At 39.1% G+C, this 72,089-nt stretch overlaps 1 protein-coding gene across 1 annotated transcript; it reads right to left on the minus strand.

Annotated features, from left to right (window-relative positions):
* Nucleotides 1–29,699: 29,699 nt before the first annotated feature.
* LOC149158014 (uncharacterized) lies at nucleotides 29,700–54,866 on the minus strand. Its single transcript, XM_089436089.1, has 5 exons — nucleotides 54,306–54,866; nucleotides 48,215–49,148; nucleotides 30,530–30,625; nucleotides 30,249–30,385; nucleotides 29,700–30,059 (listed from the first exon to the last, which is right to left on the minus strand). Exons 1-5 carry the CDS (start codon nucleotides 54,515–54,517, stop codon nucleotides 29,879–29,881), a joined length of 1,560 nt encoding a protein of 519 aa, XP_089292215.1. The 5' UTR covers nucleotides 54,518–54,866; the 3' UTR covers nucleotides 29,700–29,878.
* Nucleotides 54,867–72,089: the final 17,223 nt, after the last annotated feature.

Below are 72,089 nucleotides of genomic sequence, written 5' to 3' on the forward strand. Positions count from 1 at the left end.
TTTCATTCAGAAGCTTTCAATGGTGTAGTGATTAATTATCCTACATATGACAAGGAATTGTGCGCATTGGTGCAAAGTGTGAAAAAGTGGAAACACTACTTGATGGGTAAGGAAACAATCATTTGCATTGATCATCATCCATTTCAATACTTGCAATCTCAATCTAAGTTGCAACAATCAAGGCACTTCTGATGGATGGGTTTTATTCAACAACTACACTTGGTTATAAGGTATAAGAAATGTATCTGTAATAAGGTTGTTGATATTCTTTCTAGGCCTATTATTAGTGCAGCTACTTTACCCAAACATAATTCTATTTTGCATGAAAGTTATATTGATCAGTATGCATTAGAAAATGACTTTCAAGATGTTTATGAAAACTTGAGTCAAGGTAACCAAGTAGAGGAATTGGATTATCATTTGCATGATAATTGGTTGCACCATCTTGGTAAGCTTTGTATTCCACAAGGAGAAAGAGTGAATATCATAAGGGAAGCACACACTTCTCTTATTGTTGGAAATTTTGGTGTAAGAAAAGCGATGTCATATCTTCAGAGGTATTGTTATTGCCCTCGTATGCTTGAAAGTGTGTCACATTTTATTAAAGGATGTGCATTGTGTGCAGTCAGTAAGCCTAGAAATAGGAAGTTAGGATTCTACACACCACTTCCGATACCTTCACGAACATGGGAGAGTGTTTCTATGGATTTTGTTGGAGGTCTTCCTATGTCAAAAAGGAATCATGATTATCTTTATGTAGTTGTGGATAGGTTTAGCAAAATGTGTATTTTGATGCCATGTAAAAAGCAGTTTATAGCTGAACAAACTGCTCAGTTATTCTTTCAAAATGAATGGGTGCATTTTGGATTGCCCACATCCATTGTTAGTGATAGAAATTCTCACTTTGTTGGGAAATTTTGGTCAAGCTTGTGGGGATTCATGGACACCAAATTGAAAAAGAGTACAATATTTCATCCGCAAGCAAATGGTCAAACAGAGGTGGTGAACAGGACCGTGATACATCTTCTTCATGGGTATTGCAGCAAGCATCCTAAGTTGTGGGATGAACATGTGCACTACATTCAGCATGCTTACAACCAAGCCAAGCACTCTTCAACTCAAACATCACCATTTGAAGCATGCTTGGGATACTTGCCTAAGTCCCCTTTGGATTTCATTTTTGGAAAGGATGTTGTTATTGATGGTCATAGTGACATAGACAAAGAAAAAAGGTTCATTGAACAAATCCAATTGGTACACCAAACAGTTCAAGAATAGCTGAAAAAAAAGCCAAGGAAAGTACAAGTCAAAGCACGACAAGCATAAGGTAGATCACAAGTTCCAAGTCAATGATGAAGTTTGGCTTCACATTAGCAAAGAGAGGCTCCAAGGAGAAGGTAAAATACTGAAACTAATATGATATGGTCCATTCAGAATTCTAGAAAAGATTGGTGACAATGCCTTCAGGTTGGATTTGCCTTCATATATGCAAATTTATGTTGTTGTTAATGTGGAAAATTTAAGGTTGTATGAGCCTCCTTTTATTGAAGATCAAGGAGAGAATGTTCAAATTCCTTCCATTGAATATTTCTCTCATGAATACCTTGATGAACTACAGCAAGACACCATTCTTGACAGAAGAACAAGGTCTTCAAAACGACGGGGTGTGGACTACCTTCAAGTGGGGCTCAAAGGAACAAATCCTTCCAAGGCCAAATGGATCAAGATTACAAAGGTGAGGGAACTGTACCCTCATCTGCTTAACAATTGAAAGTGATATTTTGGGGTCCAAAAGCTTCCAGTGGGGAGGAGTAGCTTCCAGCGTGGAGGAGTGATCAGGTGCTCAAAAATTTGCTCAAAATTCAAAGTTGTCGAAACAATGTGGAACTTGAATGACCACATAGTGCTCGTCATTCTGAATCCGACGCAACTCGTTTCGCATGAAACAGACTTTGTATGCTCTTAGAAAAGTGTTCTATTTGTTTTCTCAAATAGGGGAATTTGGCAAAAAAAAATGCAACACTGCACAGTCAACAGTCTATACTACTGACGTGGCAGGCTAACTAGGATGCCTACATGGCATGTTGATTGTGCAATGTTGAATGGGCTTCAATGGGCCAATCACATCTCGCCACTTGTCAGCATGTTATTGGTGTTGAGTTGGCAATTCTTAATTGGTCGTTGGGTTGTTTTAGTGGCCAACCATGGGCTGCCATGTGGCCCAACTAGAGGTCGCCATGTGGCAACATGGGGCCACCAAAAATTTGTTAAGAGTTTGAGTTGACTCCACAGGATTCAAACTACGGACCTTCATTTTACAAGTTGAACCAATTACCAACTCACCAACCATATTGCTTGTTATATGGCGGCGGAAAAGTTTTAATAAAGTGGTGCAATTGTGTTTGGGGGTGTCGGGCTAAGGCCTAGCCCCTGGCCACCCCCATGCCACGGGACCACGAGCAGGGGGGTCAGGGGCTAGGCCCTAGCCTCCCCCTTAACAGTTACCATAACCCTTTGTAACACTGCATGTTACGACATTTTCGAAACCGCCACAGGGACTTAACCATAACCGTCGGCGGTTAATACTCCCGTCGTTAACATGTGAACGCTCCACCGCGAGGTCCGCCAAGCTGTCCACTAACCACCGCCTTCGAAATTGCCAGCTCTGATCGCTGGATAAACCGCCTCATGTGTCCGGGTTAGACTGTCAGCCTAAACAGTTAGTTTGACAGCCAGCACTGGGGGCCAGCCCCAAGCCGTATGGAGGCCCATGTGCCCAGGGGCATGAATTTCGGGGGCTTATTGGAAAAATTAACATTCCTACAATTTCGCCCGTCGAGCGGGAATTGAGCCAGGTTTGGAGGAGAAGTTTCGCGTTCAGGGCTCCTGCGCTGGGTTTGGGCTGAATTGTAGGGAGGTTAACTGCAAAATTGGGTAAAAGAGAGAAAAGTTCATAACTTTCTCAGTTTTTGTCCAATTTGGGAGAAGAAAGAGGCTAGATAATAATTTTTGGTTCTTCTGAAGCCATTGGAGCACTGTAAATGTATGTAATCACTAATTTGAGCATAATGATATAGGTCCAAGCCATTGGAAGCTGGACCAAGGAGATGTGGCCTAGGAGGTGCGAACTCCTTCATCAATTGCTGAGTGCATTAATATTATGGTGATGTTGTGTCTATTTTTATGTTGTTGTTCAGTGTTTTTAATTCATGTTTTAAGCTCATGAAATACATATAAAGACATAAAAACCCATGATAAACTTGCAAATGACCTCATAATGCTCAAGAAATTTGTTTATATTCTGAATTGGATTTAAGCACAACAAACTTAACTTTCCCATTCAGATCACTAGACAATCTCCCATGAAGAATGCATTTTCGCTAATACTTTTTCGATTTTCTATGCTTCCAGCCCAGTCAACATCGGTGTAAGCAGTCACAGTAAGAGTTGTTCTTTTGGGATACTATAAGCCAAAATTAGGAGTACCTTTCAAATATCTGAGAATTATTTTCACATCCAACAAATGGGATTCCTTAGGAGCTGATTGAAACCTTGCCACCATTCCTACTGCTTGCATAATATCGGGTCATGAAGCAGTTAAGTATAGAAGAGCTCCAATTATTGACCTGTAAAGAGTTGCATCCACTGAAGGGGATTCATCATCTTTGCTTAATTTGCAATTTGTAGTCATCGGTGTGCTCATAGGAGCACATTCTTCCATCCCATATCTCTTAAGCATGTCTTTAAGATATTTTTCTTGGGATATGAACATACCTGCTTTAGTTTGACTTACTTGTAATCCAAGGAAGTAGGATAATTCACCAATCATAGACATTTCGAATTCCTTTAACATGTTTTGAGCAAATTCATGACTAACTTCATCATTATTGCTAGCAAAAATCATATCATCAACATATACAAGGGTGACTAGTAATTTATCCTTGTCTATTTTCATGTAGAGATTACTTCCTACCACTCCCTTTTTGAAGCCTTGTTGTTGTAGATAATGATCCAATCTTGCGTACCAAGCTCTAGGAGCTTGTTTCAATCCATATAACGCCTTTTTTAACTTACATACGAAGTCTTTTCCTTCTGCTAGATCAAACCCTTCTAGTTGCTCCATGTAGACTTCTTCCTTTAGGTCACCATTCAGAAATGCTGATTTCACATCCATTTGATAGACTTTGAATCCGTTTGAATAAACAAATGCCAAAAACATCTTTATAACTTCCAATCGAGCTACAGAGGCAAAAGTTTCTTCAATGTCAATTCCTTCAATTTGTGAGTATCCTTTACAAACAAGCCTTGCCTTATTTCTGATAATCTGTCCATCTTCATTCATTTTGTTTTTGAACACCCACTTGGTTCCAATAATATTTTTATCTTTTGGACAAGGTACAAGTTCCCATGTTTCATTTTTTTTATTTGAAACATTTCTTCTTCCATAGAATTTACCCAATGAGGATCCTTACTAGCTTGAGAAAATTTTTTTGGTTCTATCATGGATATTAAGGCAACATTACCTTTTCTTGGTGTATTTTTCATCCTTATTCAGGTTTGTATTCCATCATATGTATTACCAGTAATATGTTCTTCCGGATGGTATTTTTGAACAAATTTTACTTCTTATGGAGTCTGAGATGGTTCCTTTTGATTGTCTTGATCTTTTTCTTCCTTTGTTTTATCTTCTTCAAATTCTTCAAGAATAGAATCTTCTTCACAGACTTCAATTTCCTTTTCTGGGAGTGCCTCGTCAATATTCACATCAGTTCTTTCTACTATCTTTCGTAGTCAATTATTGTAGCATTTGTATGCTTTTCTCCTTGTAGAATATCCAAGAAATATTCCTTCATCAACACAAGAATCAAACTTGCCTAGTGAGTCATCATTTATCTTCATAAAGCATTTACTTCCAAAAATTCTGAAGTATTTTACTGAAGCGGGTCTTCATTTCCATAATTCGTACGGAGTTTTGTCGTTATTTGGTCTTATTTGGGTTCTATTCAAGGTATACATTGTCGCCCCAACTACTTCTCTCCAAAACTTGGCTTTCAAGTTAGCTGCTAATAACATTGTTCTTTTCATTTCTTGCATGGTTATGTTTCTTCTTTCCACTACTCCATTTTGTTTAGGAGTTCTAGCTAAGGAAAGTTCTCTTTTGATTCCATGTAGATTACAGAAATCAGTGAATTCCTTTGAAATAAATTATCCTCCTCTATCTGTTCTAAGACACTTGATTTTTTATTCTTTTTCATTTTCCACAAGAGCTTTGGAATTCTTAAAACATTCAGATGCTTCAGATTTAAAATTTATAAAGAATACCCACATCATTCTAGTATAGTCATCTACAAATAGAGCAAAGTACCTTTCGCCTTGTAGAGTTGGAATCTGGTTGGTCCACATAAATCTGCATGTATGATCTCCAGAGGTTTTGAGGTTGAGAGTTCCTTAGTCTTGAAGCAAATTCTAGTATGCTTTCCGTGTTGACATGGGACACACACAACCTGTCCCAGCGTTACAATCTTTGGAATGTCCCTCGCTACACTTGTTTTGCTAATATTAATCAAGTTGTCAAAGTTTAGATGTCCCAATTGTTTGTGCCATAACCAGCTTTCATCTGGTTGACTCATATAGCATTTTTCTTCTTGAATCTTACTCAAAATGTATACGTTATCTGGTGTTCTTACTCCTTTTCCCACAAGTTCTCCTAACGAGGATTTTCTTATCTCACAATCTTTAGTACTAAAAATAACATTATGTCCTTGGTCACAAATCTGGCTAGCGCTTAGAATATTGCGTTTGAGCCCTTCCACCAATAATGCATTTTTTGCTTTTCCCTTTCCATTAACAAGAGAAATTGTCCCTTTCCGACAATTTTAGCAAATCCGCTTCCAAAGGATACATTTCCAATCTTTTTATTTAATGAGATAAACTTATTTTGGTCACCTATCATGTGTCTTGAACATCCACTATCCACAAACCATTGATTTTCATTACTTTGTGCACATAAAGCTAGACCACATTTATCTGTAGTGGGTTCTTCATTTTTCAACTCTTCCCTTTTTGACTTAAGTGGACAATTTTGTGCACCATGACGAAAATCATTTCACTTTGAACATTTGAGATCATACTTAGCCAAAGGATCAAATGAATTTTAGGTTTTGATTTGACCTTGTTCTTTGAACTACATGGCTGGCTTAGACAATTGGTCCTATATCTTGAGCTATTATCCTTATAAACCTTGCAATGCTTAACTTGATGACCAAAGTTTTTACAATGGAAACAACAACCAAGAAAAATAGTTTGATACATGTTAGGATAGCCTTGACTTGATGTAATATTCTTCCCTGGAGATAGCTTTCCTTCATTCCTTGGTTTGTTGTAGGTGGTCCTTTGTTCTTGGTGGAATGGCTTCTCTTCTTTTGGATCACTGCAAAGGATGTCAGCGTAACTTCTTTGGATTATTTCATTGGCGTTCCTCTTTGAACTTGATGATTCTCCTTTGAAACCAATTCTAGTCTTATCATGTTGAGGTATTTGAGTATTAAATATGTTATCATGAGTTTGAGATATTTGCCAGCTCTTATTAACCTAATTCAACTCTTTCTGTAGAGAGACAATTCCAGCTTCACGTTTTTTGCATATTTCTTCTCTTTCTTTTAGTTTGTTGTTTAAAAAATCTTCCTTCTTTTTTGCTTCTTCCTTTTCTACTTTGAGAGAAATGATTTTCTTCCTTAATTTCTCATCTTCTTCAATAGCACTCATTAGTAATTCATCCACATTTCCTTCATCTTCTTTTTCAGAATCATCATCATTTGTAAATGCCATGAACCTTCACTACTTCCAGCATAATCAGCTTCATCATCGGACTCATCATTCTCCCTTTCGAGTAGAAAGGTATTTTTAGCTGATTTTTTCTTTGTAATCAAGAATTATTCTTCATCGAAGTCATCCTGTTTGGAGAATAAATTCTTCTTATTTGACCCTTTCTTCTTGAACATCCTCTTTTTACATTCATCTTCATCATCATTGTCATGTTTATGAGGAAATTTTGCAGCATAGTGTCCTATTCCTCCACACTTCAAACAAATGAGAGGATACTTGCCTTTGAGCTTGGACCCTTTCCTTAGTTTCTTCACAAATTGTACTAGTTTTGTTTCAGTATCGGAATCATCGTTGCTATAATTATAATTTTTCCCTTTCTTTGATGATTTTGAAGCCTAGAAAGCAGCATCCTTGGAGTTTGGGATTCATTTTCTCATTTCATATGCAATGAGAATCCCATGAATTTTGTCCATCTTTAGAGTATCCAAATCCTTTATTTCTTCAATGGCACGCACTTTGGAATCAAAACGTCCTAGAAGTGATCTCAAAACTTTTTCGACAACTGTGCTTTCTTCAATGTTTTCACCTAGACTCTTGAGTGAGTTGACAAAATTATCCACTCGGAGGAAAAAAGTTGCAATATCTTCTTTGTCATCCATCTTAAGACTCCAAAATTGTCTTCTATGTGTTTGAAGTTTTGCCTTTTTGACCTTGGAGTCTCCATCATAAATAGCAATAAGCTTGTCCCACATTTCCTTGGCAGAATCACAGCTCATAACTTTTGTAAAGTTTGAATCAGAAATTCCACTTGTTATGGAATTTAGTGCTTTGGAATTTTCTATATAAACTTTCTGATCGTCCTAGTCTGTTGGTGGAGTAGGTGGAACTTTATACCCATTCAAAATTGATTGCGATAATTCAGGTCTATGAGACATTAAATAGAATGTCATCCTACACTTCCAAAAGCCAAATTTTTTTCCATTAAATTGGGGGATTTTTCCTAAATCTTGATTCTTCATTGTGACTTGAGAATCTTTTCAATTGTTATGTTTACCAGTTAAGATTCTTCACAATTATAATCAGAAAAATAAATAATGAGAATTTTAGTATGAACAAGTGAGGACACTAATCCTCTTTTACAAAATTTTGAGTACAATGATATTTAAGGGCACCAACCCTTCAATCTACCAGGCTCCAACCTGTTGCCAAGCTCCAACTTGGACTTTTGTGAGGCTCCAACCTCTAGGGCTCCAACCCCTAGGGCGCCAACCCTTCAGACTTTTTAACAAAATGAATAGGTGACTTACTTAAATTGTTCCACACGTTTCTTTATTGTTCAAAACTTCACTTGTCCAAAAGCTCCAAAATAGCTAATGCTCCACTGCTCCAATATTTTTCACTTCACTATTCAAAATAAATTATTTATGCCTTCAAATTCATCATTGTCCAATTCTTCATGAGCACATCATTGTCCATATGTTTTAAATCGGGATGATATGATGATGTGTAGACCCTGCTCAATTGTCACTGGTCAACTTCTTACCACAGGTCTGAAGGTATAGAGGCTTCAGCAGTCCAAACTTTTAATAATACCAAATCACAGAAGATATGCTCCTTCCTTTCCGAACCTTTAGCACATATGTACCCTTCAACTATAATGAGCTCACATTTCTGGTCCGAAGCTTCTGTAACACTAATCGGAGGGTGCTCAACGTCAAAACAAAAATGTTGTAGGTGATCTGAAGTGTTTTGTCATGGATTGTGATTTGTTGTAGGTGGACACGAGTTCTGGTCTGCAATAGAAGTTCGAGATTCCTTCAAATAGCTCTGTCGAAAGTTGTAATACCTTGTCACATATCAAGGGTATTGTCCCTTGTCACTAGTCTGAGAATGTTTCACAGGTCTGAGAGACTTGTTTCATCAAAAAATTTAACCCAATCAAATTTTCAGAATTATCCGTAAGCTTTCTCTCCTCGGTCTTAAGCTTCCTCTCCTCGGTGCTTCTAAGTTCACGAATTGTGAACTGTGTATTTATCTCTGTGATTTGTTGACCGAATGATGAGTGACTAAAAGTGACAATCTGAGCTTCTATTTATATGAATTCGACTTTGAAATGAAGGGACACGTCCTTTTCGAGTGAAATCGACTTAGTATCACTGAGCATAGGTATGCTAGGATAAAAAATAGCATATATGACCTTAAAAAAATGATTTCTCTTAGACTACTGAGAGTTAGGAGGCGAGTGAGGTCTCATTAGAAAGTGGAAAGAATTTTCTATAATCTAGTGAAGGAATCATTGTAGTAGGATGTCTCCAAGGTGTAAAAAAAAAAAAACCCCCTTTTTTATTATTCTGGAATAAGGTTATTTGGACTAGGATTATGTCATCTTTGTTAGAGTTCCAAGTGTGGCCTCCAACAATTATCCATGATCATCCATGTCATCAAGTGTAAACATCCATCTCATCAAGTCCTTCAATAGTGCTCATCAAATGTCATCATCCATGGCATCAAGTATAGTCATTTATGTCATCAAGTCCTCCAAGTGTATTATCATATGGTCTCCAACAATCATTCATGTCATCAAGTGTGTCACCATGACCTTCAAGAGTGCTCATATTTACATCAGTGACAATTATTGACCAACATGTCTATGTGACGAATTTTCCTTCAAGGGCCCAATCTCCATATAATATGCCAAAATCTTCGTGCATATGCCTCTAATGTCTAGCTCAATTTGTTCAAAAGTCAATGTGTTCCTGGACCTCCATATTCCCCATAGGATATAGAATGGGAAAGCATGGAAAACCTTGTTTTCCCCAAACCATAGTGATAGACAATCACGTCTGTGAGCAAAAAAAAAAGGATATTTTGATACTTAAAAGGGCACACTCACTCAATTTTGGGTTTTGGTATCCCAAGAGTACATATTTCACATTAACAACATACATAGATATTTCTTGGGCATGTAGCATTAATGACAGAAAAAACACTATTGAGAGTGCATTTTTCATGCAAGATTGCCTTATATCTTGGTCAAGTAGAAAGCAATCATCAATTTCTCATTCTAAAATTGAATTCAAATACATAGCAAGAGCTGATTGTTGTACTCATGTTATTTGGATGAAATAAACTTTACAAAACATCAAAGTGGAATATGATCAACCCATTGTTGTTTTTTTCAATAACACTAGCGCAATCAATATCTCAAAAAATCTTGTCATGCACTCAAAAAAAAACATGTTCCAATCAAGTATTGTTTCCTCAAAGAACAAGTCACCAAGCAGAATGTCAAGATGGAATATATTGGCACCAAAGAACAAATTTCCGACATCATTACCAAATCTCTACCCAACAAAACTTTTGAATATCTCAAGCAGATGGTGCAAGTGATCTCTCCTTTATCTCAGTAAAGGAAGCACAAACTTAGGGGGAGAAAGCTTTGCTATTGATATCAAAGGGGGAGAAAATGCAACTAGGGGGAATATAGTTGACAAAAGTATGAAGAGAATGCAAATAAGGGGAGCAGTCGTCAGAAAAATCAAATATCAAAGTATTTTCATTAATAACAAAGGGGGAGATTGTTGAAAATCGTTAGTATTGATGTCAAATGCTATCCAAATGAAAGAGAAAATTACATAGTCAAATAGCATATTTTGAGGTATTTCTAATGGTATATAGCACTCCCTCAAATTCTATAAGAATGAATAGATGTGAAATATTTTGTCAAAATTACCCAATCAAAGTACAAGTAGACCCCATTTAGATACCATATACCTTTGAAAAAAAAATTACTCTAATTACCTTAGATCAAATGGGAACATAGGATATATGGTTGGGAAAGATTATTTCGAAACCTTTCCAATGATATATGGTTCCTTCTAACTCCTCATGTTTGAGGAGAAATGAATTATTGAGTATTCACTATCAATGTTTTACGACTCCGACTCCGACTCCGACTCGGCCGAGGATCGACTCCGACTCCGACTCCGACTCGGTAATGACTCGGCCGGCTCGATTTCAATGACTCGGTCGTTGTAAAAAATACATTAAATATTTATTTTTTTTATAAAAAAACATAATTTTAAATATTTTAAACATAATTTTAAATATTTTCATTCATGTTTCCAAACACACAGCATTATAATATAGATGGAAGACAACATATGATCAAAGTAGGCTCATGAACCAATCCATTATATCAAAATGGTACCCAATGGCAATACATAGTCAACTCTCATACATGATCAAAGACTCAAAACAAAATACAAATAACCAAGGAGGCTAGAAATGGCCTCTACAACAAAAGTAAATTGTGATGGTGACCAGACTCCAATACTAGTACTACTGGCTAGTAGCTACTGCCAGAGGAGCCAAGATCATCTCGACCAATCTCTGGATCATCATCATCAGAGTCAGACAAGGGGCCCCATGGCTCCTCCTCTTCATCATCGTCTCCAATTGCAACTGTAGAAGTGGTGCCAGTACCACTAGCAGGCTGTGCAGCAGATGCACGCTGAGATAGAGTAGATATGCGGCTACGCTTCTGTCGTGGTTGAGCAGAGGAAGCACCTACAACTAGAGTCCTACTCCTTGCTGGCTGTGAGACTGAGGCTGGTGGATTGGGATCTGCATTCAACTGAACAGGCTGAAGTGGATGTTCCAGTTCAAGTTCATCAAGATCCTCATCAAGATCAAACTCTGGTTGACGACTCTCCACTACCCAATCTGATGTTGGATCAATGTCTTCCAACACAATGGGATCTGAATCAGGTCTTTTGTTCAGCAATTGGTTCCGTCTGAGCCGAAGGTTGTATTGGACAAAAACTAGATCATTCAACCGTTTTTGCTCCAAACGGTTTCTCTTCTTTGTGTGAATCCTCTCAAAGACAGACCAATTGCGCTCACACCCAGATGCACTGCAAGTTTGACTCAAGAGTCAAAATACGAATTGCAAACCTTTGCAATTGAGGGCACTGGCCACCAAAGGCCTCCCACCATTGTGCTGCAAAAAAAATAGGAGTGTAATGAATTATGAGTTAGATGAAGGCTGAAGCTCAACAAAATTACAAATTATATCTAACTTTCAAATTATAAATGATTTAACAAACTTTAATAAAAAAAAGTAAAATTGTAAAACCATTAAGAAATTGAAAATTGAAATTTTTGTTTACCTGGCTCATCTGCTTCTCTTGCAATCTTTGCTAGGTTCTTCCCAAAGGTACCTGTTGCATTGCTGAAGGATGTGACCTGTTGATGTATCTCCCGCTGATCAGACTCCGATGGGATCATGCGTTCAATGCAATCAACCAGTCCATCTCTGACCTCCCCCCTCAAAGCTCCTGACTCCTTAGCTTTATAATGATATCGTGGGTTCAAAAAATACCCAGCTGCATGTATAGGGCGATGGAGTTGATTGTTCCATCTTTCATCAATGATTGCCCAAATGGGCCCATACTTTTCCACTCTATCCTTGTATGCTATCTTTATTTGCTCCTTTGCTTGATCCATAGCCTCATAAATGAAGCCCATAGCCAACCTTTCCCCATCCACCAACCGCAACACCTTAACTAGTGGCTCAGCAAGCTTCACAATCTCTGCTGCCTTTCTCCAAAAAGTTTCATCATGGACTTTCCTTTTCAATTCTTTTCCTTCTGGTTTGTTAGACCAATTGCTTTGATTCCATTCATCACTGGAAAACATCTTTTGCAAGTTTCTATGTTGGGAAAGCATAGATTGCAATGTCAAAAAATGTGTAGCAAATCTAGTGATGGCAGGCCTAATAATATCCTTGCCTCCAGTGTGTTTCCTCATGAGACTCAAAACCAGTGTATGATTGTAGATAAATTTTGTTATGCTTTTGGCATTATCTACAGTGTTTCTGACCCAATCTAATTTTCCAATATCCTCAAGCATGAGGTCTATGCAATGTGCAGCGCATGGGGTCCAAAAGATGGTCTTGTGTTTTTCCTCTAACATTTTACCAGCAAGAACATAGTTAGAGGCATTGTCTGTGATGATTTGAACAACATTAGCCACCCCCGCCTCCTCAATAACCTCATCCAATAGCTGAAACAACAAGTGGCCATCTTTTACCTTATCAGATGCATCAACTGATTTTAAAAACATGGTTCCCTGTGGGCAGAAGACAAGAAAGTTTATGATGGTACGGTTTCTTTGATCAGTCCATCCATCTGACATGATGGTACACCCTGTTCTTGCCCATGAGTCCCTGAACTCTTGCAAATACTCATTAATGGATTGAATTTCTTTCTACAAACGAAACCCCCTTAGCTCTTTCATAGTAGGGCCTTTGAAGCCTTTTCCAGCAGCATGTATGGCATCAAACATAGGCTCATAATATGGTGAACGAGCAGCATTAAAGGGGATATCAGCATCATACCACCATCTAGCTATGTAGTCACAAGCGGTCTCCCTCAATTCTTTCTTCCAATGGTCATCTAAAGTGAGCTGAATTTGACCTTTACTAACTTCAGGACCATGTGCATCTGATGGAGAGGAGGGAGTGAAATAACTTTTGATAGTCACATCACCCTTCATTCTACCCTTTCCCTTATCTTGAACAGAACCAAAAGAGGGAGGAACATAACGGAAAGGGTTGGATGCCTCAGTTTGAGGGATAGAGGAAGAACCCTCAAAATCATAGTGGGGGTTGGTAGCCATCATTCTTTGTATCTCCCTCTTCCTCCCAGTTTCAGCCTGTATCTCTTTTTGCCTAGCCTTATCTTCTTTAAATTTCTCAAAGCTGGCCAACAAATTCTTTCTAATCTCATCAATTTCATCAGAGGTACATGCGGTAATTTGGCCTCTAACCCCTGCCAAGTGTTGTTTCAGCCTATTAATCCCCCCAGGACCTTCCTTAATTTTCCTATGGCAAAACTTTCAATGCATCTGATTATCAACCATTTCAACATATGCCCAAGCAGGATCTTTTGCTCTAGGTGCCATTTTTTGACTAGGAAAACAATCTGAAAATGAAAAAAAAAATTGATTCAATGTTCATTTATTTGACAAAAAACACTCTATAAGCTTTCTTGATATGCACCTAAAATTTACTAAGCAAAAACAGATTTATAGAGGTGGAAAAAAATACCTCCAGGCACAAACTGCCTCCTCAAGCTTGCTCCAAGAATCAGCTCCTCAATGCTGCTCCAACTGGCTGCCCAAGAAGCTCCTCACTCCAGCTACAATGCTCCTCCAAGACTCCTCACTGCTGCTCCAAAACAAGCTCAAGAACTGCTCACTAATTCTCAAAGAAGACTCTCACTCAAATGCATAAGACTGTTGTGAGTGAATGAGAGCATTTGGCTGTCTTAAATAGGGTTTGGGAGGGGGAAATGGACCCCAAAAGCATTTAACAAATTACAATTACCCTTTAGAATCCATTAACTGCATTTAACTTTTGCAAAAATCACATAAAAAGTGAAATTTCATGAGCTGTTACACTGCCCAGCCGGCCCTACATTGACTCGGCCAAGTCATAACGGACCCGGCCGGGTTGACCGAGTCACATATGACTCGGCCGAGTCATTGGATGACTCGGCCGAGTCATATGTGACTCGGTCAACCGAACCGAGTTAGCCACCGTTTCATTGCAAAGGCCATCAACTCGGTTCGACTCAGCCGAGTCGGAGTCGATTCGGCCGTTTTGTAAAACAATGTTCACTATACATTCTACCAATTGCACTAGTCAACCCAGTGATTGGACAAGTTGACCCTAACCCAATGTCCAAATACACTATCAATAGGTGTGAGGAGGATCATTCCTAACCACTCGACTCAAGCATTATGTTCTTTGTTTAGGAAATAAAAGGAGCATATCCAAAGTTTATACCTCCTGAACCAAGAAGTGAAGTGAAGTCGACTTGAACCATCTTTTTGTGGAAGGGTTTTGGCACATCTTTTGAAGGTTTTGGCATTGTTCTTGGGAAGGGTTTTTGGCTTGTTTGATGTATGTTTTTTAGGGTCGAGTACGGATGTCTTTGGAAGCCAAGTAGGTCGAGTTCTAGTGAGGAGAAGGACAAGCTTGAAGCATGTCTCGAGGGTCAAATTATATCCCTATATAGGCCACGTTCTAGGCCTATCTTAAGGTCGAGTTACACTTCTAACTTGAGGGCCATTCTATCCCTGTGAAAGTCGAGTTTCAAAAGTAAGTACTGGTGTTTGAAGGTTGAGTTTCAGGGGATGAGTTTTGTTCCTTGAGAGCCGATTTTCAAGGCTGATTTTTTCTATTTGAAGATCTAGTCAAGCCCTGGCTTGAAGGCCAAGTTCAAGTCTAATTTGAAGGCCAAGTCCTAGTGTCTTGAAGGCCAAGTTCAGGCCTGATTTGAAGTTCAAGTTGTTGGAAATATAAACAATACTGAGAGGGGAGTGAATTAGTATTGAGCTCCTTTAAAACCTTTTATAAACCAATATGCAAGAGATCATTAACAAGGTTGCATCAAATTTACATGGAAAACTCAATAATGAGATTAAATTGATAAAATCATAATTTATTACATATACATGAGGAGACAACAATCTCCAAAATTTATGAGCTCCAACTCAAAGGAGGCTACAACCCCCAAGAATTTTGTTAGTTGCAACTGACAAGGGGCACCATCTCCCTTTGGTTTTCTTGCACCAACAGGAAGGAGGCTACAACCCCCTGGAACACAAGCTTCAACAAAATTGTCCAAAATTTCCTTCCTTCAGTTTGCCTTCAAAATCTCTTCAAATTTGTCCTTAATCCAATCTTCAAATCCTATCAATGCTCATGCACAGTCAATGGGTCCATGACACTTCAAACATGTTGAAGAATCTAGGGCACATGTAGTTAATGAGATTCTTATATACTTGATGACTATTTGTGAGGCATTTAAATTTTCTTATTAGTGCAATCTTCTCTTTGACATTATTAGAGTGTGTGTTTATTATTTCATTAAATAGCTACCAAAAACAAGATGTTGACATTCTACCAGGGCCAAAACCTCTCCCTCTTGGAGAGGAAAACCTGCACAAAATTCTTCTTATAGAGATTCCAATTGACGAATACCAAGACCATGACCTGTGACCTACTGTGCCACTCCAAGACCAAGACACCAATCCTCTTCTTTCTCACTGCTGAGATCATCATCATTGCCTCAACACTGACATCATTATTGTGCCTCTTAGATCTTCATTACTGCTGCAACTTTGTTGTTCCTTCAATGAGATCTTCACCTTATACCTCTTTCTTCATCAGGATCATGACTGTACCAAGATCATAATAGAATATGTTATGGCTGTATTGTCTAGTATGTCGAGACAGAGTAAATCACCATTAGATTTCTTCATTACTGCGTTTAGAAAGAGTACTGAGACAAAGTATGATAGTGTCTGGTCTGTTGAGACTAAGACAGCGAGCAATCCAAAGGTATATCCTCATCATAACAAATAAGTCGTGACTGTATATGCAACTGTGGGATCATAGAGATCCTTCTCATCATAAATATATTGAGATTGTAATACTGTGATCTTTCCTTGCATCGGACCATGATCAAGACTGTCACCACCGAGGAGATATACCCTTGCTTCTTGTAACCCACCAAATAGCAGAGGCATCAAAAAAACATAGAGATCCTTCACTATCCGAAATATTGATCTATTGTCTTCATCTGAGAATCCTATAGCTCTGTGCCATCCGAAGTTGCAAAGGTAGGTGCAAAAATTACTTGACTGTAATTTCTCAATGTGATCACCACCGAAGTTGCAGAGACCTCTGAGATCCTTTACCCATCCGAAATCACAGAGGAATCTGATTTTTTGTGCCTCACTTTTGCGGATACCCTAGCTGGGTATATATAGTGGTTTTCCCTCCATATTTAGCCGACCTGAGCCAGTGAAGAGTTGTGTCTTTAATGCAAGCCGACATGACATCCTTTTAATTCATTTGCAGGCTAACATGTCTACACTTCACATCGTTTAGCTTGTTGCCTTCTTCAAGAGGATTGTGCTTGTCTTGGAGGGCTAATCTAGGCACTAAGTAGACTTATATACATTACATATATGCTCAAGAAGAGCTCTTTGACTCTTTGACTTTTCTAGACTTATGGAATCAGCAAGAAACCCATTCTTATAGTTCACAAAAATAATATTTCTTTTTCTTCACAAGTACAAAGATCAAAATTACATTTGTAAATACCAAACCTAGTTACACTTTTCTTCAACACTCCCTCTTAACTAGGGAGGTCTTTATAGTGGTACTTGGGCATTCTCAATCTGAAGAATTTCTCATAAGAAGAATCGAATTGGTAACCCATCTGTATAGCATCATAGTAACCAACATTGTTTCCACAGCAAGACCTTGACTGACAGCTCTGTCTCTCATTAGAGCAGAGCACAATGTTGGTAAGACCAATGTTTTATTGACACCTTTATCATTGTCTCTCAAGGTACATACCCACCCGGGGGTTCACTGAGTATGACCTTCTAAGCTATTCTTATCTTGGGTTCCCAACCCTCAAAGAACATCATTCCTCTTGCCTACTCTTATCTTGGATGCCCTACACATCCTCAAAGAGCATCGGATGCCAGATGATTACCCAACCCTCCATTCTTTCTTCCCAGGTGAAGACAAGAATGTTGTTTCTATCATGTGTCTATGTTTCCATTCATGGCCTTCACCTAGACTTGCGGCTGTTAGTCCTGGTATAGTGCATGACACATGAAATTGAAAAACACAATTGTCACTACTTTGTAATCAGGGGTGATCTAATTCAAGCTCCCTCTTGATCAGGGACCTATCAAAGCTTCCTCTTAGCTAGGGACTCTTCTATACATCAGCAGCTTCTTCTTCATGGGTCCTTCAGCTACTTGATCAACTTCTCTCCTTGATGTCATGAAAGTTAGTTGAGCTTCTTTCTTGTAGGGCAACAGTCATTGATCACTTTCCTCCTTAGTTCGTCATGTCATTCCGTTCTTCATGAAAAGTGGCCTTCTTCATATCTAGAACCTTCGTCATATGACTACTTCTTTCTCATCGTGCTTCCTTCATTCATCACATGAATGCTAGTTGTACTTGTAAGTAGCCCTGCATGAACTTATTCGATAGTATTCAAGAAAATATATCATTAAATCAAATCATACCTTACTAGGTGACTTCTTCATCATGACATCTTTTTTTAGGTATTAGCATCCTGCATTCATATTGACACAACTCCCAAAGATATCCATTGTCAAGGGTCTACCATCAGAGTCTTCATATCTTTCTGGGAGATTTTCTAGTCAAGTCTTCTTGATCTTTTGGATGTTGATTACCTTCATCAAGGTTGCATATCTCACGATCTCTTCCTTCCTTACACATTCCATTCCCAGGTGGCTTTTAATCAAAGTTTCTTAGTTGTGATCAGCCACCTCATACTTCATATGAGGACATATTATGTTGATTTCATCTAGTGTGTCTTATGTCTTCTTGCATCCTTTCAAAGGAGGAGATCCTTTTTCTTTTGATCATGCTTCTCAAGATAGAAGTAATGATCCATGTTACCTGCAACCATATGACATGTCATTATAATGTTAAACACAAGCATACATACCGTATTTTACCTTTAGGTCATCGCATCGAGGTTTCTTCCAATAGTTTTCTTGATCGAAGAGATCTTCAATCCCTTGATCTGCTTTATGTCATCACGTCATTGTCTCATGGATTCCATAAGTTGGAGTCCATGTTGAAACACTTGCTTCCTCTCTAGATTAGTGAACCCTATGATGAAGATTTTGTTATATACCTAGGGGGGATAATATGGGGTACAAAGGGAGGTACCCAAGATAATAATGTAATAATGGGATGGGCCATAATAATAAATAAGGTGGTTAACCCATATCATGTAAGGGACCACAAGTAGTTAGTAATAATGTAATGGGCCCATGGTATTAATTTGATGGTATGAGGGAACCATGGTAATGACTCATGGTATTGTATGTATGAGGCCTATATAGAGGCTAGAGACTCCACATGGAAAGGTGTCAAGGATTATTGTATGAACAGACATATGGCTTGTGGAGTGTTCTCCTTCCTTTGGAGTGTTCATACAATAATCATTGACACCTCTCCATGTGAAGTCTTTAGCCTCTGTATAGGCCTCATACATACAATACCATGAGTCATTACCATGGTTCCCTCATACCATCGAACTAATACCATGGGCCCATTACATTATTACTAACTACTTGTGGTCCCTTACATGATATGGGTTAACCACCTTATTTATTACTATGGCCCATCCCATTATTACATTATTACCTTGGGTACCTCCCTTTGTACCCCATATTATCCCCCCTAGGTATATAATAGATTCCATCAAAGAATTTTGAGGATCTTGTATATCGCCAACTGGCAGATGTTTCCTTTTTGACTTGATGTATGATAAGCCTTAGATGATTGCTTTCTTTCCTTCAATGTCGATTGAGGTTCCCAAGAGTTATATATCCCACATATTTGTCTGCCATGGATTTTCTCCTTTATGTTTCCCATGGTGATGTCATGAGCTCTTGTTTCTAATGCTTCCATGATGCCATGATGCATCTTATTATCATTGCATATCTTATAACACAAGATTTAGGAGCTTATGATAGGACCCTTTTGTGAGGGATACAATCTTACTCATATGAGAGATTTGTTACTCCCTCTTTCCTTGGCCCTTTTCTTCAGCGTTCTCCATCTTTCAGTGATATGAGCTTCCAAAATCTTTCTATAGCATTGAATCTTAGCTATACTTACTCTATCTTGCTTGAGGACCAACCTTGCCTTTCCTTTCTGCACATGGTTGAGTTCTTTTAACCTTCAATATTTTTGTCATCAACTTGTCTTTCTCTATCTAGCCTAGAGACCACAAGTTGTTGAATGAGGTAACCTACTTGTTCATGGACATTTGTTACCTTGCCTATAAGTTAGAACGATGATGATTATCTTCCTTCCTAGATCTTTGTAGATGGGATCTTATGAAGATATCCTACATCCCTTGATACCCTTTTACTTTCATGAAGATCAAATTCCATGTGACCTTCTTAATTGCACCTTCTAAGAGTGAGTTTTTCTTTGATGTCTCCAATATTGTTATATGAGGGGATCTTTCATAAGTATCCCTTTCCATGAATTTAGAGGAGACCTTTTAATGACTTTAGCTATTTAGAGGACTGTGTCTATCCTCCTTCTTCATGCAAGGAATCTTGACGACTCATCCAACCTATAGATGTACTTGCAATCTGGAAGTCATTTAACCAAATTTATAAATTGAAAAGATACTTGTCATGTGAAGATGAAATCTTCACCTTCATTGCTTTGATGATCGTTGAAGCAGATGCATTGATGCTTCCTCCGGATGAGATCCTTGATGTAATGATATGATGCTTGCCTTCTTGCCTTCAAGTTTCTTCAACTTATACATCTGATTCTTATGATTAACAAACGGTTGATGAACTTGAGATGGAATTGTCTTGCTATCACGTAAGTGGATTATGGAACCTTGTAGTATGCAGTATTGTGTAGAACCATAAAGTCTTGATGTGTCTTGCCATGATGACCATTTTATAGTATTGAGACCTATCAACGAACACCTTCATTCTATATTGAGATCCCTATTGTATGACATAGACTAAGACTGTGAGAGGCATCGAAACTACTGCCATGAACCCGATATCTGAGTACTTGTGATCGAAACTTCATTCTTTGACAAAAGCCTTTGTTCTTGTAGACTGTTGATGTAGACTAATCCTTTAATCTTGACAAAGCTCTTGCTTTGATGCCCTTCTTGAAGACTGACCCTTGTATGTCTCTTTTGTTGCCCTTCCTTTGACTTCAGCGCCTTACCTCTGATACCATTTTGAAGAATCTAGGACACATGTAATTAATGAGATTCTTCTTTTCTTGATAACTATTTGTGAGACATTGTAATTTCTTATTCGCACAATCTTCTCTTTAACATTATTAGAGTGTGTGTTTCTTATTTCATCAAATAGCTACCAAAAACAAAGAGACAAGAACACAAGATGTTGGCATTTTGCTAAGGCCAAAAGCTGTCCCTCTTGGAGAGAAAAACCCGCACAAAATTCTTCTTAGAGAGATTCCAATTGACGAATACCAAAACCATGACCCTTGACCTACTATGCCACTCCAAGAACAAGACACCAATCCTCTTATTTGTCATTGTTGAGATCATCATCATTGCTGCAACACTGAAGACATCACTACTGCGCTTTTGAGATCTTCATTACTGCGTTAACTTTGTTGTTTCTTCAATGAGATCTTCACCTTATAACTTTGTCTTCATCAGGATCATGATTATACCAAGGTCATAATAGAATCTATTATCACTGTATTGTCTAGTATGTCGAGACAGAGTAAGTCACCATTAGAGTTCTTCATTACTGCGTTTAGAAAGAGTACTGAGACAGAGTATGATATTGTCTAGTATGTTGACACTGAGACAATGAGCAATCCGAGGGTATATCCTCATCATAACAAATAAGTCGTGACTGTATATGCAACTATGGGATCATCGTGATCCTTCTCATCATAAACATATTGAGACCGTAATACTGTGATCTTTCCTTGCACCAAGATCATGATCAAGACTGTCACCACCGAGGAGATATACCTTTTCTTGTTGTAACCCACGAAATAGCAGAGGCATCTGAAAAACAAAGAGATCCTTCACTATCTGAAATATTGATCTATTGTCTTCATCTGAGAATCCTGTAGCTCTGTGCCATCCAAAGTTACAGAGATAAGTGCGAAAATTACTTGACTGTAATTTCTCACTGTGATCACCACCGAAGTTGCAAAGACCTCCGAAATCATAAAGGAATCCAATTTTAAGTGCTTCACTTTTGCGGATACCCTAGCTAGGTATATATAGTAGTTTGCCCTCCATATTTAGCCGACCTGAGCCAGTAAAGAGTTTTGTCTTCAATGCAAGCTGATATGACATCCTTTTAATTCATTTGCAGGCCGACATCACTGTTTTTTTACATCATTTAGCTTGTTGCTTTTTTCAAGAGGATTGTGCTTGTCTTGGAGAGCTAATCTATACACTAGGTAGACTTATATACATTACATATATGCTCAAAAAGAGCTCATTAACTCTTTGACTTTTCTAGACTTATGGAATGAGCAAGAAACTCATTCTTATAATTCACAAAAATAATATTTATTTTCCTTGACAAGTACAAAGATCAAAATTACATTTGTAAATACCGAGCCTAGTTCCATTTTTCTTCAACAAAACCTGCTTCCAACCCTACTCAAATCAACCTTCAAGATTACTCCAAGGCTTCTTCAAAATATACTCCAAAACAGTATGAAATTGCTTCAAGTTACCTCTAAGAAAAGTTGAATATAGAGATGTCACATGGCCGAAATCAGGTTGCCTCTAAGGTTTGTTACGGAGTCGAAATCAGGTTATCTACAGTTAGTTGCAAGGTCAATATTTGCCTAGAGTAGGCCGAGAAGGATGTTGCCAAGGACCCAAGTTTCTTCTAATGTTTTCTCCATAAAAATATTCCAAAATTGATCAAAAACAAACTCTCAAAAAACCCTAACTAGAACAAGAAAACAAGCTTTCAAAACTACCCTTGAATTTTCTTAACTCCATGGCACAAGAGATATAAACCTTTGCTCAACAAGTCCAAATTTGTTATGTTTTACTTCATCAAATTGATTGGTTGAATGGGAGAGGGAGCAACGAATTTATAGGCCTCGTTGACCCTCAAATATGTACGTTTTAACCCCGTACAGAAATTACCTGCATACAAATTTTAAAACATGGAAAATAAACAATGCGAGAGCATAACACATAAAACACATATACACAGAGATTTTTCCTCTGGATCCCAAAACCAGGAATATAGCGTGATTTTTCATTATGTTCCTTTCAATGTTACAATACATATATATACATGCCGAAGCATCCAATACCATGGACCGAAAACCATCGCGCCCAAACCCATGGACCAAAAAACCATCGCGTCTAAAACCATGTGCTAAAACCATGCACAAAACCATAGGTAGGTTCGTCCCACCTAATATAGGGTCCCAAAAAAAATTTCCCTGGGGTGCTGCCCCGGACCCCGTAGACAAGGACTACTCGCCCCCCTCAAACCCTTTGTGATCCCCCCCCCCTCTAACCCCTCGGTTAACTACGTAGACTAGTCGTGGAAAGAATATAACACAACCCAACATTCTCTCACTTATTGTTTTCTTTCCACGGGAGAGCTTAATCATTTATCCAGCCCTGAAATGCCCATTGTTTCTCTACACCAAGAGAGCTTCTCAAAGCTCACAGATTTTGTCAATGCATCTATAGTATTCTTCAAACTGTCCACCTTTGCCAGCAACACCTTTTTGTCTTCTATCATATCCCTCACAAAGTGATACTGAACATCAATGTGCTTTGTCTTTGAATGGTAAGCAGAGTTTTTTGCCAAGAAAATTGCACTTTAGCTGTCACAGTCTATCCTTATAGCTCCCTATACTAACCCCATACTTGAACACAATCTCTGCAACCAAACTGCTTCCTTGTTTGCATGAGTGGCTGCCATGTATTCTGCCTTTGTAGTTGATAGTGCCACTACAGATTGTTTCTTACTCATCCAACTGATTGCACCTCCAAATAGGTTAAACACATACCCACTTGTAGATCTTCTCTAATCCAGATCTCCAACCCAGTCCGCATCAACAAAGTCACAAATATCCAACACTCTGTCCAATCTTGGTCTTCCTTGGTAGCACAAACCATAATCACTAGTGCCATGCAAATACCTGAAAACTCGTTTCACTGTTGTCCAGTGCTCCTTCCCTGGTTTTGACATAAACCTGCTCAATAATCCCACTGCATGTGCAATGTTTGGTCTAGTACAGACCATTGCATACATCAAGCTACCGACTGCACTTGCATATGGAACACAAGACATGTCTTCTTCTTCTTCTTGTGTCTTGAGAAACTGTTCTGCAAATAACTTTACACCTATAGGAATAGGAACCTTCACCGATTTACTATCCTGCATATTAAACCTCTGCAGTATTGTCTCGACATACTTCCTCTGGTTTAACCAGACCTTCCTCTTTGCCCGATCTCTTTTAATTTCCATGCCCAAAATATAGTTTGCAGCACCAAGATCTTTCATGTCAAATTTGGAGGACAATTGGGTCTTCAAATCCTGGATAATTTCTTTCTCATTTCCAACCAGCAACATATCATCCACATACAAAGATCAAATAAATAACACGGTCACCAATTAATTTAAAATACACACAGTGATCTGCTTTGCTTCTGGTGAAGCCAAGTCCCCGTATAAATGTATCAAATTTCTCATACCACATCCTTGATGATTTTTTTAACCCATACAAAGACTTCTTTAATTTGCATACCAGTTCTTTCTTACCCTTCACCACAAAACCTTCAGGTTGCTTCATGTAGATCTCCTCTTCCAGATCCCCGTGAAGAAATGTTGTCTTCACATCCATCTGTTTTACCTCAAAATCAAAAGCAGCGGCAACAGATAAAAGTAATCTAATAGAAGCTACCTTGGCAACAGGAGAAAAAATATCACCAAAATCATTTCTCGACACCTGGAAATAACCTTTTGCTACCAACCGAGCTTTGTATTTCTCCACCTTTCCTTCTGCGTGTCTTCTTCTTGAACACCCATTTGCTGCCAATGGGTTTCCTTTCAGCCGACAACTCCACCAGATCCCAAGCCTCATTTTTGTGCAAAGATGCCATTTCATCAACCATGGTCTCTTTCCAGAGTTTGCCATCCTCTGAATCTACTGCTTCCTTCACAGTTCTAGGATCATCATCAGTAATATATAAAGCAAAATTTGAACAGAAAACAGATGGACTATACCTTTCTGGTTGCCTTCTTTCTCGAACTAATCTTCTCACACCCGGAGTTTATGGCTCTTCATCTTCTGATTCCTCCTCTGTTGTAGAGTCTGATTCTTCCTCCTTAAGCTCAAACTCTATCTTCTCAGGTTCCTTTAGTTGGACTTCATGTTTAATAACATCTTTCACCTCTCTGAACAGGACATCTTGGTTGTACACAACCTTCTTATTTACTGGGTTCCAAAGCTTATAACCCTTTAAACCATCCTTATACCCAATAAAGATACACTTTTCAGATTTACTATCCAACTTGGTTATTTTCTCCTTTGGAACATGTACATATGCATCACATCCAAATACCCTCAAATGTGAAAGAGAGGATTTCTTACCAGTCCATACCTATTGTGGAGTCTTATCCTCCAACGTTGATGAAGGTGATCTGTTGACCAGATAACATGCTGTCTCCATCGCCTCTGCCCAGAATTCATGTCCTAACCCAACACCAATGAGCATGCTTCTTGCCCTTTCCATCAACATCTCATTCATTCTTTCTGCAACTCCATTTTGCTCAGGTGTGTATGGAGTAGTCTTATGTCGTGCTATACCACACTTATAGAATTCTTCAAATTCCTTGCTGCAAAACTCTCCACCATTATCTGACCTCAACACCTTTATCTTCTTCTCTGTTTGGTTTTCCACCAAAGCCTTAAATTCTTTAAACATGTCAAAGACTTCAAATTTCTTCTTAAGGAAATATATCCATGTATTCTTTAATAAGTCATCTATAAATGATACATAGTACACAGACTTACCTAGTGATGAAACATTCACAGGTCCAAACACATCACTGTGCACAAGCTCTAATATATGTTTCGCCTTTTTACCACCAGAAATGAAACTCACCCGATTCTGCTTCTCATATACATTATTTTCACAGAAATCAAAATCCAGAGAGCTATTACTCATACCTTCTACCATACCTTTACCATGAAGTATTCGAAGGCCTTTCTCTCCAATATGTCCAAGTTGATGCCACAACATGGTCTTCTCTCCAGAGACCACTAGATTTTCTGCTCCACTTTCAGGAACCACAGAATTGTTGCACCCATCAACAACAGTGCTACCTTGTAGCTTGTACAGAATTCCAATCTGAACTACCCGCATCAATACTAGTGCTCCCCGAACCATCTTGCAGGTATCCTTCTGGAACACTGTTTTTACACCTGCATCATCCAACTTGCTTATAGAAATCAAATTTTTGGCCAATGCAGGAAGATGCAGAACACCCGGAAGTGTTCTAACCCTTCCACCTTGCAACTTCAACTTTACTTTTCCGTGACCAACGATTCTAGCCTTCCTATCATCCCCTAAGAAGACATCACCACCATCGTATTTCTCATACTCGCAGAACCACTCTCTATGGGGAGTGAAGTGAAAAGATGCACCTGAGTCAATCAACAATGCCTCATGATCTACATGTGTACTTGAAGAAACCAAGTACACATCCCCACCTTCATCTGAGGTGGTTTTCACCTCTGTAGAAGGAGCATCATCAAATCCCTTTCCTTTATCAAGTGCTTTAGATTTACAGTGTCTTTTGTAGTGCCCTTCCTTTCCGCATTTCCAGCAAACCATTTTTACAGATTTTCCTGGAGATTTAGATCTCCCTCTAGATTTAGATCTCCCACTCGATGACTTATTTTTGTTTCTGTTCTAGGACCATCCTCGTACAGGCAAAGCATCACCATTCTGGCTCTCCATATTTTTTCGTCTCATCTCCTCCGTCAGCAATGATGAGACTATTTCATCAAATTGCAAGGCAGTTGCATTGCTACCCTATTGCAATAACCAAACTATCCCACGAATCTGGCAGAGAACACAACAAATTGATGCACTTATCTTCATCTGAAATTTTAATATCAATAAATAATAACTGACTTACCACAGTATTAAATGCGTTCAGATGCTCTATCACCGAGTCTCCATCTTTCATCCTCAGGTTATACAGTGTTTTTCGTAGGAACAGTTTATTCACCAAAGACTTAGATTGGTACAAAGTCCCTAGCTTGTCCCACAAAGCCTTCGTCGTAACTTTCCCTGATACATTCAGCGATACTGAATCTGAAACACACAATCGTATTGTGCTCTTTGCCTTCCGATCCAACTTCTTCTATTCTTCATCGGACACTCCCGTTGGTTTAGTACCTGGATCTACCATGATTCACTGATCTTTATCCACCAACAGATACTCCATCTTGAGTTTCCATAACTCAAAACTCTGACCATTAAATTTCTCGATTTTTATCTTTCCACTGCTCGTCATCTTCTTTCACCTACCAGAATCGATCTCACAGATCTCCCACTATACAGGGTCTACCACAGGCCCGAGCGAAACCCCTCAGTAACAAAGGCGTCCCCTTGAAGCCAAAACAGCTCCGATACCAAATGTAGGTTTTAACCCCGTACAAACATTACCTACATACGAATTCTAAAACACAAAAAATAAACAATGCAAGAGCATAACACATATACACAGATTTTTCCCCTAGATCCCAAAACCAGGGCCACTAGCTTGATTTTTCATTCTGTTCCTTTCAATGTTACAATACATATATATACATGCCAAAGCATCCAATACCATGGACCAAAAACCATCGCGCCCAAAACCATGGACTGAAAAACCATCGCATCCAAAACCATGTGCTAAAACCATGCACAAAACCATCGGTAGGTTCGTCCCACCTGATATAGGGTTCCAAAAAAATTTCCCCACGGCACTGCTCCGGATCCCATAGATGGAGGCTACCCGCCCCCCTCAAACCCCCTGGACAAGAGGGACTGCCGGCCCCCTCCCCCCCGGCTGCGCAATCGGCACAACCCCCCGGTTAACTACGTAGGCTAGTCGTGGAAAGAATAATAACACAACCCAACAAAATAGGGCTAACTTGATTTGTGGGAAGGTCGACTTGACTAAGTCGGAAAATTCAATATTCATCTTGAAAAAATCATATCCCCTCAACCGAGGACTTAGAAGACAAACTATACCTCGTTGGAAAGGTCTCAACGAGCAATACAAGATGGTGTAATCCATTATTGTGTTTGCCTTCATTCTATCCACCAAAATATTGATTTACTTCAAGGGTTGCTTATGGCCCATTCACCCTTTGACATCAATGACAACTTTCTTCTAACACAAGTTCTAGTGTATTAAAAGTTGAGTTCAAGTTGGAATCTGCAATCACTGTAAGTTGGTGCTCCCTGAGGATTAGTGTCCTCATTTTCTTGACGGATTGGAGCCTACAATTTTTGTAAGTTGATGCTTATAGAAGATTGGTGTCCTCACAAGAGATTGTAATAAATGAAAGATTATTTTCAAGTATTTCTTCTTCAACTTTTGATTTGCACTTTAATCTATGTCTTCATACATTGTGGATGATTGGTTATATGATGTGCATTCAGTTTCAAGATTAACTAAGTGAAAATTTGTCAAAAGTAATGAAACACTTATCCACCCCCTCTCAATATTTCCGACACATTACCTCAAAATTATTATCATTCAACTGCTGGAATTTATGGCAGAATTAGAAACACCAAAGGGCAATAATCGAAAGTGTTACTTCAATCCTAATTCAAATTGACATTAACATTACTCTCCAAACACTACTGTTATTCAATATAAATAAAGACATGAAACTATACTACTTTAGGCTTTTTCAGCAGCGCATCACCAAAGCTTCACATCGAAGCTCTGATACCACATATGTAACATCCCTGGAATTACAAGGGGTGTTATCTACATAATGTAGAACAAAATTCTCCAAATCGGATACACTCGTAAAGCCTGGAACAGAGCACTTACATTACAAATACCCTTAAGGTTACAGTACCACCGTACAATTGTCCTTATGGAAAGAAACACTCCATCAATAAATTTAGTGACTTATATTAGAAGAGCAAACTGTCCTAAGTAGCAAGTAATCACATTGACATGTTTTTCACCTCCTAGTACAAATACGCTACATACCCTCTCTTGATTAGAGTATATTAAAAAAACATTTAAAAACTTGTCACGGATTACACAACAAATGTTTAGATGCAATTTTACCGACACAACAACCCAAAAACCCATACCTATCCAAATCTGAAATGCATACAGCCTGGATAATACTAGGATACAACTTGGCTCTGTAGTTTGTTCAAATATAGTCCAGATCTGTATTAAATAGTTGATACAAAACTTCCAATTGTAGACACTAGAAAACACTAAATACATATCAACAACAATAATGATAAAATTTATGGTCACAACCTCCTAGATGCCAAATTGATTCATGAGAACCCCTTGTTTGTGGGGCAAGTGAGCCCCTCCACACAGAAATTTGACTGTTTAAGTCTATAGAGATGTACATACACTGCCCTCCTACAGATTTGAACCTGTGAGCTCCCAGAAGGAAACATGCATTCTTATCTGTTAGGACCACTCAGGTTGTACCTAGTATACAGTATACGCACTCTCTTGTAAAGATTAGCCAACTCCAATCCTATCAAGCAAACTCTGGTAACAAGAAAGAAAGGAAGAGAAGCAGCTTTGTTAGCAAGAGATAATAAGTCCAAGTGTTCCCCTCGGTCTTCATATATTATAAAGTTATAAACTATTCCAAGGTGCCACAAGAGAGGCATGTATCACTGTTATTATTCCTGTTTTATTCTCACACACGGGCCTTAAAGGAAGGGGAAGTCTGAACAAGCCAGCATAATGACCCCACAACCAATCAACCATTATGCTAGTAGAGAAGGCATTATCTAGAATCTCTGTGTAAATATATTTTTATATCTGATCTTTTCTAAAAATTTGCCATACCCATATCCATATCCTAATACTTGAGTGCTTTTCCCATTAAACTAGCATCCTACTAGCACTCTCAAAAATAACCTGTTAAAGGAAGCAATCAATCTTTGCAGATAGTACTTACCCAATGAACTCACATCCCACTTCGCATTCTCAAGAATAACTTGCGAGAAGGAAGCAATCATAGAAAAAATAGATCCATGACGAACTTACATGGCCATTACCTGAGACAATTTACATCATCTTTGAGAGTCATCTATCTATAGAATCACCTTGAACATAAATACATTCATATAACGTGCTGCAAACCCCTTGTCAATGCATCTGACAAAAAAGAAAATTATTATTCTCTTTTGTCCTCCTCAAGGTCCACTCCAAGACTGAAAACATCACTATTAACAGGCATCCTTTCTTTTCTGTCGACCTTGCATGCAACATCCAGTGTGGACTTCACACTCCCAGAAGTCAGAGCAATCGCCTCATCCTCGTCGAAGTCTTCCCCACTTTCTTCAGTGTATGCATATCTGGGAAGACGCTCACAGGGAAATCAAAACTGACTATTCAGTAAATTCAACCAGAAAACTAATATGAATGTCAAACAATTATTATTTGTCTTCACCACGCATGCAGTATTTAAGCAAACTTGCAACTACTAATATAAATGCCATCAATTCCCTCAAACGAATAATTGAATCCTATGAGAATGGACTCACCGTGTTGCATTATGGGATGGAGTCCACAATACGCAAATTACACACAGCAGGACAAATGCGAGTAATGTCCAAAAAGCTGTAATAATCCAAGCATTTTGCCAACGTTCACTGAAGGGATCTGATGCCTGGAAATATAACTGCAACCAAAAGTCGAAAGAACCATTCTTCAACTAAATTGCAGCCGCGAGCAAGAAGATTTGTTCATAAATCTAATGCAAAAGATACTTGCAGAAAAAACAAAATTTGATCTAAAAAAAACACAACTCCAACACATAAGTTACCTCAAAGCCAATCCAAGCAACAGATAGAACAACCGCCAGTGCCAATGAATTTGTAAACTTTCGATAGAGCTCAAGCTTTGCAAAGCTTCTTCGTGCCTGAAATAATATAGGGCAGTGTAAGATAACTGGGCAGAGCTTCCAGGTTTTTCCTTATACCATAAACAAAAATCAACTTGCATTGAACTGAAACAAATACACCAATTACACAATGATTCTCAAAAGCGTTCTTAATCTAATATTTGATAAATACACTCTAGGGGATTAAAGGTATAAAATCCTGCCTAAAACAGTCTCTATCATAAACGGGTTTCCAATCCAAAGTACTTTTATTCAGCTTGAAAATGATACATTACATTACATCAACCAAAATCAATACCCGCCCTTGATGATTAAAGGGTCTTAAAGAATCCAGTTAACATGCTGATTTCATGGCACAGACAACCACATCTGAAAGATGCCTACAGTTACTACAAGCAGCCTGACAAATGAGAAACAAATGGTGATGTTAAACAGCCTTCATTACGTAAATTCTTGATAATTCTACAATGAAGATGGAGATATCGACCATTGACTAAAGCAGTCTGTCTCCTACAAGGGATTTAAATCCAAGTATTTACCATATTTTATAAGTGAAGGTGCTTTATACATTACCTTGACCCAGAATTAACATTCACCCCCATGGGATTAAAGTGTATGAAAATATCAATATTCAGTTGCATTGGCATGGATTATAAATTTATTTTTGTTAGATTTTCTGATCAACATGTGCAAGTGGTGCCTTCCTATATGAGATATTACCCATGAAGCACGACCCGCAGTCTGTCTCCTACAAGGGATTTAAATCCAAGTATTTACCATATTTTATAAGTGAAGGTGCTTTATACATTACCTTGACCGAGAATTAACATTCAACCCCATGGGATTAAAGTGTATGAAAATATCAAGATTCAGTTGCATTGGCGTGGATTATAAATTTATTTTTGCTAGATTTTCTGATCAACATGTGCAAATATGAGATATTACCCATGAAGCACGACCCTTATAAGACCCACGGGTCTTGACAGGTCTTATAGTGAGACGGGTCACTCACATAGAACCTGAGGTTCTTACCCGTACCCATGAAGACCCACATTAAACTCGCATTGAACCCGCATAAGACCTGTGAAGACCCTCAAAATTCGACTTTTTTTATTTTTCTTTATTTTTATTTTTATTTTTTCATATTTTTAATTTTTTCTCTATTTTGCCAAGTCTTATACGAATCTTATACGGGTCGTTCCCGAGTCTTATAGAGGTCTCCAAGTCAATAGCCAAACGAGTCTTATACAAGTTTGAGTCGTGCAACACTGGGTATTATAATGGAGCAGATACATCTCACAACTCACAGAAACAATCCTTCAGCTAGGATACCATGACTGGGGAGTATCTTTTCCACCAAATGTGCCCAGGACTTGCACATCACCCAAACTGCATAAAATGGTTCTGCTTGACAACATGCTCAAACTGAATTTGATAATGAAACTAGCAACACAATTTGCACTTGGTGCCATTTTGGTATATGCACCCTTGCATGGTATATAGATGAGCAAACTTTGCATATTTTGTCTATCATGGTTTGAAATCTTAGAAATATTATTTTCCCATCAAAAATTAATTATTTTGTGTATTTTTTTGATTCCAGTTCATTGAATCTGGTTCTATCAAGTTTGATCTGGTTAGCCTTCGAACCCCGGTTTGATAGGTGGCCCGGTTCAAAACCTGGTTCCAGTTTTTGAAACTATGATTTCAATTCTATTGGATTGAGTGGTGTTCACTTGTGCCAGATAAGCTTTGCAAAGAATCCCAAATATGCTTCGCACTTTTATTACCTTTTGTGTGATGGAAAAGATCCAGTTCCGTGTAGAGACACATCAACCCAAGGGCTTCATCAAACATGCTAGATAGTAGTTATAACTAGTTGCAACCAGAAGTGCTTTTTCAAAATACATCATGGACCTTTTCTATGACGAAGGGTTGTCACCTGGTCTGATCAACCCATAAATGATAGTTATCTTATCTTTCGCGTTACTCCAAGAGAATTCACACCATGGTCAGGGGTGCTTCATGATATTTCAGGTACATGGTGTATGTTCAGTGCCCACTGCCCAAATGGTAGGAGATGGACTGGCACATGGGAGATGATACGTGATGGACTTGCACCTATGTTGCACTAGTTTCTGAGATGAGGGAATGGCAGTGAAGAGGGGACACATACCCGGGATGGCTAGCGGGCACCCTAAAAAATTTCAAGGGGCAGCACATACATACATACATACATACATATATATATATATATATATATATATATAGAGAGAGAGAGAGAGAGAGCGCTCACCATTACAGTTGCCAGTTCTGAAACAGCTCAGACAATTTAAACAAGGGTCGAGTGCCATTCCATTATTGGACACTAGACATGAGCAAAATGCAGTTTAACTTTAGGCAACTTTAAGTGTAACTATTCTCAATTTACAATAAGGTCCATGAAGGGTCTATGAGACAAAGAATTGTCTCTATAGCAGCTTTTCTTCTTCATATTTCTTTTTAATGATGATTAATTTAAAACTTTAAAGGCATTACCTTTTCAATAGGTTCTGCAAAATTTTATAAATGTGCTTAAAACCACTACAAAACACTCCGGTTCGAGATTAAATTCATATTTCAGATTGAGAAGGTGGTTGAATAAGTATTTATTCAAACATTTCATACCCAATCCAAATCACTACCATCTGGTTGTTTTTACAAAGCTGGAGGTTGGGATGGTGGGAATGACTCCTCAAAACCCATGTAAATATGTTAAAGTTGAGATGACCCCAAAAATGAGAGGAAAAACAGCAATAACCACAAGGATCAGCCCTTTGAAATGTTGCATTCCGTTGTTTTTTTGAAATGGAGACTTTGCTTGCTGTAATATTGTTGCTGAAAAGACAATAGTTAAGTCACTAGAAAGCCAAACCAAAACCCATCACGCAAAGCCCATGTTTTCAATTACAAATTTGTAAAGCAGATTTAGATTCACTGTAATACAAAAAAGTGGATAAGGAAAATGATCATATTCTCCAATCATCAATGTCCATTGTCAAAATTGAACACACATGGCCAAAATATCCCTGAAATTTGTGTAGAACATCCCTGAAATCTGTTTGTAACATCATTGAAATCTACCCAAAACATCTTTGGGACGGCCAGCAAATCCTTTTGTCCCCGATGAAGTACCCAGAAGTTTGGGGACGTCTCCTAAGGCTCCCCAAGTACCCAAAATGTTGGAATGGCAAGGATAGGGGCTTTTTTCATGGAATAGGTTCCTGTGCAACACAGATTTGCACATTAGAGATAGCTTCTTCAGTGGTTGCTTGAACTTACTTGGGTTCTTGCATAGCATTCTTCCCTAGGGCATTGGAGTGCCCTTGAGAACTTGAGGGACGTCCTTCATGATGGCCACATGGAGAGTTTCACTTGTTTAGAGAACGTCCCACTTAGGGAGAGGAGTGCTATGCATCTTGGAGCAGAACATCCGGCCCTAGACAGCTTGGAGTAGTTTGGATTACTTTATGGAGGCTTGGAGTTGGCACAGGGACACCTAGGTTGATGTGCTCATGCAAGGAGAGTGGCCCCATTGGGGTAGATGGCTTAGGAGAAGCATTGGAGTCTACGAGGACTCATAATAGACAGGTGTGGACACCTCATGTAGCTACATCATCTTGGATCAATTATTGTGTACGACATCACCTTGGAACATGACATGTGTGCCCTTGGAATGGAGCAATTTACTTGTGTAGGCCTACAAGTGTTTATTGTAGGTTGCTTGCAAGGACCAATGCCCACATTGTATCATTGGCCTTTCTTACCTTCCATATATATATAGAAAAGAGAGAGTATTTCGCATACATATAAAAACCCTACTTTGTCTTAAGGTCACCTTGTACCCCTTATCCTCCAATCCTAAAACTAAAACGAGATTCTTCTTGAGCCCAAGTATGTAAAGAACATCTCTAAGATATAGAGGGTTTCCAGACTACCCTCGACTACCCTTGACTCCGTACTTCCCATCGTCTCCCATCTCAATATTGAACTGCATGTCCTTCTCTAAGAGTTTGTTGAAATACTTCTTATTTCTTGTCATATGACAAGATGCACCGCTATCCACATACCATAAACTAGTAGCCAATGAACTTGCCATACAGGCAATGAGTGAAAACTCCTTCTCAAAATGAAAAGAGATCTCATCTATCTCTGCAAAGGAGGCTACTTGGTCCTTCTTAGACCCTTTCTTCCTGTTAGGGCATTTAGTAGCATAATGCCCAAATTGTTGGCACGAAAAACACTTGATCTTGCTGAGATCCTTTTTCTTCTTCTGTTCCTTAGAACTCGGCTCACCACCACCATTGCTCATTTCACCCTTGGACTTGGCCCCTTTGTTGGCTAGAGTGAAATTTTCTTCATCTTCCTCGCTTTCAACACGAGATCCAGCTTGAGTTTGTCTACGATTCTCCTCCTAGACGCAATCACCCCACAAACGTTCCCAATCTGCCAAGTTTTCTCAGGCACATATCCCATTCGTGAAGGCTAGCCACAATTTGGTGAAACCAAACAAAGCAAAATTCACCAAATCTTTATCTGGAACTATCTCAACCACACTCACCAACTCTTCCTTTACCTTGGAAAACTTGGTGAGGTAAGAAACCACAAAATCTGACTTGGACATTTTAATGCTCCTAAGCTTGTCGTTCAGTACCATCTTTCGTGCCTCACTCAAACCCTCATAGAGACCAATGAAGGCAGTGCACATATCTTTGGCTTTCTTCTGCCCAGTCAAGTGAGATATAATGTGGCCTTTGACTCCTTCCAGGATAATCCTTCTTGCTTTGGCATCCATTTTATTATGTTGAACCAACTACTAAGGATTTGTTTGTGCGGTTGGGATGTTATCAACAAAATCCCAAACCCCTTGTGCCTACAGCACCATTGCTATCCTTTCGCGCCACGAACAAAAGTTGGACACACTGTCCAATCTATATTTGAATATGAGACCCAGATATGCCATTTTACCCAATCAAACTGTTGAATACAAATTGCACTAGTAGAATCAATGCGCATTGCTCGGAACCCTAACGGCCAAATCAATTTGATAACTTGCTCCCTCTGAATCGTAGAATCTGCTCCTGAAGATAAAATATGTGCTTGGTCTTCAATCAAAAATTGAGCTCTAATACCATGTTAAATTTCCTTAAAACCCATTGAACTGATGATTCACAATTTTCTAAGTGTAAAAACCCAGAAACACAAATAACTGATATTCTGGAAACTTAAATCACAAATACATTTATTTGTCTAACTTAACATGCACAACAAAAAATAAATCAGAAGACAAACACATCAACCATAGAACACAAGATATACCAAGGAAACCCCAACTCCGAGGAAAACTTGCAATGTTGTGTGTTTTATTATTTTCTTCAACAAAGGATTTTTCTTCTGAGAATTACAACAAGGGAGAAACTTCCCTTTTATCACCAAAACAATTGATCAATACTCCAAGATGAATCAACCGCCCCTACACGTGCTCTAGAACTGCAAAATCCCTATGCAAATCAGCTAAATTGTACACACATTCGAGCGCAAATCCTATCCCCTATGCGAAAATGCAAATGGTATAACTATGTTGAGGCTGTAGGAGCTCGACTCTCACTCGATTTCTTTTTTAATCTTGTATCACTACAATTTGTTGAAACCCTTGGCTCTTCCTTCGTTGATCTCTCACACTTGCTTGTGCTCAACTGACTTGCCACCAACTCACTCCATCTCCTCTTATAATTTCAATCTCAACCCTAATCTCCCTCTCAATGGTTGAGATTAAATCATAAGTTAACATGGGAATTTTTAATTTTTCCTAAGTCTTAACTTTAGGAAATAGTTAAATAAATTAATATTTTGCTAAAGTGGCAGTCTTTTGGGTTATTCTGCTAGTCTTAGCACTTAGATAAGCAGAACCCTTACTTATCTACTCCAATCAACACTTGGCATTTGCATGTTTGAAAGGCTTCAAATTCTATCAGATGGATGTTAAATAAACCTTTCTAAATGGAGGAGGTATACATCGAACAACCAGAAGAATTTAACTTGAACAAAAATAAAGACTGTATGCAAATTGAAGAAAGCTCTTATGGGTTAAAACAGCGTCCAAGAGTTTGGCATGCCAGGCCGCACCACTATCTTCAACAAGAAGGCTTCAAAATAGGGAAATCTAACAACAATCTCTAAATCAAGATGGAAAATGACAACTTACTAATTGCACTTGTATGTGTGGATGATCTCATTTTTTGAAGCAATAACGATGATGTGTCATGGATTTGCTTATGAAATATCAATGATTAGAGAATTATCCTTCTTCCTTGGACTATAGGTTTCTCAAACCAATGAAGGAATATTCATTGGCCAAACCAAATACCTTAAGGAGACACACAAGTAATTCAGAGGGGAAGAATGTGCACAGTCAATACCCCTATGATTACCGAAAGCAAGTTAAGCAAGGATGATGAATCTCTAGAAGACTTTACAGATCTATGATTGGGAGTTTACTATACATGATAGCTTCGAGACCAGACATTATGCAGGCAATTGGAATGGTTGCAAGATTTCAATTAAAGGAATCACATATGCAAGTGGTAAAAAGGATATTTCAATACTTAAAGGGCACACTCGATTTTGGGCTTTGGTATCCCAAGAGTACAAATTTCACATTAACAACATACACAAATGTTGATTGGGTAAGTAGCATTGATGACAGAAAAAGCACCAGTGGGAGTGCATTTTTCTTGGGAGATTGCCTTGTATCTTGGTCAAGCAGAAAGCAATCATCAATTTCTCTTTCTATAGCTGAAGTCAAATACATAGCAACAACAAACTATTGTACCCAAGTTCTCTAGATGAAACAAACTTTACAAGACATCAAAGTGGAATATGATCATCCCATTGTTATTTTCTGCGACAACATTAGTGCAGTCAATATCTCAAAAAATCTTGTAATGCACTAAAAAACAAAGCACATTCCAATCAAGTATCATTTCCTTAGAGAACAAGTCGTTGAGCAGAATGTCAAGATGGAATATATTGGCACCAAAGAACAAATTGTTGACATCTTTACCAAACCTCTGCCTAGAGAAACTTTTGAATATCTCAAGAAGAAGTTGGGAGTGATTTCTCCTTTATCTCAGTAAAGGAAGACAAACTTAGGGGAAGCACCCTTTGTTATTGATGTCAAAGGGGGAGAGAATGCAAATGGGAGAAGCAACTAACAAGAAGTATGAAGAGAATGCAGACAGGAGGAGCAGTCATCCGAAGAAGCAGATAAGTATTGCCATCAATAACAAAGGGGGGGGGATTGTTCAAAATTGTTGTTATTGATGTTAAAGGTTGTCCAAATGAAAGAAGGAATTACATAGTCAAATAGCATATCCTGAGACCTTTCCAATGGTAATGGCTCTCTCTCTAATTCCATAAGAATGAGGAAATATGAAATATTTTGTCAAGATGACTCAACCAAAGTACAAGCAGGCCCCATTTGGATACCCTATTTTTGAACGCATTTTTACTCAAATAACCTTGCTCAAATGGGACCATAGGATACATGGTTGGAAAGCTTATTCTGAGACCTTTCCAATAAGTTGCACCAGTCAGCCCAGCCAATGGACAAGTCAGCACTACCCAGCGTCCAAACACACTATAAATAAGCATGAGGAGCATTTCTAACCACTTGACTAAAGCATTTGGTTCTATGTTTAGAAGAGCTAAGGAGCAGGTCTGAAGTTCATACCTCATGAACCAAAAAGTGAAGTGAAGCCAAGTTGAAGCAACATTCTGTGGAAGGGTTTTGGCACATATTTTGAAGGGTTTTGACATTGTTCTTGGTAAGGGTTTATGGTTTGTTTGAGGTCTGTTTTTTAGGGTCGACTATAGGTGTCTTTTGAGGCCAAGTAGGCCGAGATGTGTTGGTGAGAAGGCCGAGCTTCAGGCCTGTCTTGAGGGCTAAATTCTATCACTGTAGATGCTGAGTTTCAGTCTTCTCTAAAGTCCGAGTTGCAGTTCTGATTTGAGGGCCGAGTTTTGTCCCTGTGAAAACTGAGTTTCAGGGCTTAGTACTGTTGTTAAAAGGCTGAGTTTCAAGGGATGAATTCTGCTATTTGAAGGCCAAGTTTTAAGGCTGAGTTCTATTATTTGAAGGTCTAGTTCAGGCCTGTTTTAAAGGCCAAGTCTTAGTGTCTTGAAGGCCAAGTTCAAGCCTAATTTGAAGTCCAAGTTATGGTGTACTGAAGGCTGAGTTGAGGTTGAACCCTGCAATTACTATAAGTTGTTTCTTATTGAGGATTGGTGTCCTCATCTTCTTGATAGGTTGGAGCCTGCAATTTTTGTAAGTTGGTGCTTACAAAGTATTGGTGTCCTTACAAGAGATTGTAATATATTAAAGATTGTTTTCAAATATTTCTTCTTCAAATTTTGATTTGCACTTTAGTCTCTATGTTCATACATTGTGGATGACTGATTATGTGATGAGAATTCAGTTTCAAGATTAACTAAATGAAAATTTGTCAAAAGTAATGGAACATTGATTCACCCCCTCTTAGTATTTCCATCATTATTAACAAGTACCCCTCCATCTCCACATCAAGATATCCCAATCTGTCCTTAAACCAAAGAGTAAGAAAGAAAACTTTTCCTTGACAATTGAAACATATACATTTGTGAATTTATTCTCAAAAATAGGCTCCACCCATAGGTTAAAAGAGCTAAAGTGATATAGTTTAGATAATGTTGTCATAATCTAATGCAATAGAAAATACTGAGTGAAGATTTCCAGCACAGTGAAAACAGAAATTGATGAGATATTTATAGTTCTGGAGAAAAAGTTTAATATACAATGTGAAACCAAATTTGCTTCAAAATTACAAGTGTCAAAGAGTGCAAAAACTTCTATGAATCTAAACTAGGATCTGTTGGATATAAAAACATTAATGGAGTTCTAGTTTGTCAAATAGCTATGTTGCATCAAGTTATGAGATCAAGGGGGCGAGGGGACAAGTTTCAAGCACAATTGGAAGGCAACCCCAAATTCCCCAAAAATGAGTGGACATGGACAACATGAGAACCAAATTTAAATACAGAGATTCTAGGACACAAGAAACCTGAGTGGGACTAATGATTAAGAACATGTATTTCCTCCTTGGAAGTCAGAAGTTCAAATCAGGAGGGGGGTAGAGTATGTACACCACCATAGGCTAAGCACTCAAATCGTTGCATAGAGGGGATCCCTTGTCCCACAAACAAGGACGTATCATGCGTCAATTTGGTGTATGGTAATACTATGACCTTAAATGAGATATTATTATTATTATTATTATTATAATACAACCCAATAATAACAATTAGCATTTTTTACTGAAAGATGTTGTGTACATCCATAATAACCCCCTCCACTCCTGGAAAAAAGTTAGAGCGGACAAGAAACTACCAAACTTGGGAGTCAAAATTATTGTTGCAATTATCACCACTCACAAAAACATAATCCATAACATTGGACATGCATTACATTAAAAATATTTGTCATGCTCAAGCATATTCCATAGTGAACAAGCAACTTTAATCATCAATTTGGAAACCTACACGAGCTCTGCAACTCTTCCATTTGTATTGAATTTGTGCCCTCATGGCTTCAGCTGCATGGGGGACCACTAGCCCTTCCCACTCTTCCACCAGATATTGACACCTTCAACGATTTAGTATCTTCCCTTCCTTGTCTGGCCAAAGCTTTACCTTCACGATTCATGAAGAAGTTGGGCAAAATCCCTAGAGTTCCTGTGCATGCGGCCCAATCCAAATTAATGGCACTGAGAAGAGCGGATCAAGGTATAATATAATTGATCTGTTCACCAACATTTTGCAATCCCCGAGAATGCTAAACTCTTGGATTGACAAAAAATGATGGCCTCTTAGCTATCCTTCTGTGGAAGGGGGGGTTTCCACACTTTCTTATTTGAAGAAAAATCAAATCATAACCTTATCCAAGTTCAATCAATTCAGCAATGTTCAATCAATTCATGTCAATGGAGAACATGTAGGCTCCTATCTCAAGATCAAAGAGGCAAATCTCCAACACTTTGGCTACCTTTACTCTGAACCTAACCAATCTTTCAATGAGGATGTTGCAGCCATGCTTGAGCATACCCCGCACTCCATCTTCCTAGAAGATAATGAAAACCTAATTCAGCCTGTTTTTGAGGAAGAAATCTATGCAACAATCTTTTATTTTGACCCAAATAAGGCCATAGGCCTAGATGGGTTCAAAGCGCACTTTTATAGGAAAAGCTGCAACATCATCAAATTTGACCCACTCACGATGATCAATGTTGTTCACCAATAAACGCAAATGGGAGGAGGTAGAAACTCAACTTTTCTAGCTCTGGTGCCAAAAGAGGTGAATCCTTCTTCATCTTCCAGATTCAATCCAATCTCTTTATGTAATGTCTATTAGCCAACCGCTTAACATCACTTCTTCCTAAGATCATATCTAAAAAGAAGGCGGCTTGTGGAAAAAAGCAAATCATGGGCAATATAATCCTAGTGCAAGAAGCAATTCATTCTAGTAGAAACATAGGATCAACAAAGCTAGTGCCTTTGATAGAATCTACCATAAGTTCTTTTTTTATGTTGTTAGAAGTATTGTTAAAATTGGCAACTAGGGCCAAACTCCATGTGGGTCATCTTATTAATGGCAGCTGATATTTTTCTTGGAACTCTCTCATCGAGAGGTGTAGGATTGATCTAAAGATCATCCGATTCCGATAAGTATTCATGGAGATATGAATATATTTGTGTTATGGGAAATTCGTCAAGGTCGGCCAGCAACCAAAAATACCCCACTTGTGCTCAACGTTTTTAGTATAAATAAAGGTGCCTTGGATCATTTGTGAACACACTTCTCTCTTGATTTCTCTCCACTCGCTTTGGGTTTTAGTGGAAGAGAAATCTAGGTGAGGAAGCCCTAGATTTGGAGGAAAGGAGGCTGCCCTAGCCGCAGCAAGAAAGACAGGTCAGCGAGGGTTTGAAGGACGTTGGAGGTCAGCTCCAAGTGACCGAGTGCTGGAAGGAGGGTTTATCCACACTACTAGGAGAAGCCTTCTATAGGCTGTCTAAGGAAAACCTATATGCTGTCTAGAGAAGGTCTCCACAAGCCCTAGCCGCAGTCCAACAAGTGCCACAAGCTATGCCCTAGACGCAGTCAAGGAGGAGGCCAAATACAAGCCCTAACCGCTAACAGAAAGGGTCAAGGAACAGCGTGGAAGAGGGCTGCTACAGGAGGCCGAGTTTGGTGAGTCTTAAGGCTGAAACTAGGGCTGAAAGGATAGGCTGCTAGGCTGAGTAGAAGAGGAGTAAAACACTGGCTGTTTGGGCACATTTGGAGGAGGCCGTATGCTACAGCAAGGCTGTGTGGTAGGCCGCAGGCCATACCACCACAGCAAAGAAATAGCGTGGGCTGTTTTGCTGTCATATGCCCTAAGGCAGCAACCTAGTAAGGGAGGAGTTCACCTTCAGCAAGCCACAGTCTTCCAAGGTTTGTTTGGGGCAGCTTGGAGAAGATTAAGGCCACAGGTATGTGCCCTAACCAGTCTGACACTAACAGTCAACAGCAAGCAAGGTTGGACAAGCATGGATGCTGCTGCCTATGTATGAGGGATGTTAGATCTGTCTTGATGAAGGCTGTCCCATCTTCCATCCTACATAGAAAACAGAGATCCTTAACTATGAACCAATACAGTCCATGATAAGATGTGACAGCTAGGTGACCCATGAAGTTTGAATGCATACTAAGACATAGTGATAGTGCAGCAAGATGCATGGGCAGCGTGATAGCAGCAATGGTACTTGGTGTAGCAAGTACATGGTGCTGCAAACACAATGGGACAGCATGGCAAGCATGATGCAGTAAGCACATTGGGACAGCAGTATGTTAAGCAAGGTGCAGCAAGCACATTGGGACAGCAATGGTACATGATGCAATACAGTGATGGGTACAGTCATGATTGGTAAAGCATGATGAGATGCAGTAGAGTAATGATGGGTGCAGCACGGTGAGGTGCTGCACATGGACGAAATGCAGCACGGTGAGGTGATGCACATGGACGATGATAGGTGAAGGAGTGACCTTGAAGAATCAGTTGAAGCAGCATGTCTTCAACTGATCTCATGTAGAGATGATCTATTCTCTTATCTAGAAAGTCAAAGTGTTGACTTTTGTTGTAAATGTACTATCTCTCTCTCTCTCTCTCTGCTGAACTATTGAAGAACATAGAAGAAGAATTGATCAAGGGATTCCCCACATTGGGGTTTGTCCCTAGCTAGTGCCACATCTTGTGTCCTCTTGTCTTGGCTTGTCTTCTATGATTTATGTTTATGTTCTATCCGCAGTTTACTTTAATGCTGATGTGATTGCTAAACTGGAAAAGGTATTGAGCTAACTGTGAAAATTGAAATAAATTGCTCTAAGCATAGAACATACCTAAAATTAACAAATATTGTATTTGAAGAAGGAATAATCAACTGGATATGTGCATGTATTAGGAATCCTTGGATCTCGCCTTTGATCAATGGAAAATCTGCAGGGTTCTTTAAAGCTTCAATAGGTATCTGTCAAAGATGCACAATTTCTCCCCTCCTATATATTATAATCGCTAAATAACTTAGTCACAAATTGGAATATGAGAAATCAATGGGGCAGCTTCTAGGCATTAGATTTGTTCGTGGAGTCAAAAGCATCAATCATGGCCAACTTGTTGATGATTTTCTGATGCTAGGAGGAGCTTTGGAAATTATTGCATCTTGGTTTCAATAAGTCCTTCAAAGTTTCTTAATGCCTCTGGTAGGCAAGTCAACACAAAGAAGAGTCACCTCTATGCTTGGAATATCAACAGTGAATCACAAGCTACATTATTCAGAGTATTGTGCTTTCCAATTCAAAACGATAGTCTGCATTCCGCTATTTGGGCATTCTGATTTGTCTCAAACCCTTCCTGCATCCCTCTTTGCTTCCCCTCCTTTTCAAACTCAAGAATAAATTCTCACAATGGGAAGACCAATGGTTAAACCAAGCAGGGTGGTTAATCTTATTGAAATCTATTATTTTAGCTCTCCCCATATTTCAATTCTCATCTCTTCTGGTGCCCATTAGGGTCAGGAATGCCATTGCTTAAGAACTTTGAAAATTCCTTTGGTAAGGAGGGAAAACAAACATAAAAAGATACCACTTCGTAAATAGGGAGTGGTTGGCACTCCTAAGAGTCATGGAATCCTGGGGATCAAAGATTCTTCCTTGATGAACATTGCCCATTTGACCCAAACTTTTTTGGCATCTTATCACAAAGCAGAGTGACTGGTGGATGCAGGTTCTACATCAAAAATACCTTGGAGGAGATAGAAGGCCTTGTTTGGAGCTTTCCTCTCAACCAGAAGGGGATTTTCAAATATGGAGACTTCTAGTTGCGGTTCTTCCTCTAATCAATTCCCAGATTAGATAAATCCCTGGCTGTGGGTTGCAAATTAAAATTTGGGAATAAAGTATTCTAGGCAGCCCCCACTCCCCTCCCCTTTGAGGCTCATTCATGCCCTTATTCCCCTTCGGGATTGGATGGCTAATAATGGGAAGAAAACTCTCTTCAATATCTCAAGCTAGGCACCCAATGGAGATTGAATTGGGATGGAATTTTGGGAGCATTCCCTCCCATCTACAACCATTATCACACCTTCAATCTTCAAAATTAGCAAGATGTGCTATGACTCATGAGACACAAAAATGATGAAGATTCTAGAGGATGGGGAGACTCAGACTCCGGAGTATTCAATGCACAAGGGATATGAATCTCTCCTCTATCCCAATGGCCTTCCTTCTAAATCTGGAACCTAAAAACAAATTTGGTTCACAGAAGGCTTCCAAAAATCAACATTTTCTGTTGGATTCTTGCACATAAAAAACTCCTCACTGCTGAAAACCTCACAAGAAGGGGCATCCAAGGGCCTTCAATCTGCACTCTTTGCCATGAAAATAGTGGATCCATCTCCCATTTATTTTTGTCATGTAATTTTACCAAGCAGGTATGGACAACCACTCTAAAAGATCTAGCTCCTAGAATCCAATAGCCAACACACATCCTTAAAAAAAATTACTCGTGGCCCAAAGCTTACATGGGATCTTTCATAAGAAAACCCTTTTTTAAAAGGGTTTGCAAAGCCCTCCCCAAATTCATATGTTGGAAAGTTTGGCTGGCTTGAAATAGAGCTACCTTTCAAGAGGATCATTCCCAGACCATGATTGTAGTAGAAAAAAGCAATTTCCTTGATCTCTAAATACCTCAACACCTAGAACCTTAAATTTTTTCAACGACGAGGTCTAGACCGATAAGAAGAAAAATGGTTCTCCAAGTTTAACTTAAAAATCTCTAACCCATCCCTCTCTTCTCCCTACAATATTTGGCAACTAAGAATACCTCATGAAGAGTTTGATCACTAGTTGAGATCTCAACAATGGTATGTTCTCTGTTTTGATGGGGCTTCCAAGCATAATCCAAGGGTAGCAGGTGCAGAGGGGAGGTGCTAGTGCACCCTGAAGGACAAGAAGAAATAGCCTTTTCCTGGAGCCTAGGCAAAGCCTCAAATAACCAAGCAGAGGCCTATGCAATAATCAAGAAATCAAATAAGCGTCTGCATTAAACATCAACAAGTTAAACATTGTGAAAGACTCAACCCTGATAATCAGGCATCTCCAATTTAACTCTCTCTCCTCAAACTCCAGATTAATTTGAACTTTCAAACAGATTCACCTTGCTCCAAGTTTAGTGTTGGAATTCCACACCCTTCAGGTGCTTAGACAACACAACAAAAGGGCTGACAAACTAGCAAATCATGCCATGAGAAACAAGGAAGGCAATCTAAGAAAAAAGAGAGGGAATTCCATTCCCCAATCCCCTAAGTATGGCTCATATGGCTGCTGTCACGCTAACTCATATGGCAGCATTGTGGCTCACATGGATAGAACACATGCATCTCAATTGTTTAAAATCTAATTCACATCATTTCCATTCACTCCTCCTCGCCCTTTGTATCTGGCATCATACTCTTCGCAACAAGAAAATTCGAGTGTGCAATTAGTTATGACATCTATTCAACAGGTTAATCCAATGTTGTCAGATCCACCTCATTCAGTCATCTCCTTGCTCGTGCACTTCTCTGTGGATTGGGAAGAGGTAGAAAGTCATTCTCTGGACTTGCCATTGCCAGCACCTAATCGTGGCTCTTCAATCAGCACCTGGCTGCTCTGTGGTCTCCCTGCTCTCGCCCTCTGAGAATTGGGGGGATGTGGGGTTTTCTCCAGTCTGGCTTGTGCTCCGTGGTCCAACCTTTCAAACAGCTCCAGCGTGGTCGCACACACAGCCAAATCAAAAGATACCTCTGCATCTTTAGAGTAATATGGACCACCTCCAACTGCAGCATTCCCAACTGGCAGCTCAATGGTCCACCACAATGGACATATTGATAAGTTAGCATCATCAACTTCAAAGGATGGAGGATGATATTAGTGCACTCAGAAGCCAAATTGAGTAAATGAAGCTCTCAGGCCAACCTGGTTCCTAGTCTTCCTCTTCTTCAACAAATTGTGTTAGCTCTCTTCCTCCTACTCCTCCTCTTGATCTAAATATAGAACCTCAGACTGTTTCTCCCCAAGATCAAGTCAGCAATCCCACTTACTAGTAGTTATATGCAAGTCAAAACCTATCTTATCTTGGGCATTTTTTAAATTATATTTACAACTGGGAACAGTGCTTATGTTGTAATTTTGCTGATATATTGTACAAAAAGTGGGCCTCTAGCCCTGTCAGATGAACTCAGCCAGAAGGTAAATTTTGATGTCCCTGGATGCAAGATGAACATTAATACAAAATTCTTGGTTATGGTTAAAAAAATTGTCATGCTCTAAATGTTAAACCAATGAGAAAATATTTTTCTTTGAAAACTAGTGGAATATGGGCATCAGTTTGGATCAGTGTTGCAAACATTTCGGTTTTATTGTGAAATCGCGATTTTTTGGCCTAGACAATGTTTGCCAAATTTTACCAACATTTTGGTGGTATCTTAATTTTGCCGATGTTTGCAACATTGGTTTGGATAGAGAGCATGCAGATTTCCCCAACAACCATTGAGGGGCGTCTCCGATATCTCCCTGTTTTTGGCAAGTAATGTCTAGGGAGACGTGGGGAAACTCCCCACATGTAATTACAGACTTCCCCCTGCAGCAATCAACACCCAAGGGATGATGAAATACAGGGAACTTGTCCCCCTAAGGTGGGGTCAACTTCCCAGGCAACATTGTCTGATAGGTAGGGCATAACCATAAGGCACAAGACAGGGCTAGATCAATCTCCAAAGATGAATTGAAATGAGGGCTATGATGGTTGTTTATGGCATGCAACAGTTAGAGCTTTAGACAAGCTTTGGCTAGAATTTTCTTCCTCAAGACCAAGCATATAGTCTCTGAAGATTTTAAAAGAGCTAAAATGATGTATTTATAACTGAGAGACACTTATCTTAGAACTTCTAAAGGATTACTTGGACAACTTTCTTCTAGAAATTTCTTTATCATCTCACAAGATGGCTTTCCCCACCAATTCCCTTCAGGTGAGTGTTTCAAAACGTGAAATCTAAGATGCACATCCCAGAATTACAAAGAGAAGGTCACACATGCTAAAAATGATGTACTTATAACTGAGAAACACTTATCTTTGAACTTCTCAATGATTACTTGGACAAATTTCTTCTAGAAATTTCTTTATGGTCTCACAAGATAGCTTTTCCAACCAATTCCCTTCAGGTGAGTGTAATCACTGTAATGAAATGTGAAATCTAGCACGCACAACCCAGAATTACCAGGAAAAGTCACACATGTCTTAAGTCACATTAGAAAGAAGTATAATATTGTGTTAACAAATCACACAAACAATTAAGAGGGCTGCCCTTCCCAAATGTTCCCAACATTCTCAGCAAGCATAAGGTTAGGAAACCCATCAAAAATGAGAAAAAACCCATCAGCCCAATGCATCTTTAGATATTTGAGTTATTAGTTTCTTACATGCATCTCCATTCTCCAATGCATATTAACAGATTTCATTAAGCTACAAGATTTATTTATACGTTAGTGTTAACACAACCATATTCCCTTCATTACAAGGCAATTTATTAGGCTTTTACGTACTTCTCCATTCTTGAATGCACATTATCAGACTTCATCAAACTACAAGCTTTTTCAATACCTTAGGGGTAACAAACCGCATGCCCTTCATTACATCGTAATTTTATTATGCATTTTGCTAAAAAAAACTGCAACCAACTAGTGGAACTCTTTAAACTAAAGGAAAAACCACTCACTAATTCACCGAATAGCCTTGCATGGAAAGAACTGAATAAAAACGAAAAAGGAAAAGGTGACAATATGAAAAGACCAAAAAGAGCCTTCTTTCATAATTTTAGAATAATTTTAAAAATGGCCATGGTATTTCTTTGCTTAGATGTTATTGAACACCTAGAGGAGACAAAAAGAATTGGATTAAATACCTGCAACTTTTCCAATGTTTTTGACAAAGAAGTGAAGATCCATAGAATAAAGAAAGAATCCAAAAACGCAACTGGTAAGACAAGAAAAAGCCTCGCCTTCCCTGAAAGATCATTAACATTCCCAACATTTTCCACAAGCTCCAGTGCCTCTGAAGCAAAAAAGTAGATTGCTCCCAGAAGGATCACTTTAGATGTAAGTCCACCAAGTGTTGGTCTTACCACACCATAACCCATGGAAACCACAAGAAGAAGAAGGCGGGATACAGTCTTCTTAACAGCTCCGAATGTAACTGCCCAAATAGTGATATCCATAGGCCTGTGTCCAGTAGCGTTAAAATTTGCATATTCAAAATACAACATAGCCATTTCACACATGCCAAGAGCAATTACTATGGTAATACAGTTTTGAAGCTGTAATATATCTTTCCAAAAACGGACATACTGGAAAAACCAGATGAGTCCAAGCATAAGATAAGCCAATGACATGAAGCCATAAAATTTCAAGAACGGTGCCATCCTCCCAGGCAAATAACCCATTGGACTCTTCCAGATGGTTTCACCATTGATCGATGTACCTTTAAGCTGGGGGTCACAAAACATGAAGTAAAGGTTGTACATGCCCGTTTTTGTGATTGGGATCATTTCTGGTGTCATTCTTGTCACATCATTATTTCCCTGGAAAAAGATTTGTACGCGCTTTGGCCAATCTTGATCATCAGAATGGTGGATAATGATTTGCCCTTGTTTACAACCATCTGCATCAGCAAGATCACGTGTGCAGCAGAGAGCAGTAGAACTAACAGACGTGGAACCCCCAATCTTATCCCTGTCCTTAATTTCAAACACTATTGCTTCAATAAGTCCTGTATTATGCTCCATTTCTTCATGTCGTGATGCAGACTCTTTTGTCCTTTTGAAACTGATAGACTCAAATCTGCCAGGCAAATTCCACCAAGTAAGAAAACTAGTCTGATGAAAATTCACAGTAAAAATTATCAGTTCACAATCCAGTCGAGCAGATAACAAGGCAAGTAAGCAACAAATAGATGATCTTCTTGAACCCCTGAACCGGAAGATGAGTAAGTTTGAGAATGAACATAATGAATACTTGAAAGTAATTTCAACTGGCAAACACTACTACAAAGCTGTCATATCGCAATGTGAGAAGCACTCCACCTGTGCTCAAATATCCTAACATAAGTTCCGTAAATGAATCTAAGGTAAATGCAATTTCTCGCTATTGCAAAGCCTAGGTACCAAAGGGGCTATGACACAGACCATTGCTTCTAATATTAGAAGAGGATTTTTATGGACCCAGACATTTCATCTATGCTTGGCATAATCAGACAAACGATTTAGGTAGAAATATGGAAAGTTATTGGCAAATAAACCTTTGGAATATTTTAGCTGCCCAGCCCATGCCAAAATAAACGAATACTTTGTATCCATACCATGACAATAGAATCTATTCTGAAAAGCCACAAGACATAACTGAGACTTGAAAGGGTTAATCGCTAATGAGATAAACTTTTAAAGGTTTATTTTCCCATGTCATCCAATTGCATTCATCATTAAAAAAGGATAATGCAGAGTGCGGTAGAATCCATGTTGTGCCCATTATTAGTTTGCTGACTTAACAAACATGAAATACAATATAGATTATTTGAAACCCCATAAGATAATGTTGTTTACAGGAACGACCAATGCAATAAATCTGGATATAATAGCAACAATTCCTCTATCGTGAAATGTGTTGCAGTTTAATGGAAACCTTGCCTCATGCATTCTATCCCTTTCACTTAATCCAGTCATATAGTGCAGAAAGCAAGAAGAAGAAAGAATTTCCAAAGCAATCTTTTAATACTGTGCCTAATTGATATACTTGGCTAAAAACAAATACAAAATGTAAGCATTGATGGCACAATTTGCTAATTTGTTTGACTGCAATTTTGCATGTTAGTTAAAGATGCCACTGACAAAGCACGCTTTCTATTTCAATAACAGAATGGCACAAGTTTATTAGAGATTTGTCCGTTTTGGAAAGACATTTATGAGAAATATTGATCTCATTCCCATGATTCAGACTGTAATTTCTGCATGAATTTTAACCTTGATCTGGGTGCTTGTAAATATAAAACCATGCCAAAAGAGCAAACTGAGGTCTTCTGCGAAGCACTCAGGATCCATTGAATAAGCATGTGTCCACCATGGAGAAGTTAAACACGCCATTGCACTTGTAAATGTTAGTGGCTAGCCCCGTAGTTTTAAAAACCAGCCCAGTTTGAACCAAACCGGTCAAACCAGCCGGTTGGATAGGTCCAGGGGCCAAACTGGCCGGTAACAAACCAGCACAATACTACAAACTGGTTGAAACCAGTCGGGACCAGCCAGTCCTGTCCTGAACCATTCATGCACCAGTCATGCAGTAAAAATCTAACTCCGGAATCTTAAACCTAGTTGAAACCAGTCGAGACCGGCCAGTCCTGTCCTGAACCAGTCATGCAGGAAAAATCTAACTCCGGAATCTTAAACCTAAACTAAAAACCTAAGTCTACCCTAACTATGTTGGCAATCAATGGTAATTTTAAACGCTTAAAGTAAAAGTATTTTTTTCTTAAATTTTTAACATTACCATTAATTGTTTCAGGATGTTTGAGTGGTTCTAACCTTAACAGACTTCATATGGAGAAAGTATAATTTCATATCCCACCAATATTTAGGATTTTCACAATTTTAGGATTGGTAGAATTGCAACATTTTCATTGAATTCTATCATGTATAAGGCTATGGGATTGGCATTTATTCAAGAGCATGAAGCCCTTTATGTACATTGATGTTGGCACTATTAATTGTTGAACTCCTCTGATGTTGATGGTATTGATTGTTGAACTCCTCTGCCATGGTCTTAACAAGAATGTAACCCTTCAACTCAAACCAAAATAATCGGTTTGGTATGTTTAGCATTTTCTACCATATTATAAGATTGAGGAACTCGAAAAGTCTGAAAACTCTAAGCCAGACGACGTTTATGTAGCTCCTGCTAATGATCCCATTTCTAGTAGTGGTGATGAGATTGATGAGTGATCATGTTGATTAGTGATTTGTCGTAGGCCAATGGCCCAGTACCTTGTATCATGGTTCTTGGACTCTAGAGGCCATTTAAGGCCTCACTGATTATGTATTGTGTTGTTGATATGTACTGCACTCAGTGCCATTTTGATATATTCACCCTTACATGGTATATGGATGAGCAAACTTTGCATATTTTGTCTCTAAAGGTTTGGAACCCTAAAATTATTTTTAAAAATAATTATTTCATGTATTTTTTTAAAAACCAATTCACTGAATCCAGTTCAAACCATGGTTTGATAGGTGGCTGGTTCAAAGAATGGTTCCAGTTTTTAAAACTTTGGTTAGCCCATACTTACAAACCAAAGCAGGGTCTTCAGTGAGGCACTTATGTTTCACTGAACAAGTATGCATCCCCCACGAGGAAGTGAGCTTGCAAGGTGTAGACGTGATTATCCCAACTAGGCCCAACTGTATGCTCGTCAGAAAATGCCCACTCACAGCACATTTTTTAACATTTGGATGCCACTTTCTACAGCCAAATAAATTGGGAGATTTTGAATTTATATTTGATCAGTCTATTTCTTACTTTGCAATGCATTTTGTTAGCTATTTGATTAAACATATATCAAAATAAGGGCCACCTCATTCTACTTCATAAATTAAGGCAGGTTCCATACTAGAATCTGGCTGGTTCGCACTGCACTCCGCTATGGTTTTTGTTTATATTAAATTGGCACAAACCACACTGTCTAAACAAATCAAATAAACAAAAAATTGCCAAACATAGGTGGGAAGCATTGCTCCAAATAGCCCCAAAGAAATAAGAGAATAACTCCAAATAACCCAAACTGGTAACAACGTCAAACAATCATATACATCTGGGTGTAAATGACTATAATAACCTCCAACACCTAGCCAACGCATCATTCACTTATGCAAGTGAATCCTTCTATTGGTTAGAGGGTCACACATAAGTCAAATAAAGTTGAACTCAATCCTGCACAGTTTGCTGCTCTCAGTGCTCTGTTAATGTATCGCTAGAGATACTTTAAGTAATTTATTCTGGCTTCCATTAAGTTACTCCAATGCAGTTAATTTGATCAAATTTGTCTGAAATACTTCCCTGTGTGATATGGGCATAAGGGACGCTTATAGAATTGTATCTATAAGTAAATTAGCTTAACTATTTCCAAATAGAGAGACTAAGGGGCATTTCAGGCTGGCTTACTTATTCTAGAATCTAAATTTGAATAGATTAAAGCCATGGAACTTCCGGCAATTACAAACAAATCAACATAAATCTCTTTTAACTCAAATATAATAATCACTGAGAGGAATCAAAATAAACAAAGATTTAATTCTCTCCATGCTTAAAAGATGCAGAGATGAGATGGATCTATGCTACTTTATTTTATTATAGAATTTTATAATTATCGTGGTCGTTCTTTTTTAGTTTTTCATTATTAAAGTTGGTTATTATTTAAAAAGTTTTACAGAAACCGGACTTTAATTTTTTTCAATATAATTTATTATATTACAGATATGAAATATCTACCTGGGACATAGATGCACCTCTCTACTCTCCGTGCAATTATTTTCAAGTACATAACTTCCAGCAATTTAAAATGTCCAGAGATGCTTTTATAGCCCACGTTTTTTACAGAATTCAATTAAAATTAGCTGGATATAGCTTGATAGAAGTTAATGTAAAAAGTAACTAAATTTATTTCCAATCCATAGTGCAGCAGCTTAGCTAAAGAGATTCTATAAGAAGAACTTCTCAATGATAGAAAAGGACAGCCTGTCTAAATAGCACTATATTACAGTGGCAACCTATAAGACATGTGAACCAGGGCTATATTACCAGAAACAGGAAAAGAATGAGAAACGGGACTAGAGGATTTTGTGGGATAAGAAATGTGATTCACCCCTCGCAAAGCATATATTATGCATATGAAATGAATTAGTACTTTGCCATTGCAATGTCAAGAAGAGAATGGTAATGAGAATAGAAAGGGAGTGGAAAGAGAAACTGGTCTCCTGATCAGATGTCTAGTGACATAGAACAAGAGCATTTCCTGCTACTTTGAGAAAAGAAGAATAAATAGAAATGAAGTCAGAGTCTAACTTGCCCGGATGGCGTTTGTTCAGTGGTGAGAGCAATTAAGTATCGAGCCGTCTATGATGGTTCCATTCATGTTGCGGTCTACCCCACCCAGATGATATGAATTTCAAAGGGATGAGGCTGGGTTACAGTTGCTGGTGATTTTGGTGGAACAGTTACACTTCCGACATGGCATCTACGCTGAAGCCAAAGAAAGTCCGCTCTGTGCTGTGCAACTCCACAGGTCGCGTTTCTCAAAACACCTCCAACCCCGAAAAATAGGTATGTCCACTTACCTTAATAAAATTGCTTGGAAGAACGATATGATCAGTAGCAAGCGAATCAAAGAGATTTTGTTTTAATTTGTGGCCATGAATCTGACTAAATTTTATCCAACTTAGCGAAAGGTAGAGCCATATATCAGTAGCAAGAGAATCAAAGAAAGTTTATTTTAATTTGTGGCCATGAATCGCAGTAACTTTTATGTGACTTGGTGAAATACACATATATCCGTTAGGCCATAGCTTGGTGATTGGGATGAGGGACAGGTCCAAATCATGGCAGTTGCAGAACCTTTGTGTCAGAAGCAACGTGTTTGAACTGCAGGAGTTATTTCCCCTCTTTCCACAAAGGGGTTTAACGCATATGAGATTTATGAAATTGTTTTACGTGAAATTGTTAAACATAAATTGTTAATTCAATCTCTTTCCACCATAAGGGCAAGCTGCAGATAAATATTAAAATACCCAAGCCTTTTGACAAATTGCGTTGATGAACTTTGTAAGTTCAACTTAAACCACAATTATTGAAAAAAAGGAAAAAGAAAACTCAGAGGGGTATAAGATAGAGAATGGATGAGAATAGAAATGGCGATTTTTTTGAAAGGGGGGGAATTTTGGGATTGATTTAACCTACTTGATAAATGACTTGGCTGTGGAATTTGTGCCCGTACTGTTTGCAGTGGCATAAATCCCCTCGCTTCCGCCATAAAAGAAGAACGAGTTCCCCTGTGAAGAAAATCTGCCATTCTTATATTCGTGAATTGAAGCATCCACCTCCAAGACTAACCCTGTTAAGACGAACAAACCCACAACAGCTCTCCAAGCCATCTGATCGGCTTTCACCATATTTGTACAAATGTGTTTCAGTGCCCCTTTGCGAAATCCACTGCAGTGATCAGATCACAGCTCTACCGCAAATAATCACTCGCCATAAGGTGGTTAAGGTTGTGAAATGAAGCAAAATTCAATGATAGAATGCCATGCACGAGTCGCAAGAAAATACAGTTGGGCGGTGTCGACGATGGCTATGGATGGGTCGACTAAAGAAGAATCCATGGAATTCTGATAAGGAGAAAATTGTTGACTTTTTCGCCATTTTCACACCAATCCACCCCAGAGGTACTGGGGATATCAATTTTGTAGCCCCTGGTTTGCCGGCAAAGTAGTTGGCCAAACCTCGTTTTTGATTAATTATTTTGATTAGGAGCTCGCGAAGTTCGATGTTTCGAACTAACAACCTTAAATTATATCGATCTATTTAGTAAACGAGGGAAACCCTCAACCTTGGAGGCTTGCCATAAATGTCATTATAAATATATAATACTTTCAAAACTTTGATATAGGAAGGTTTATGTCCAACATCTGGTTTTCACTTGCATTTATGGCAAGGTTGGTGCTTCTTAATTTGTTTAGTAGGATAATGTTAAAAGGAGTTTATTTTCATTATTGATTTGTGTTAGGGGAATTCATGTAAGGGGATGAATAGAAAGAAATTATTTTTAACGTCTACGAGGCTAAAGATAGTTTATGGAACAGAAGATTGCTTCTTCATTTGCTTGATGTATTCGGCCCTTTTTTCGTGAAGCTTCAAAATAAATTCTCTTAGCTTCTCGACAAACCACTCGCTAAATAGATTATTTTAAGAGCTAGTTGCCAGCATATCTACATAACTTGTCATGTTATCTTTGAAGGCCTCACAGTCTAAAATGAAATGTTTTTTTGTTTCCACTTTTCTTGAAGAATAAAAAATGCATACTCTTTCCTACCACACTTCCTTTGGCTTTTTCCAGCGCCCTGTTTCACAACGGAATTATGAGAATTAGTCCTTAACTGAGCAATAAGACTTTTGGCTCTCGAAGAGATATTGGCCTCTATGTATGCTTTTGGTTGACTATGAGTGGGATTAAACACTTCAATATAGTAATTTTTCTTTCTTCCTAGCTCCTTATCCCAAGTACGCTTGTGAAACTCTTCAATAACAAAAGCTTTTATCTCTTTGTTGTTTATGGGACACACATTCAAGTCAATACCCCAATTACTAAACTATTTGTTATTTTGTTGCATCCAAGTTTTTTTGCTCTTGCACAATCTACCATTAAAGACAACCTTAAGCCATCTACCCTCTTCCATTTGCTCAATTTTTTTTAAATACCTTATGACTCGCACCATAGCAATTGCTTCAATAGGAGCAGTCCCTATTTCACTTAACAAGATATCATAAGGAACTGCACTTTTAATCTTATATTTGTTTGTAATCAAACGCTTCTGAATTTTCTCAATTTGTCTCCACTGCATGTAGAATGTACTGCTAGCCCATGGTTCACAACCATAGAGAACCACCGAATCACTAGAAGCCCAAAAAGAGTTTGAGTGGTTTTCCAGTCCCATAACTCTGCCTCTCTGCACCTATTTTGAAAAGCATAAAATGCTTTCCACCCCCCCAAAGTTCTTTTCTTTCTACAACCATTCTAGCTTAGATTTTTGTTGAAGTCAATTCCGAGGTATTTGTAATCCGCAACTTATTCCATAAATGTTGCCTTCAAAGTAGAACTTATGCTAGTTATGTTTTCTTTTCTTAGAAAAGACCACTACTTTTGTTTTGTTGATATTGACTTGCATCCCCACACTTCTACAAAAATGCTCAAGGGATAGTAAGTGCTCTTGCAAACCAAGAGCCAATTTAGCAATCAGAATAAGGTCATTGGTATACAAAAGAAGCCTTATAACAAACTTGCCCAAATAGATACCATTACCCCCTTGCGAATTTAACCACTCCTCAAGCTTGTTGATATATAAACCAAAAAAGGTAGGAGACATTGGGCAACCGTGCTTGACCCCGATATCATTTCTAAAACTCTCAAAGATGCCCGTTGAAGTTCTAATTTGACTTTCACCTCTTCATACAGCCTATGCACAGCATAGAGTAGTGGGAGAGTTTTGTTTCTTCAACATAATTGTATTACATTATTATTATATTTTTATTTGTGATGGTGTGTGGTGAGATTCTTTATTATAAGAATAAATAAATAAAAATATTTTATTGATTATCAATTTTTTGTTATTTTTTCATGTTTTAATTTGATTTTTAAAGGTTTAAGTTTAAATTAATTTGAATTCGATGATACATTATAAGAAATATGTCAACACGTTTTGAACCATCCAATGTGATTCGTAAGGACAAGATGACTTTCACCGAAAGTCTTCTTATATTCAATTTATGGATCACAGAAGCCTTAATTTAGATTTTAAATTAATTATTATGTTTAATTTTAAATGTTAATAAAACTTTGTTTTAATCATTTTAAATAGGAATTAATTCAGATTTTAAATGAATTGTTATGTTTAATTTTAAATGTTAATAAAACTTTGTTTTAATCATTTTAAATAGGAATTCAAATAAAGATATTGAAAATTGGAACCCAATTTTTGGAATTAGGCTTATAGCAAATTATTGAAAGATGATTATAATTTTTATTTTTCATAAAGGGATTAGGTATTTTTATTCAAATTATGAATACGAATTAAAAAAAAACTTCATTATTATGATTTTATTAAAAATTTAACATTATTTGCATCCCATGGTGGGTGTCCCGATACAAGTATGATAGAGTTAATGGTTTATTGGCAAAGGAGAAGGTGGGAGGGAACGACACTCTCCATTTGGCACACAACCAATGAATTTGATTTGAAAGGTGTTGTCGCCACACCCCATCATACCACTCATATTCAAGGAATTTGTAGTGAGAATGCATGTTGATTACTCATTGGAGAACCAACAATTCCACAGAGGCTTTGAGTACTAGTCTATTATGGAGGATGCAAGAATAAATTATAGCAAGGATACATGGATTAGCGTTGGGATATGAGGTCCAAAGGCTACTTAGAGCTTTGAAGGTCAAGGACTCTAAGAGGAGGATGAGTCATTGTCTTTCCACTCAATATTAAATCAGGTGTTTCCATTCCACCCCTGGCTTATTTCTTGTTATTTTGTCTACTTTAATTTCTGTAATTCCTCAATTCAATGTCTTTTTCCTTGGTGGTGGGTTATCCTATGGTCGCATGCTTTGCGTGAGGTGGGCATTTTTCAAAGAAAAGTGGGTTCCCTTTTGTGTAACTTAGTGTTGGTAGTGTTAGAATGTATGCAATTTGGTACTCTTAGATCTTCCTATTCATGGTTTCCTAGAGGTTCTTTTTCTCTCTGTCTGTGTGGATAGACTCTAATCCACCTCACTACCCTTTCCTCTTAGTTTTATGTGGACTTCCAGTTTCCCTGCTTTTGGTCTTGCTCTCTGTCTTGATTTAAATTATCCTCAAGTAAGAACTCACGAAGTCATCTCTTGTTTCAAGGCATGCAACAATTTAGAGGTCAGTGGTCACAATCAGGTCCTCTTGCATATTTCCTCTTTAGGGTGTCTTCGCAAGAGTTCCACTCTAACGATCTCCCCAATTCCCTCTCTTGGTCATTTGGTTATATGTCAGGTGGTGGGATCTCTATATCAGTTTTCTCAGCTCTCCTTAGGCTAGATTTCATCTCCTTGATACCTCAATTTTATTATGGTGAGAAGTAAGAAAGACAAAAGCCATGGGGGGTGACAAGAGGGTTCAAGGCCCTCCATTGTGGCGGTTTGTAGCTTGGGAGGTACTCCAAACCCTAGGGTACAGGGTTGTGGAGGAATTTGACCCACATGGGCTTTGTGGGCAAGAGTACCCAAGCTATGGGCTTTGCACCCAAAGTTGTGGGTGTGAATCCATGAGGAGATTTGATGACTTGGCACTTGGATATGATAGAGCACCCTCATAGGAGCAAGAGGTTGCTTCAAGCACCAAGAGAGCCCTTGTCATTGTGTAGAAATAATTTTTTATGTGTTTCAAGTGCGTAAATTGTATAAAGTTCCAAGTGAGCCTTAATTAAGGAGACCCTTCTTGAAGGGTTAGATGTTAACCTGAGGAAAAGTATAAAAAGGTGAGAGGAGAGACCTCATTACACACATCACTAAGATTTATTTCATCATAATGAAGGAGCATCTTGTTTGAGGCAGCCGCAGCCATAAGGAGGCCTAGTGAAGTTAATGAGAGGCCCCGTTTGACATGTTTCTTCTTGTGACTGTTGGGCCGAGTTGGTGACAGCGAAGGACAAAGGATAATCTAGGCACACGTTTGGTGGTTCTTCTTCTCTAAATAGGGCCAAAGACAACATATCTGTTACAGGTAGGGTCGAGTATTGTTTGAAGTATTGGATTGTGGTTAGAACAGTTGCAAATAAGGCCGCATGTACCTAGAAGTATAGCGTTGGTTGGACAACCTTGTAGGAGGGAGAGAGAAGCACTTTGAGGACTGGTTGAGGGTTGGTCTGGTGACCTAACCAGCCTAAAAAACTACAAAGCAAGTGTGCTCAAGCCGAGTTACAAACAACTAGAAGAAGGAGCCTTCAAGAGGTATGTATGCTAGTCGAAGTTGATGAATTTAGCAGGGTGATAGTCCAAATTTCGACATTGTTTGTTTGGACATCTTGTGGTTGTTAGGAGGGAAGCAAGTAGGTGTTCAGAAGTGCCCTAAGTGCATACCATGGAGGACTATAGGTCTACTAGAAGAGGCAGGGATTTGGAGGTTAGGGGTTAACTATTTGAAGGAAAAAGAAGCCAGCCAAATGGACCAGTAATTGAGCCCAAGTTTGTTGAAGAGAAGGACATCTTGTGATGAAATAGGGAAACCATCCATGCCCTAAGTTTGTCTTCATTGGAGCAAAATAGGAAGGTAATAGTGGGAAGAATTCCCTAACTGTTGAGGAGCAATAGTGGGTAGTCTAGGAGTTGTTCGCAGATGGAGTTGTGAACAACTCACAAGAAGACCTTATGTGTTGAATCATTTGTGGACTAATGATCAGCTAGAGGGCATATTAGTGAGTCATGTTCAGTGACCTAAAGGAGCAAGATTTATTGATAGAGGCAATGATGCATATTAGGAGTAGATGGACCAACAGATGTGTTCAAAGTATGACCAAGTGGAGTTGTGATGGTGCACTACATCAGCTAGTAGGCAATTTGTATTTTGTTTGGGGTAGACTGGTTGCCATAGTTATTGACACCAAACCCTAGATTATATTCTTGTATCAATGATTATATGAGGGCCATGATCCATGGTACGTGAGCCCTAGATAGTTGTATTACAATTTGTCAATATAACAAAGTTGGGTTGTTGAAAATTGTAAAAAGTTGTATATTTGTGCAGGTTTTGATTTACTGTTGTATTTATTCTATTGTGGAAATTAGTTTGTTGTGGCATTTGAGTTGTTAGTGTCAGAGAATGTAAGACCCTAACCTAGACTCACCATTGTCATGGAAAAACAACATGGTATCAGAGCTACTTTGAAGGGTCAGTGAATCAAAGTGTGCATAGCGAGTACAAGTCAAGATGGAGTTGGTCACATTATTGTTGAAGGAATAATAACAAATGTCAAAGATGTTGGTTGGTTTGCGATATGAGGACAGGTTGGAAGGGTTTTCCAACTATAGTCCATGGAAGGAAAAGATCAAGTTGGTTCTGATGGTGAATAGGATCTGGAACTTTGCTGAGAAAGAGATCAAGAAGTCGAACGACCCTAAGGAGCTGGAAGTGTACAAAGAGATGGATACGAGGGCCAAGTTGATCATCCTAGATGGTGTCAAGGATCCTTTGATACCCCGTATGTTTGAGAAGAACATTGCCCATGAGATGTGGAAATCTATTTAGGATTTGTTCCAGAATAAGAATGAGAACCGGTAGTTGGCATTGTAGGATAAGTTGAAGGCCACCAAGATGACAGGGGTTGAAGGAGTGGCTTCGCATCTAACGAGATTTTCTCAAGTTCGAGATGAGCTTGCTGCCATTGGAGTAACTATTACAAATTATGAGATGGTGAGGATTTCTTTGAAGGGGTTTACTCCATAATGGAATTCGCTCATTAAAGGGATTGTTTCCATAGAGAAGCTACCAAACTGGAATAGGATATGGAATGACTTCATTCAGGAAGAATTGTGAGGCAATGATCTTCATACAAAGAAGAAGGCTTTTGATGATGACATGGCTCTTACAGCAAGGATGAAGGGCAAGCAAAAGAAGGAATTGTGTAAGTTGAATGTTTCAATTGTGGCGAGTATGGTCATTATTCAATGAAGTGTCCAAAGAAGAAGTAGGGAGATGGTGAGAAGAAGGGGAGCCAGGTTTCAAGTGTCGCCACTTCTACCGAGATAGATGACCTCTCTAGGAGATTGAAGAGTAAGGATTTTACTTTGATTTCTGATTTCTTTGAGGGTGCCATTGACGAGGCTGCATGGTATGTGTACAATAGTGCATCGAAGCATATGACAAGTTCGCAAGATGTGTTTGAGACTCTAGTTAAGTGGGACTCAAAGTTTCACATGGTGGTGGGCTACAAGAGTCATAAAGAGCTTAGAGGATAAGGTGTCGTGTCATTCATAATGGAGTCAAATTAGTTGGTGCAAGTTCAAGTTGTATTCTATGTACCACAAGTCAAATATAATGTATTGTTTGTCTCAATGATCAAGCATAAGGGGTTTGAGGTGATTTTCCAGGATGGGAAAGTGAAGCTCGGGCCCAAAGGATCTAGCTTTGGTGGAGTGGTCATTGGAGTTAAGGATCATGGTCTATGCAAGCTAACGGGCAAGCGTATAAACCATGAGAAGCAGAAGGAGGAGAAGGTCCAGGTTCCAAAGGTTCAAAGGGAGCCAAGTCCTAGTGGAGGTTTGCAAGTTCAGAAGGAGAATGTGCAGCCCAAGAGGAGTGTGTGGTTAGTAGGGAGCAAGGGTTCTTCTACAGCTAGCAAGAAGGAATCGTGGAATGCCTTGAAAGAATTTTAAAAGAAAAAGAAGCAGGAGGCTTCCAGTGGCAGTGACAATTCTGAGAAGGGTGTATGTCATGCTTTAGGGTATGCTAAAGTGGTGAGAACCAAGAGTTGGGCTAGGGTCATTAGCAGTGACAATGATGATGAGTTATTTCCTAGCCTTCGAAGTACCTCCCTCGCTAAGAGGGAGTGTTGATATTTATATCTTGGGAGGTACTCCAAACCCTAAGGTACAAGGTTGTTGAGGAATTTGACCCACACAGGCTTTGTGGGCAAGAGTACGCAAGTTGTGGGAAAGTTCTTCAGGATTTGTTCCAGAATAAGAAAGAGAACCAACAATTGGTATTGCAGGATAAGTTGAAGGCCACCAAGATGACAGGGGCTGAAGGAGTGACTTTGTATCTAACAAGATTTTCTCAAGTTCGAGATGAGCTTGCTGCCATTGGAGTGACTATTAGAAATTATGAGATGGTGACTTCATTTAGGATATGGGATGACTTCATTTAAGAAGAATTGTGAGATGATAATCTTCCTCCAAAGAAGAAGGCTTTTGATGATGATGTAGCTCTTGCAGCAAGGATAAAGGGCAAGAAAAAGAACAACTTTGCGTAAGTTGAATGTTTCAATTGTGGCGAATATGGTCATTATTCGATGAAATGTCTAAAGAAGAAGTAGGGAGATGATGAGAAGAAGAAGGGGACGCAGGTTGTAAGTGTCACCATTTCTACCGAGATAGATGACCTGTCTGGGAGATTGAAGAGTGATGAAAGGATATTTTGGGGTATAGCCAATTTCCCCTTTCATTTAAATAATTTGATCCTGAGGCCTGTGGGTTATGGCCCACAAACCTATCGGAAGCGTATTTGAGGCTTTAAGCCTTTAAAACCGTGGACTTCAACTCTATCGGGTTTTCCTTTAAAAACCCGGGACAACACATTAGTCGAAATACACAGGGACAAAGGAAAATTCCGCTTCGAACACATATCCAGATCTCAAAACCATTAAACCCGAATCCATTAATCGTCGGGTCCAAAGTATCAAATCATTTTGCTGCGCTGTGCTCTGATCTCCAATCACTCTGATCTCCAATTGGCGCTTCCACTAGTTCTGCGATCTTCGATCTCCGATTCATCGCTATTGGCGAATTGCTTCATCGCATGTCGGCCTATCGATGACATCGCTATCAGCATATCACTATGTCCCATTCCATTGCCCGCTGCCATTTGACTTTGCCGAAATGCGATCGCCTATCAAATCTTGATCATCGATCTCGACTCAATCTGACGGTTGACATTTGGTCGCATAATCGCTTATCACCATACCTTAAAGTCTACAGTCTGCCTTCTTATAACAATCTGCCGATGCGATTATAACAGATCTTTGCTCCTCTGCGATTCCATTCGAACCGTTGATCTTACAGATATAACGGTCCCTGTGCATTCTTCGTTTGTTTCTCCTTGACTTGGTTTCATTCAACATTGATGAGTTTACGCTAAATCCCAGTTTCTCTGCCATACTCCGTTTAACACACGCATCATTCATATTATTATTGGATCGCCATCGATCCTTTAAGTGATCGATGGTCGATCAACAGTCTATTAACACTGGATTCAAGCCATCTTCCCATATACACAAATAACTCAAAAGGCATTATTACAATAACGCACACAGAAATCAACACAACACATATCTATTCATTATACACAGTATGAGTACATCCTAAGGCATTTCAGCCTTAAAAACATTTCTCCTCTGGACTACATCGTGAATACTCTATGCTCACACAGTTTTCTGTCTATTCCTTTATATCTCTATCACACACACAGACTCTCTTTTTATAAGAGATTACAACAGTCGTGGATCATTTAAGATGCACGATTTCTTCCCATAATGACTCAACAAACCCCTTAATTCTCTCTACAACTCGCTATATGGATATATATGAATACATGGAAGGTTACATTAATATTTAATTAAGTCCATTAATTACTTTGTTTTAAATAGATCTGTCCCCTATTTAGCTTATGGTCCACATCCTCTCGTTCTCCGCTTTGGATTCCTCTTTTGATTAAGGAGGTATCTTCTATGAGCTGCAACCAACCTCTGCAGCAACAGTCTTCCTCTGCTACATGATACCTCACCAAGCTTTCTCCTCTGAGCTTTAGTCTTTTGGCATCCTTCTGGTTCTCTCCTCTGGAACCAATTGAGCACACCTTGCTCTAGGTTGCTGCAAGTCTTCTCACCTTCCGCTGCCGCTATCTGTATGACAGTAAAGACCATAACTCTCCATCTTTGTCAACTGTACCTCCTTCTCCTTCTCGCATGAAATCCTTTCCCTTTAACCTTTCCCTTGCTCTGATACCAAATGATGAAAGGAGATTTTGGGGTATAGCCAATTTCGCCTTTCATTTAAATAATTTGATCCTGAGGCCTATGGGTTATGGCCCACAAACCTATCGGAAGCGTATTTCAGGCTTTAAGCCTTTAAAACCGTGGACTTCAACTCTATCGGGTTTTCCTTTAAAAACCCGTGACAATGCATTAGTTGAAATACACAGGGACAAGGGAAAATTCCGCTCCGAACACATAGCCGGATCTCAAAACCATTAAACCCGACTCCATAAATCGTCAGGTCCGAAGTATCAAAGCATTTCGCAGCGCTGTGCTCCGATCTTCGATCTGCGCTTCCACTAGTTCTGCGATCTCTGATTCATCGGCTATCGACGCATTGCTTCATCGCATGTTGGCTTATCGGTGACATCGCTATCGGCATATCACTATGTCCCATTCCATTGCCCGCTACCATTTGACTTTGTCAAAATGCGATCACCGATCAAATCTTGACCGTCGATCTAGACTCGATCCGATGGTTGACGTTTGGTCGCACAATCGCTTATCACCATACCTTAAGGTTTGCGGTCTACCTTCTTATAACAATCAATCGATGCAATTATAACAAATCTCTGCTCCTCTGCGATTCCATCTGGACCGTTGATCTTACAGATCTAATGGTCCCTATGTATTCTCCGTTTGTTTCTCCTTGACTTGGTTTTGTTCAACATTGATGGGTTTACGCTAAATCCCAGTTTCTCTGCCATACTTCGTTTAACACACGCATCACTCATTGTTGAAAAATGTGCAACAAGAAATGCTTGTTGAGAGTGCAACAAGATGATGGAGCTTAGTGAAAAGAGTCGCCTTCACTAAGTGGGCTCGCAGGCTATTTTTGGCGCAAGTCTATTTTTAGACTATGTCTATTTTTAGACATATGGATCATGTCTATGGATTGCAGGTTGTTGTTTATGGATGATTGGTCAAGTTGGGAAAAATAGATGGACTTCTATTTTTGATCAAAGTGTGAGTGATCACAGTGTGAGTGATCAAAGTCTATTTTTAGACTGGCTGTCAAAAATAGAAAAGTCAAATATTATTGTCTCATAGTAATATTTGGACTATAAACTTGATCTTATTCTCTTGGAGCACTTCAGTTTGTGCTACAAAGGTGGCACATGCAGCTGTCAGAAGGAAATACGCTTATCTTATGAGTCAGTTGAGTTGTTGCATGCATGACTTCAGTTAGAACTCAAGTGAGTTGAGTTTAGTGGACTGGAGGTACAGTTGATGGAGTTGTGTTCAGTTTAGCTTTGTTAAACTAGTTGTATTTAGTCTAACTGATCAATAGACTAGAGATGAGTTGGGTGGATTAGTTATTAATTAATTCACAAGTTATTAACTCATAATGCAACTATAGAATACATCAGTTAACTCAGTTGCATGTCAGTGCATGTTCAGTTCAACAGGGACAGGTGGTAGAGAATCAGATTGCTATCAGTTGTGACTATAGTTGTGCACCAGATCTTGCACAATCAAGGGATTGAGTATGCCAATGAGTTTGCTCACGTATTTGCCCAGTATTGTAGCCTTTTCTCACGTCCAACAAAGAGTGAGTGATTATTTTGTGGTGAAATACGAGTTTGGTGAGCCATTCTCATCAGTTCTTGAGCAGGTATTGAGCTGGAGAGGCAGGCAAGCAGTGGAATAGATTTGGAGATCAGATCTGAGCTGTATTGTGTGTAACAGGTGGAGCTGGTACTGGATTGCTTGTGATAAGCATTGTACTTTGTAATGTTACATGATTCAATCAATATAATATACAGATAGTTGGGGTTTTTAGCGAGATGCTTTCCCCGGGATACATACTGTGTTTATGAGTTTGATTGATGCTTCTATGTGTGCCTGTGAATGTTTCTGCTTTTGTAAATTGATGATCAACGTAGAGGAGATTATGTATTATACATGTTTCGCTTATAATTGTATGATCAGGATAATCTCTGTGAATATGTGTCATATTATTCAAAATTTCTACATGGTATCGGAGCTAGATGATTTGTAGAAAAAGTTTCTACATGGTATCAGAGCTGCTTGATTTGTAGAAGAGATTTTTACAGGATATCAAGCGAGGATTGATCATCAGATCTACTATTCAGGAAGTGTTTACATTCTATTTCTTCAGGCAGAGTCTGTAATCGGGCCAGGTAGCCTCTGGATTCATCCTTCCTTTGGAAGGTGAGATATCCGGTGAATGCCCATACAGTCAATCTCTGTACGAGAAATATTGTGTTCTCACGAATTTTAGATCGGAAGCGGTTGAGTTTTGAGCTGGTGGAATTCGGATTTAATTCCAAAGCAAGAGATAAACTCAGAAACATTCAGTGTGAGAATGGAGACAATATGCCCCAGTATCTCACGAAGTTCACCCAATGCCGGGATGAGCTGGGAAGTGTGGGGGTGATTGTCGGATGAGGATGGTGAGTCTAGCACTCCTTGACCTTCCTAAGAGTTGGCATAGCTACTAGGACTCGGTGAATGGAAGGGAGAAACTGCCAGGATGGGAGAGACTTTGGTCGGATCTTGTGCAGGAGGAGATTAGGCGAAGCACCAGAGACGGTTCTTCATCCTTGCAGGATGAGGAGAACTGTGCCTTAGCGAGTAAGGCAAAGAAGGGGAAGGAGAAGGTTTCTCTTTCCGAATCCAGTTCTTCCAGTGATGGGAAGAAGGTTGACAAGTCGAAGGTGAGATGCTTTCGTAGTCATGAGATTGGTTCATGGGTCAGGAACTTGTATGCTCTTGAGGTTCAAGATGCATGCAAAGCCTTGAGCAGCGAGGCAACTGATGGAGACTTGGTGGTTGAGAGGGAGCGTATATTACTTCTCAACATGCGGAACCAGAAGAAGTCTCAGACGATTGTGGAGGAACCACGATTGGTGCAGCAGCGTCAGGAGGTTGTGGAGGAGCCACAACAGGGGAAGCTGAGAGGAGATCGAGTAGTGACATCTACTCATCCAAAGACCTCCAGTAGCGGGAAACTTCGAGCCAGGTGGGCTGAGGGATCGCATGCAGCCATACCTCCCGGTAGGAGGTGGGGTGATGTGGATTGATTGTCCCAAGGAGGAGGGACAGGATCCTTGAGGTACCCAACCTCTTGGATGAGACCTTGCTACGGGAGCCCCAGATGTGTAGTGGCAGGAACTGATTGATTGGGTAGAGACAGATGCGGATGGAGCGGCAAAGAGAGCGACAGTGCAGGGAATCCCAGGACAGCGCATAGCTAGCAAGCTGTAGCAATGCGAGAGGCACAAGTGTTTTGCACAGTGCTAGGTGGCACAGAGAGGTGTGCAATGGTGCGAGACGCATGGAGATGTTGCAGTAAGCGCAGATGTCAAAGAGGGAGCACTTGTCAGCAGCAGGTAGAGCTTCAGCATCAGAGGATGTTTCTATCCCAACAGGGAGGTTAGTTGGGAGGTGCAGTGCGGATGCAATGCTGGGAGATAGAACCAGCAGCAGCACGGATGCAGTCAGAGATCAAAGTGACAGAGGCTAGAGCAGTCAGATACTAAAGAGCACTGAGATGCAGAGTTTCAGTCGACAGAGGCAATAGCAGTCAGAGACTTTGATGACAGAGCAAGTGGACCGGCCATATGTGTTGCATGGAGAACATTCCAGAGTTACAGGATCGGGTTTGAGAGGAAGCCTTTCTTGTTGAGAGGGGGTGTTGAAAAGTGTGCAACAAGAAATGCTTGTTGAGAGTGCAACAAGATGATGGAGCTTAGTGAAAAGAGTCGCCTTCACTAAGTGGGCTCGCATGCTATTTTTGGCGCAAGTCTATTTTTAGACTATGCCTATTTTTAGACATATGGATCATGCCTATGGATTGCAGGTTGTTGTTTATGGATGATTGATCAAGTTGGGAAAAATAGATGGACTTCTATTTTTTATCAAAGTGTGAGTGATCACAGTGTGAGTGATCAAAGTCTATTTTTAGACTGGCTGTCAAAAATAGAAAAGTCAAATATTATTGTCTCATAATAATATTTGGACTATAAACTTGATCTTATTCTCTTGGAGCACTTCAGTTTGAGCTACAGAGGTGGCACATGCAGTTGTCAGAAGGAAATGCACTTTTCTTATGAGTCAGTTGAGTTGTTGCATGCATGACTTCAGTTAGAACTCAAGTGAGTTGAGTTTAGTGGACTGGAGGTACAGTTGATGGAGTTGTGTTCAGTTTAGCTTTGTTAAACTAGTTGTATTTAGTCTAACTGATCAATAGACTAGAGATGAGTTGGGTGAATTAGTTATTAATTAATTCACAAGTTATTAACTCATAATGCAACTATAGAATACATCAGTTAAGTCAGTTGCATGTCAGTGCATGTTCAGTTCAACAGGGACAGGTGGTAGAGAATCAGATTGCTATCAGTTGTGACTATAGTGTGCACCAGATCTTGCACAATCAAGGGATTGAGTATGCCAATGAGTTTGCTCACGTATTTGCCCAGTATTGTAGCCTTTGCTCACGTCCAACAAAGAGTGAGTGATTATTTTGAGGTGAAATACGATTTTGGTGAGCCATTCTCATCAGTTCTTGAGCAGGTATTGAGCTGGAGAGGCAGGCAAGCAGTGGAATAGATTTGGAGATCAGATCTGAGCTGTATTGTGTGTAACAGGTGAAGCTGGTACTGGATTGCTTGTGATAAGCATTGTACTTTGTAATGTTACATGATTCAATCAATATAATATACAGATAGTTGGGGTTTTTAGCGAGATGCTTTCCCCGGGATACATACTGTGTTTATGAGTTTGATTGATGCTTCTATGTGTGCCTGTGAATGTTTCTGCTTCTGTAAATTGATGATCAACGTAGAGGAGATTATGTATTATACATGTTCCGCTTATAATTGTATGATCAGGATAATCTCTATGAATATGTGTCATATTATTCAAAATTTCTACACTCATATTATTATTGGATCACCATTGATCCTTTAAGTGATCGATGGTCAATCAACAATCTACTAACACTAGATTCAAGCCATCTTCGCATATACACAGATAACTCAAAAGGCATTATTACAATAACACACACGGAAATCAAAACAACACATATCTATTCATTAGAAACGGTATGAGTACATCCCAAGGCATTTCAGCCTTAGAAACAGTTCTCCTCTGGACTACATCGTGAATACTCTATGCTTACACAGTTTTCTGTCTATTCCTTTATGTCTCTATCACACACACAGACTCTCTTTTTATAAGATATTACAACAGTCATGGATCATTTAAGATGCACGATTTCTTCCCATAATGACTCAACAAACCCCTTAATTCTCTCTACAACTGGCTATATGGATATATATAAATACATGGCAGATTACATTAATATTTAATTAAGTCCATCAATTACTCTGTTTTAAACAGATTTGTCCCCTGTTTAGCTTGATGATCCACGTCCTCTCGTTCTCCGCTTTGGATTCCTCTTTTGATTAAGGAGGGTCAGATGCTCCTGTATTAGAAACCCAAAAGGCATTACTCTCCATTCATACAACCCTTCATTTGTCTTAAAAGCAGTTTTCCACTCATCATTAAAGGAGATTTAGTCTCCTCTGAGCTTTAGTCTTTTAGCATCCTTCTGGTTCTCTCCTCTGGAAACAATTGAGCACACCTTGCTCTAGGTTGCTACAAGTCTTCTCACCTTCTGCTGCTGCCATCTGTATGATAGTAAAGACCATAACTCTCCAGCTTTATCAACTGTACCTCCTTCTCCTTCTACTTGCACTCTTCCTCCTTCTCGCAAAAATCCTTTCCCTTTAACCTTTCCCTTGCTCTGATACCAAATGGTGAAAGGAGATTTTGGGGTATAGCTAATTTCCCCTTTCATTTAAATAATTCGATCCAGAGGTTTGTGGGTTATGGCCCACAAACTTATCGGAAGCATATTTGAGGCTTTAAGCCTTTAAAACCGTGGATTTCAACTCTATCGGGTTTTCCTTTAAAAACCCGGGACAATGCATTAGTCGAAATACACAGGGACAAAGGAAAATTCCTCTTCGAACACATAACCGAATCTCAAAACCATTAAACCCGACTCCATAAATCGTCGAGTTCGAAGTATCAAAGCATTTCGCTACGCTATGCTTCGATCTTTAATCGACGCTTCCACTAGTTCTGAGATATTTGATCTCTGATTCATCGGCTATTAGCGCATTTCTTCATTGCATGTCGGCCCATCGGCATATCGCTATGTCCCATTTCATTGCCCGCTGCCATTTGACTTTGTCAAAATGCGATCGTTGATCAAATCTTGACCGTCGATCTAGACTCGATCCGACGGTTGATGTTTGGTCGCACAATCGCTTATCTCCATACCTTAAGGTCTGCGGTCCGCCTTCTTATAACAATCCGCCGATACGATTATAATAGATCTCTACTCCTCTGCGTTTCCATCCAGACTGTTGATCTTACAGATCTAGCGGTCCTTGTGCATTCTCCGTTTGTTTCTCCTTGACTTGGTTTTGTTCAACATTGATGGGTTTACGCTAAATCCCAGTTTCTCTGCCATACTCCGTTTAACACACGCATCACTCATATTATTATTGGATCGCCATCGATCCTTTAAGTGATCGATGGTCGATCAACAATCTACTAACACTGGAATCAAGCCATCTTTGCATATACACAGATAACTCAAAACACATTATTACAATAACACACATGGAAATCAACACAACACGTATCTATTCATTATACACAGTATGAGTACATCCTAAGGCATTTTAGCCTTAGAAACAGTTCTCCTCTGGACTACATCGTGAATACTCTATGCTCACACATTTTTCTGTCTATTCCTTTATATCTCTATCACACAAACAGACTCTCTTTTTATAAGAGCTTACAACAGTTGTGGATCATTCAAGATGCACGATTTCTTCCCATAATGACTCAACAAACCCCTTAATTCTCTCTACAGCTCGCTATATGGATATATATGAATACATGGCATATTACATTAATATTTAATTAAGTCCATCAATTACTCTATTTTAAATAGATTTGTCCCTTGTTTAGCTTGATGGTCCACGTCCTCTCATTCTCCGCTTTGGATTCCTCTTTTGATTAAGGAGGGTCAGATGCTCCTGTATCAACGGGTGAGGATTTTGCTTTGATTTCTCATTTCTCTAAGGGTTTCATTGACAAGGTTGCATGGTATGTGGACAATAGTGCATCGAAGCATATGACGGGTTCACAGGATGTGTTCGAGACTCTAGATGTGTGGGACTCAAAGTTACACATGGTGGTAGGCGACAAGAGTCAAAAGGAGATAAAAGGATAAGGTTTCACGCCATTCAGAATGGATTCAGGTCAGTTGATGCGAGTTAAAGATGTATTGTATGTACCACAACTCAAATATAATGCATTGTTTGTCTCAATGATCAAGCAAAAGGGATTTAACGTGATTTTCCATTATGGGAAAGCGAAGCTCAGGACTAAAGGTTCTAGATCTGGTGGAGTGGTCATTGGAGTTAGGGAGCATGGTCTATGCAGGCTAACGGGCAAGCATCTAAACCTTGAGAAGCAGATGGAGGAGAAGGTCCAGGTTTTAGAGGTTCAGAGGGAGCCAAGTTCTAGTGGAGGTTTGGAGATTTAGAGGGAGAATGTGCAGCCCAAGAAGAGCATGTGGTTAGTGGGGAATAGGGGTGCTTCTATAGTTAGCAAGAAGTAATCATGGAATGGCTTGAAAGCATTTCAGGAGAAAAATAAGCAAGAGGCTTCCAGTGGCAATGACAATTTCGAGAAGGGCATATCTCATGCTTCAGGGTATGCTAGAGTTGTGAGCACCAAGAGTTGGGCTAGTGTCGCCAGCAATGACAATGATGACGAGTTACTTCCTAGCCCTGTAAGTACCTCCCTTGCTAAGAGGGAGTGTTAAGATTTGTAGCTTGGGAGGTACTCCAACCCTAGGGTACAAGGTTGTGGAGGAATTTGACCCACATGGGCTTTGTGGGCGAGAGTACCCAAGATGTGGGCTTTGCACCCAAAGTTGTGGGTGTGAATCCATGAGGATATTTGATGACTTGGCACTTGGAGATGATAAAACACCCTTAGAGGAGCAAGGGGTTTCTTCAAGAACCAATACAACCCTTGTCATTGTGGAGATTTATTTTTTTATCTGTTTCAAGTGGGAAAAGTGTCTAAAGTTCCAAGTCAACCTTAATTAAAGAGACCCTTCTTGAAGGGCTA

The sequence above is a fragment of the Pinus tabuliformis genome, chromosome 5_2 (genome assembly GCF_031772625.1).
Source record: "Pinus tabuliformis cultivar Carrire ecotype Pingquan chromosome 5_2, CPIR1, whole genome shotgun sequence".
Lineage (NCBI taxonomy): Eukaryota > Viridiplantae > Streptophyta > Pinopsida > Pinales > Pinaceae > Pinus > Pinus tabuliformis.

Bases quoted from the DNA above. Each gene is read 5' to 3' on its own strand.
- LOC149158014 (XM_089436089.1), bottom strand. From the start codon at position 54,517: ATGGTGAAAGCCGATCAGATGGCTTGGAGAGCTGTTGTGGGTTTGTTC. The intron at 49,149-54,305 runs GTAGGTTAAATC...TTTGCCTGGCAG, and splicing joins ACAGCCAAGTCATTTATCAA to ATTTGAGTCTATCAGTTTCA. The intron at 30,060-30,248 runs GTGAGTCCATTC...GCGTCTTCCCAG, and splicing joins CCATCCCATAATGCAACACG to ATATGCATACACTGAAGAAA.